At 39.7% G+C, this 72,089-nt stretch overlaps 7 protein-coding genes across 9 annotated transcripts in view; 2 read left to right on the plus strand and 5 right to left on the minus strand.

Moving 5' to 3' along the window:
• Positions 1-5,558, plus strand: part of heatr5b (HEAT repeat containing 5B) — a 34,947-nt gene extending 29,389 nt beyond the window's left edge. Inside the window, exons 34-36 of the mRNA XM_056470449.1 lie at positions 1,177-1,316; positions 1,996-2,209; positions 2,828-5,558. Of these exons, the coding sequence (XP_056326424.1) occupies positions 1,177-1,316; positions 1,996-2,209; positions 2,828-3,135 (662 nt within the window). The 3' untranslated portion in view covers positions 3,136-5,558. The remainder of the gene's footprint in view (positions 1-1,176; positions 1,317-1,995; positions 2,210-2,827) is intronic.
• A 2,920-nt stretch (positions 5,559-8,478) lies between these two features.
• efemp1 (EGF containing fibulin extracellular matrix protein 1) lies at positions 8,479-24,780 on the plus strand. Of its 3 annotated transcripts, none has more exons than XM_056470956.1 (11): positions 8,479-8,560; positions 10,134-10,341; positions 11,562-11,610; positions 13,353-13,595; positions 15,490-15,612; positions 16,427-16,546; positions 18,808-18,927; positions 19,412-19,531; positions 21,176-21,302; positions 21,890-22,082; positions 22,932-24,780. In XM_056470956.1, the coding sequence occupies exons 2-11, from the start codon at positions 10,264-10,266 to the stop codon at positions 23,091-23,093; spliced, it is 1,335 nt and encodes a 444-aa protein (XP_056326931.1). In that variant the 5' UTR covers positions 8,479-8,560; positions 10,134-10,263; the 3' UTR covers positions 23,094-24,780. The 3 variants fall into 3 exon arrangements, with proteins under 3 accessions (XP_056326931.1, XP_056326932.1, XP_056326933.1); XM_056470957.1 differs by having other exon boundaries at positions 8,486-8,560; positions 10,262-10,341; XM_056470958.1 differs by having other exon boundaries at positions 8,535-8,560; positions 10,139-10,341.
• A 377-nt stretch (positions 24,781-25,157) lies between these two features.
• Positions 25,158-32,291, minus strand: lgi1a (leucine-rich, glioma inactivated 1a). Its single transcript, XM_056471167.1, has 8 exons — positions 31,945-32,291; positions 31,775-31,846; positions 30,092-30,163; positions 29,944-30,015; positions 29,604-29,675; positions 28,666-28,835; positions 27,627-27,791; positions 25,158-27,445 (listed from the first exon to the last, which is right to left on the minus strand). The coding sequence occupies exons 1-8, from the start codon at positions 32,115-32,117 to the stop codon at positions 26,628-26,630; spliced, it is 1,614 nt and encodes a 537-aa protein (XP_056327142.1). The 5' UTR covers positions 32,118-32,291; the 3' UTR covers positions 25,158-26,627.
• Positions 32,292-36,243: 3,952 nt separating this feature from the next.
• On the minus strand, positions 36,244-37,914 carry LOC130239337 (trace amine-associated receptor 13c-like). Its single transcript, XM_056470443.1, has 2 exons — positions 37,910-37,914; positions 36,244-37,228 (listed from the first exon to the last, which is right to left on the minus strand). The coding sequence occupies exons 1-2, from the start codon at positions 37,912-37,914 to the stop codon at positions 36,244-36,246; spliced, it is 990 nt and encodes a 329-aa protein (XP_056326418.1).
• A 4,981-nt stretch (positions 37,915-42,895) lies between these two features.
• On the minus strand, positions 42,896-43,897 carry LOC130239338 (trace amine-associated receptor 13c-like). Its single transcript, XM_056470444.1, has one exon. It carries the CDS (start codon positions 43,895-43,897, stop codon positions 42,896-42,898), a length of 1,002 nt encoding a protein of 333 aa, XP_056326419.1.
• A 3,660-nt stretch (positions 43,898-47,557) lies between these two features.
• LOC130239339 (trace amine-associated receptor 13c-like) lies at positions 47,558-48,559 on the minus strand. Its single transcript, XM_056470445.1, has one exon. It carries the CDS (start codon positions 48,557-48,559, stop codon positions 47,558-47,560), a length of 1,002 nt encoding a protein of 333 aa, XP_056326420.1.
• A 2,841-nt stretch (positions 48,560-51,400) lies between these two features.
• Positions 51,401-52,486, minus strand: LOC130239340 (trace amine-associated receptor 13c-like). Its single transcript, XM_056470446.1, has one exon. The coding sequence runs from the start codon at positions 52,484-52,486 to the stop codon at positions 51,401-51,403; it is 1,086 nt and encodes a 361-aa protein (XP_056326421.1).
• Positions 52,487-72,089: the final 19,603 nt, after the last annotated feature.

Consider the following 72,089-nt stretch of genomic DNA (forward strand, 5'->3'; position numbering starts at 1 on the left):
TGACCAGGTAAGACCAGAATGGAAATTGCTGGAAACCAGCCTGGAAATGGCCAAAACCCCTCTAAAACCAGACTGGTTGACCAGCTATAGCCTAGGCTGGTTTAAGCTGTTTTTTTCAGTAGGGGAATCATGCTGTTTTAGTATGCTTCAAATTTTAGTATGTAAAATGTTCAGCATACCAAAGGTTTTACTATGGTTTGTGTTTATGTAAGTGAGACGTGGTGCTCATCGACAAGAGGATGCACCAATAATGGCCCATACACCTGACTAATCAAGCAATACAACGGTTTATTGCTGGTACACACAGCTGACATCAATTATCACAGTAATATTCAATAATCATGGATCATACTCATGAAGATCAGTAATCAAAATACAACAAAACTGCATGAAAGCCTTATAATGTGAAATAAAGATGAGTAACAATGATGAGATGAATAAAAGACAGATAATCAAACCCCAAGCATATACAACCTCAGAGATGTGCCATCATTGTCCTCTTCAAAGACTGGGGAGCCTGTTGCAGTCACACTGTAAAACCAACACGTGTGTCCGAGAATGTCAGGCGATGTGCACTTATCCCACGGCTGAGCTTCCAGTGTTTCAGCAAGAAACCCTCACCTTTATAGTCTAAATCTGAGTGCTGGCCAAAGGTCGGCCTATTAGGTGAGAGAAGAGTGAGTTGATCAGGCCCACCTTCTCTCTCAGCTAGCTGCACATTATTTCTGAGTGCACACATTTAAGGTTTGAAGTGTCAGCAGGATTATCAGAGTCAATATTCAACCTCCTGAAATCCGGAGAAAGTTAACCTTAAGGTCATCAGACTCTTCTCTGGTCATTTGGTCATGCTTGAGGGTCAATATTTTACCTCTCATTATTTGGAGAAAGGTGTGAAGTTAACCTTAAGGTCATGAGAGCCTTCTCTGGTCATTTGGTTGTCCGTTTGAGAAAAAACAACCCATCTCTTACACCTGCTGAGTGATCATATTTATCTGAGAAACAGTGCTACAGTCAGTTATTCTGCTTTGAGGATGTGTGTTCAGTGTCAGAATGTCTGTCTTTGTTTTGATCTGTAACTCCGCCCACTGCCAGTTTAGCCAATTATATTTCATCACTCAGGTTGCCAGATGGTGGAGAACGGTGTATTTAATCTCTCTCTCTGTCTCTGTGGTGCAGACTCAGTGGATGAGGTCAGTTTTCTGGCCGCCGTCACCCTGTTCCTGCTGTCGGCCAGTGATGAGCTGATGAGTGTGTGTGTCCTGCAGAACGGCTGCATCGAGCGCTTCACACACGCTCTCAACTCTGCTGATCCCTGGGTGAGCTGTGCTTCATTCACACACACACTGATCAGCACGTCCCTTCTGTCATTTCACAATTCATCAAAAACTAAATGAAATTAAGAACAGGTGGCTCAGTGGTTATCACTGTGGCCAAACAGCAAGAAGGTCGCTGGTTCGAGTCCCGGCTGGGTCAGTGTGTGTTTCTGTGTGGAGTTTGCATGTTCTCCCCATGTTGGTGTGGGTTTCCTCCGGGTGCTCCGGTTTCCCCCACAGTCCAAACACATGCACTATAGGGGAATTGATCAACTAAATTGGCTGTAGTGTATGAATGAGGGTGTTTTCCAGCACTGGGTTGCAGCTGGAAGGGCATCCGCTTTGTTAAACACATGCTGGAATAGTTGGCAGTTCATTCCGCTGTAAAATAAATAAGGTAAATAAGGGAATGAGCCGAAGGAGAATGAATGAAACTAAGAACAGGTAGTGTTTAATACCTAAATAATAAAATAATTAGTAATTAACAAAAATAAATGATCATTTTCAGCTCATTTCAAGATGCACAGACATGAAAACATTGGGCTTAAACTGAAATTCTGGATGCACTTGGCAACTAACTGTGTGTGTGTGTGTGTGTGTGTGTGTGTGTGTGTGTGTGTGTGCGTGTGCGTGTGCGTGTGTGTGTGTGTGTTTGTGTGTGTGTGTGTATGTGTGTGTGCAGACTCAGGCGCGCTGCTGTCAGCTGCTGCTCTCCATCCTCCAGCAGCCGTCCCGCAGGCTCTCCGTGCCGTTCATCCACACGCTGGCGCCGCTGCTGGTGGAGCAGCTGAAGAGTGTGGAGCACCGGCGTGTGTGTAACGCTGCAGAGCTGCAGGCCGTGCAGGAGCGGGTTCGGGTGATGGAGAGGCTCGTGGACATGGCGGAAGAACACAACCGTGAGCAACATTACACTGATAGATCACACAGAAATGAATATATACTCACCCTCAGGATATTGAAGATGGAGATGACCCTATGGTTTTACCCAGCCCTGAGTGAGAAGCAGCCGTCTGTCCATCATTAGAGTGTTTGAGCTGCTGAAGATAATGTCAGCATAGACTAAGAGGATTATAGATGTGGAGTTTTAGACAAGGAGTGACATAGACTGACAGAGGCACTGACAACACACACACTGCTGTTTTACATCTGTCACTATGGGGACGTACAGCCGTCTGTAGCTCCGCCCTCTTCTGAAAAGTGCACTTTCTCATTTGCATTTAAAGCGACAGTCACCAAAACACCACAATTAGGATCAAAGCCTGAAAGAGTCAGTTTCAGAGAGCTGGAGGACATTATCTGTGTGCTATTCTCAGCTTAAACTCACACACACACACACACACACACACACACTCTAGACACAGCAGAGACGCATTTACAGCTTGTATAAAGTGGCAGAATAGGTCCCCTTTAAAAAGGCAGCACTATCATAACCCCTGTGTGTGTGTGTGTGTGTGCGTGTGTGTGTGTGTGTGTGTGTGTGTGTGTGTGTGTGTGTGTGTGTGTGTGTGTCGCAGGTGTTCAGCTGTTGGCTCTGCTGGTGCCCACGCTAGTCTCTTACCTGCTAGATGACTCCAGCTTCAGCTCTTCCTCCAGCAGCTCTAAAGGTCTGCATGATTTCGCCCTCCAGAGCCTGATGCACACCGGCCCACTTTACCCCACAGCCTTCAAGACGGTGATCGGAGCCGCTCCGGAGCTCAAGACCCGTCTGGAGGCGGCCATCAGATCCAAACAAGCCCACAGCAGAGCCAAAAGCACCGCCAGACAAACCCTGCCCGCTGTACCCGCCGCGCCAACCATCAAACTCAAGACCAGCTTCTTCTAGATGGAGAGATAGCTGAGATTAGTCTCATCACACTCAAAATAAGGCCTTTTTTGTCTCATCTCTAGTCCAGATATCTACAAACTCTTAAATCAAGAAGCATTTTACAACATATAGTCTTGTTTTCAGCAATAATGAGCCCAAATGAAGAGAGTTTTTCTGTAAAACAAGCAGAATAACCCGACAATAGGGGAAGCAGAATAATAATCGAGCTTTTCCTTTTGACATCAGATTATTTTGCTCACCTCATTGGCAGATTATGCATCTTATTTTAAAGAAATATATATATTTTACTGTATTATTTCTGAAAATAAAACACTTGTGAGGAAAATGCTTCTTGATTTAAGTATTTCTTATAAATTGCAGCTAGAAATGAGATTAAAGCTTTAAGAAAAGCTTTATTTTGTAGTGTAGTTCACTCAGAAAGGACATTTCTCTCTGTAATTCCTCTCCCTCATGTAGTTTCAACCCTTTTGAGCGTTTGTTCATCTTCAGAACACAAATGCAGATATTTTAGATGAAATCCTGGAGCTCTCTCATCCTCCATAGACAGCAAGAGTCCTGAGATGCTTCTTCAGTGGTTACACCATAATGTTATGAAGCCACATCACTGAAAATAATGACTTTACTCAACAGCTTCTTCTCTTCAGCACCAGGTAGCGTGTTTGTGATGATGAAGTATATTAATGACTTCTATACACTGCCAAAATTATTTTTTTCTGAGTAATTTTGTCTTGTTTCTAGTGCAAATATCTAAAAACTGTTAAATCAAGAGGCATTTTCTAGACTAGCAAATATAGTCTTGTTTCAGAAATAATCAGTCAAGATTGAGTTTTTAATTAAAACAAAATAATCTGACAAAGGGGTACAAAATAAAACAATCAAATGTCAAAAGTTTATATTTATTACTCTATATTTAGCTTGTTTTAGGGAAAAACTCTCTTCATTTTGACTCATTATTTCTGAAAACGAGACTATATAGTTGTGCTTGTCTAGAAAACGCTTCTCAATGTAAGAATTTGTAGATATTTGGACTAGAAACAAGACAGAAACTAAGTAAGAGAAGCACAATATTCGGTTTTAAATAACTGGGATTCAAAAATCAAGTTATTTTTGTGTGTGGAAATCTGCAGACGTGTTTCTAACTTTAATATAACAATATAATATATGTTATTTACTATTAAAATGAGCTTATCTGACAAGTGCACGACACGTGAGCTAACGACAAGAAAGCTTGATGTGATCCCAGCTGAACACTGAAGCCCCACTGAATGATTATCAATGTTTCTGGACTTTCAGCATCTCGGGACTCTTGCTGTCTATGGAGGATGAGAGAGCTCCAGGATCTGCATTTGTGTCTCTAAAATAAAGGAAATGCCTCAACAGATTAAAACAGCATGAAGGTGAGGAATTAATGACAGATTCTTCATTTGTGTGTGAACTGACCCTTTAAAGGCATTACTGGGTTTGCACTTTAAACAAGTCTCAATGAATGAAGGTGTTTTGAAAGCTGGTGAAAGGATAAATTCACATTGACCTGAATATCTCCTTCACCACAGTCATTCCTGTCTGTTTTTTTTTAACTGTGTTGGTGTATTTTTGTACCATCTTTCTGTCTGATTGTAATTTAAGGCTTGTTATCATATTTATCATTCTTTGGAGAAACTGCTGATGGTTGTTTTAAAACTGCTGATCCAGAATCAGTATGAACTTGAGTCTGTTAAAGGGACAGTTCACCCCAAAATGATCATTATCACTGCACAAATGCTTTTCTTATTTAAAGTTTTAGTCTTGTTTCTGGTCCAAATAATGAAGTAATGAGTCAAAAAGAAATAGAATTTTCCTCAAAACAAGCTAAATAATCTGCCAATGGAGTAAGAAACAATCACTGTGAAATAAGATTACCATTCTTCCCTCATTGTCAGATTATTCTGCTTGTTTTGAGGAGAAACTCTCTTCATTTTGCCTCATCATTCCTGAAAACAACACTAGATTCTTTACTTGTCTAGAAAATGCTTCTTGATTTAAGAGTTTTTAGATATTTGGACCAGACACAAGACACAAACTCAAAGCAAGAAAAGCAGTATATATACTAGTTTTTTCTGTTCAACACAAAAGACAATAGTTAGAAGAATGCTGACAGCCACTGAGTTCTGTATAAAACAAACACTATGGAAGTCAATAGTTACAGGTTTCCAACATTTCTCTAAATATCTTCTTCAGTGTTTAACAGAAAGTGAATAAATGATGAGAGAATTGACATTTGTTTGGGTGAGCTGTCCCTTCAGATGGAGTGTGTGAGTGTATTGTGTGTGTGTTTTAGTTGCTCAAGCAGCTTTATGGTGTTGTTTTGACATCTCGTTTGAGCTTTTAATAACTGGATTGTAAATTTGTTTGTCATTCGTGTGAATAAATGGATTATATGACTTTCGTTATGCCTGTCGTTCATCAAACACACAATCAGTATTTCAATGATTATTGAAGAGCTACACAGTTATTCTCATTATATTAATAATAATGATTCCTTACATTTCTATAGCGCTTTTCTGGACACATTTTTTTTGGGGGGGGGGAGATCTCCTCATCCACCACCAGTGTGCAGCATCCACCTGGATGAGGTGACAGCAGAATGCTGAAAGCTGGTAACTTTCATTGTTGGAAAACATATACTATGGAAGTCAATGGTTACAGGTTTCTAGCATTCTTCGAAATATCTTCTTTAGTCTTCAACAGAAGAAAGAAACACTTAAAGGTCTGAAACAAGTAAAGGGTGAGTAAATATTAGCAATTAATAATTCCTTACATTTCTCTAGTGCTTTTCTGGACACTCAAAACGCTTTACCAGGGGCAGAGTGGACATTTTAAAAGTGGGGACAGCTGAAATCCAAAAGTTTACATTCTTCATTACCTGTTTCTATATAGTCTGTCTCTAAAAGTGAGGGGGACATATCCCCCTGTCCCCCCCGGCTGCTACACGCCTGCGCTTTACACATTGGGGGGAATCTCCTCATCCTGCACCAGTGTGCAGCATCCACCTGGATGACACAACAGCAGCCATATTGCACCAGACCACACACACCAGCTGATTGGTGGAGAGGAAGCCGGTGATAGACAGAGGCCAGTGGGCAAATTTGGCCAGGATGCCGGGGTTAAACCCCAACTCATTTTCCAAGCACATCCTGGGATTTTTAACAATCTCGGTTTACATCTCATCTGAAAGACGGCGCTCACTGAGCAGTATAGAGTCCCCGTTAATATACTGGGGCCTCACACAGACCGCAGGTTGAGCGCCCCCTGCTGGCCTCACTAACACCACTTTCCCATGTGGTCTCCCATCCAGGTACTAAACAGGCGCAGCGCTGCTTGGCTTTAGTGTGCGACCTTGCTAGATTTGCAGAGAGCTAGCTGCAGGTCTGTTGAATGCTTGATTCTGATTGACTGATGATCACTCTTATGCACAGGGGTCAAACTCAGTTCCTGGAGGGCCGCAGCTCTGCATAGTTTATTTTCAACCCTAATTAAACACACCTGATCAAACGGAGTCCTTCAGGCTTGTTTGAAGCATGCTAAGTATGTTGGAGTTGGGTTCGATCAGTGATTGGAGCCGATGTAATTCATGTACACTCTAATATCGGGAGCTGATTGAGACGCAGCCCAGTTCTCACGTCCACATTTCCATCATGTCCTGTTGATCTGCTGGAGTGTGTGAACGCTCATTAGCCGAGCTGCTGCGTTTCCTCTCTTTCCTGCTATTGTGTGTTGGATTGTGCTCTAATCCTCATTATTTGATTACATGCTGGATTCGCTGCCTGTTCTGAGGATTGTTCTCATGAGTGTTGACCCAGTCTGAACTCCATGTGTATGACTGATTTATCGTGACGGCTAAACTAACAAGTGCTAAAGAGGGAACCAAAGACAAATAACAGTAAAAAATAGCACTTCAACACACATACAAGATTACTGACCCTCCTGTTCATTTATTTTCCTCTTCAAATATTTCCCCAGATTGAGGAATTTCTCACAGTATTTCCTCTAATATTTGTTCTTCTGGAGAAAGTCTTATTTGTTTTATTCCAGCTAGAATAAAAGCAGTTTTTAATAGTTTTAAAGCCATGTTAAGGTCAATATTATTAGCCCCCTTCAGCAATATTAGTGTTGGATTGTCTCTAGAACAAACCACTGTTATACAATGACTTGCCTAATTACCCTAACTTTACCCTAATTACCCTAGTTAAGCCTTTTAATGTCACTGTAAGCTGAATACTAGTGTCTTGAAGAATATCTAGTCTAATATTATGTACTGTCATCATGGCAAAGAGAGAATAAATCAGTTATTAGAGATGAGTTATTAACACTGTTATGATCAGAAATGTGCTGAAGAAATCTGCTCTCTGTTAAACAGAAATTGGGGAAAATATACAGGGGGCAATCCAGGTGATGACAAACAAAGCACAATACATTAAAAACACAAGCATAACTAGAAATATACAAGAACTGGAAAGAAAAAATAAAATAAAACCAAAATAATTCACAACACAGGGAAGAAGTTATGATCACGACACACAGCTGATGGAGTATACACTAACCTGCTCATTATTCAGACACTAGATGGCGCCACACAGTTATTAAAAGTACATTATAGCTAAATAATTAGATTTTTATCAAAAACCAGCAACATTCATTCATTCATTCATTTTCCTTCTGCTTAGTTGCTTTATTCCACAGCGGAATGAACCACCATCTATACCAGCATATGTTTAACGCAGCGGATGCCCTTCCAGCGGAAACCCAGTACTGGGAAACACCCATACACACACACACACACACACACACACACACACACACACACACACACACTACGGCCAGTTTAGTTGATCAATTCCCCTATAGCGCATGTGTTTGGACTGTGGGGGAAACCGGAGCACACGGAGGAAACCCCACACCAACACGGGGAGAACATGCAAACTCCACACAGAAACACACACTGACCCAGCCGGGACTCCAACCGGCGACCTTCTCACTGTGAGGCCCTACCAGCAACATTTCAACATTTCAACTATTGAACAATTCGACATGTTTTCCAGATTTTTCCTAACATATCTAGATATGCTCCTCCATGTTAAAAATCAATAAATACACGTCTTTTTAGATACACGTCTGGTGTTTGATGATTTGGGTCACGTGATTCTAATTTCGCGCCTCAGAATTTCCGCATAGATTAAAATGAACAGTAAATAAATCGTAGACTGTGAAATTATTTAAACAACGAATTGCAGTTTTATTCATAGTTTTTGTAATCCGAGAGCCTTCCTCCAGCAGCGAGAAACAACCTGCTCACATTCCCGAACACACACACACACACACACACGCAGCTTCATCAGATCAGCAGCTCCTCCACACACACTGCAGCAGATCTTCAGCACAGCAGGTATCGTCATTTCAGAAAAATAACCTTTAGTAAAAGTCCAACTGATGAGCTTTGAGTGTGTTTTGAGTAGATTAGAAACAGAAACTATCATTTCAGACTGAAAGCTTGTTTATGTGCATGATCTAAACGCGCTGCTTTTTAAAGCTACTATCATTACAGTTAAAAAAAAGCTGTGTTTAGTTTAGTTTCGTTTAGTTTAGTTTAGTTAATAACCGTCTCATTGTCTTGAATTTGTGGTACATTTTGACCCTGACTATAACTGACTTTCATATTCAGGAGACAAGCAACATTTACTCCAATATCTCATTTTGTCATGCACAAAAGAAAACAAGACATAATTCATAATCAGTGTTGGGGGAATCTAAAATCACTTAAAGTAGCTTAATGTAAGGAAAGGTAACTAACTTAAAGTGTAATGTTATTTTAGCATTTATTTTAAAGAGTAAGATGTATTAGAAGATTGATACTATAGTACTTTTCTTTTACCAAACACTGTTTATAGTGTAGTCTATCCGAACCACAATTGTAAAGTGTATTATGCTGTATATATCCACAACTCTTAGTTTATGAATGCTCCAATATTAACTATAGTGAACTGATCAACTGAAATAAAGACTGTAGTATACTTAAGCTTTTACTACAGTAAACTGTGGTGTATTGTAGCGTAATCAACTTTATAGTTGTAGTAAACTACAGTATTGGCTCATTCGTTTATATTAGTTCAGTTGTTGTGTTACCATAGCAACAGAAGAATCACCACAGCAGATTAATTACTGTGGTTATTGTGTTGTCATAGCAACTGTAGAATCATCACAACAGATCAGTTACTGTAGTTGTGTTACCATAGCAACTGTAGAATCACCACAAGAGATCAATTATTGTAATTGTGTTGCCATAGCAACAGTAGAATCACCTCAACAGATTAGTTACTGTAGTTGTTGTGTTAACATAGCAACTGTAGAATCACCACAACAGATCAATTACTGTAGTTGTTGTGTTACTATAGCAACTGTAGAATCACCACAACAGATCAATTACTGTAGTTGTTGTGTTACTATAGCAACTGTAGAATGACCACAACAGATCAATTACTGTAGTTGTTGTGTTGCCATAGCAACTATAGAATCACCTCAACAGGTCAATTACTGTAGTTGTTGTTACCATAGCAACAGTAGAATCTCCACAACAGATCAATTACTGTAGTTGTGTTACTATAGCAACTGTAGAATCACCACAACAGATCAGTTACTGTAGTTGTGTTACCATAGCAACTGTAGAATCACTAGTACTTAAGAATGGTTTAAAAACTAGTATTAAACTGTACATTACTGTAGTAGGCTAAATCTATGTAATGTATATGTAAATCTAAACTGTACTTCTCTTCCCTCTGATGTTCAGAAAGCAAAGTGTTTATATATTCTCACTTCAATCTCAAATGTGATTTTTTTAAATGTGAGTTTCATTTATTTTGTTTTTGAGTACTAGGCTCTGTTTTTTGTGTATGTGTGCTACTTCTAAAAGTGTTATTTAAAGTAAAGTGTATTATTATTATGGTTATTTGTTTCTGCTCTAGTGCAGAAGTATGTGCTGGGCTCTGGCTGGAGATGTGCCAATGAAAGCAGGATGAAGTGTTTCCACATGTTCTCAGTGGTGTAACTACAGGTGTGAGGTGTGTTGTTTACTGCTCTTTAACCCCTGCAGAGATGTGGACCTTCAGCCTGATAATGACAGCGCTGGCCTGTGTGCTTTCTCAAGATGCAGAGGAGTCTGTGTCCTACACGGTAAGAACATCTACACTTTTAGCATGTTTATAGTATGAATTAGCATGTTGTTAGCATGTTTAGTATAAATTTCCATATTTAACATAAATTAGAATGTTGCTAGAATGAATTACATGTTGTTAACATGTTTCTAGCATGAATTAGCACATTGTTAACATGTTTCTAGCATGAATTAGCACATTGTTAACATGTTTCTAGCATGAATTAGCACGTTGTTAACATGTTTCTAGCATGAATTAGCACGTTGTTAACATGTTTCTAGCATGAATTAGTGGTTGTTCACATGTTTCTAGCATGAATTAGCAAGTTGTTACCATGATTCAAGCAAGTTAGTAGCATGTTGTCAGCATTAATTAGCAAGCTTGTTAATGTTTCTAGTATGAATTAGCATGTTGTCAACATTATCTTAGCGTGATTTAACACGCTGTTAGCATGTTTCTAGCATCAATTAGCATGTTGTTAGTATGTTTCTAGCATGAATTAGCATAATGTTAGCATGTTTCTAGCAGGAATTAGATGGTTGTTAGCATGTATCTAACATAAATTAAAATGATGTTAGCATTGTTTCTTGCATAAATTAGTATGTTGTTAGCATGTTACTAATATGAATTATTGTGTTGTTAACATGTAACTAGTATGAATTAACATGCTGTTGTCATGATCCTGTTATGAATTAACATGTTGTTAGCATGTTTCCGATATGGATTAGCATTTTGATAACATGTTTCTGGTATGAATGTTTCTTGCTACCATGATTTTAGCTTGAATTATCATGTTGTTTGCATGATTCTAGTATGAATTAGCAAGTTAGTAGCATGTTTCTAGCATTAATTAGCAAGCTTGTTAGCATTTTCTAGTATGATTTAGCATGTTGTCAGCATTATATTGATTATATGATTTAACACGTTAGCATGTTTCTAGCATGAATTAGCATTTTGTTAGTATGTTTCTAGCATGAATAAATGGTTGTTAGCATGATTGTAGCATGAACTAGCACATTGTTAGCATCTCCTCCTTTGTTTGTATTCTGATGTGTAACGCTAATCATTCAGTGGAGTAATATGGAGTTGTAATGTGCTCTAAACCTGCCGGATCTACTTTAGCTGTGCCTTTATCATGTGCAGTCACCATCAGCCAATCAGAATCCAGCATTCAGCAGACATGTGGTATAAGGTGACAGCTAAAGCTTTGTCATACTGTGTGTGTTGTTTATGTTTCAGAGATGCACAGAAGGCTATGAGTACGATCCCTTTAAAGAGGGATGCACAGGTAATACAATAACTGATCATCTGACACTCTCTCCATGGCCTTCAATGGCCAACAGGAGTATCCATGAGTCTGAGAAACTGATCATAATGCTTAAAGTTCAGCCAGAAATCTCATCATTTCCTTTTGCCAAACCTGTGTGAGTTTCTTTCTTCTGTTGAACACAAAGGAAGATATTCTGAAGAATGCTGGAAAATCAGACATGGGCTGGTTACATCTGCATACTTATTTGAGCATATTTAAACAAATGCTAAAAGGAAATGCATACGTTTTGAAAGTGTGTATAGTTTTATGTACACAGCTAGTGGTGTAGCGCATCCCAGATCTCACGGTTTGGATCACGTTATGGGGTTTTAGTCACAGATCAGACCATTTTTCGGATCAGCTAGAAAGGAGAGGAGATAAATGTCAGTTCCTTTCCATTTAATACAGAAACAGCACTGCAAGACACTTTGGGTTTTAACAAACAGAACTTAGAGCCTGTAATTTAATTAAAAATAATATTAAATGAAGAAATAATCAGCTGAATAAAAATAAACTAAAATATTCAGTACTGTGAGAAACTCACTGTCAGCTATTACTGCTGCTGATGACGCTAAATGTAGAAATCTAACATTATAATTTGTACAACCCATATTTATTTTAGTCTCATCTTCAGTAAATGATTCAGTTAATCACTCATAGATCTTCATGTTTCATTGCTTGATGATCATTGTTGAAGAATTATTCAGTGGCATGTTTTTGATGGCTGGTTGTCTCCACCTACTGGTTAAATAATGTAATTGCTGCCTACAACTTTCAGTTTTGAGCATGGTTAAATGCATATGATGGTGATTTTAATCTTCACCATAAACATGAATTCATTTTCTTTTCGGCTTAGTCCCTTTATTAATCAGGGGTCGCCACAGCGGAATGAACCGCCAACTTATCCAGCACATGTTTTATGCAACCGCAACCCAACACTGGGAAACACCCATACACTCTTGCATTCACACACATACACTACGGCCATTTTAGTTCATTAATTTTCCTATAGCGCATGTGTTTGGACTGGGGGAAACCGGAGCACCCGGAGGAAACCCAGGGTGAGAACATGCAAAACACATTCAAACACATGTGCTATAGGGGAATTGATTAACTAAATTGGCCGTAGTATATGAGTGTGAATGCAAGAGTATATGGGTGTTTCCCAGTGTTGGGTTGCGGCTGGAAGGGCATCCGCTGCGTAAAACGTGCTGGATAATTTGTCGGTTCATTCCGCTGTGGTGACCCATGATTAATAAAGGGACTAAGCTGAACATGAATGAATGAATGATGTTTTGTGAAGCTGCTGTGGAACGATTATCATTATGAAGAGCGCTGTTGACCTTATTCTTCAATGCAGAAGTGTGCTCGCGATTGTGATTGGTTTAGAACTGCAGATTCGTTTGTCTATGGGAGAAATGACTAACAATAATAAATGGAAGAAAACAGTCAAACTACTCACCCTACAATCAAGTGTGTTCATGACTATACATAAAAAGAAGAAGAATGTAATAAGACAATATCAGTTTACATCATCAAGCAGCTGAACGAGCTGTTTTTAACGTCTAAATATTAATGGAAGTGAATGAGAGCGGAGGTCTAGAGACAAAAAGATTCCAATGGCTGCGCCCACTCGGACGTAAAGAATATGGTCAGTACAAGTATACTTGAATTGAATTGTACTGTCTCTTTAATGCTAGTCTTCTGCATGTTTTCCACAGATGTTGATGAGTGTGTCCTCGTGTCTGATGCCTGTAAAGCGGGCATGAAGTGTATAAACCACTACGGCGGATACCTCTGCCTGCCCCAGAACGCTCAGATCTTCATTAATAATGGAAACGAACCATCGCAGGCCTCAGACTCTGTTCCTCAAACACACACAGAGACTAACCACAGATCTGCAGCTGCCGGAGGCTCTCAGTGCTCTGCTGGATTCACACGCGACCAACACAACTACTGCCAGGGTACAGCAGTACACGCATGTTAGGAAAGCCTTACTTCACTGCATTAGAAAACACAAGAACAGAGATGAGGATAACAGGGTTGAGGATAACAGAGTTGAGGATAACAGAGTTGAGGATAACAGAGCTGAGGATAACAGAGCTGACAGTAATATACCTGACAGTAACAGAGTTGAGGATAACAGAGATGAGGATAACAGAGATGATGATTAGAGATTTGATGATGACAGAGTTGACAGTAATATACCTGACAGTAACAGAGTTGACACATAATTAATCTATTTTTGGTGAATCCTAAACGTTTTGCACATATTAATGAGAGCTTTAATGTTTTTTTTAATTGTGGTAAGAAGACAGAATATACAGTCTGTATAAAGGCCACTCAACTGAGACTGCCCTGCTCTCGGTCGTGGAGGACCTCAGACTGGCTAAAGCAGACTCTAAATCATCTGTCCTCATCTTGCTGGATTTATCAGCTGCTTTTGACACTGTAAACCACCAGATCCTGCTATCTACGCTTGAGTCACTGGGCGTCACAGGCACTGTTATTCAATGGTTCAGTTCCTACCTCTCGGACAGGTCATTCAGGGTGTCGTGGAGGGGAGAGGTGTCCAACCTACAGCATCTATACACTGGGGTACCTCAGGGCTCTGTGCTTGGACCACTTCTCTTCTCTATCTACACGGCATCTTTAGGAACAGTCATCCAGAAACATGGTTTTTCCTACCACTGCTATGCTGATGACACCCAGCTATACCTCTCTTTCCACCCTGATGATCCCTCGGTTCCAGCTCGCATTTCAGCCTGCCTGTCAGACATTTCACTCTGGATGCAAGATCATCATCTCCAGCTTAACCTCATGAAAACGGAAATGCTTGAAGTCTCTGCCAACCCGACCCTTCACCATAACTTTTCAATCCAGATGGATGGAGCAACCATCACTGCATCCAAAATGGTAAAAAGCCTTGGAGTTACGATTGATGACCAACTGAACTTCTCTGACCACATTTCTAGAACTGCCCGATCTTGCAGATTCGCACTCTACAACATCAGAAAGGTCCGACCCTTCCTATCTGAACATACAGCTCAACTCATTGTTCAAGCTCTTGTCCTCTCCAAACTGGACTATTGCAACTCGCTGCTAGCCGGGCTACCAGCTAGTTCTATCAAACCTCTTCAGCTGCTTCAGAACGCAGCAGCACGAGTGGTCTTTGATGAACCCAAAAGAGCACATGTCACTCCGCTACTCACCCGTTTGCACTGGCTTCCAGTTGCTGCCCGCATCAAATTCAAAGCTCTGATGTTTGCTTACAAAGTGACCTCTAGCTGTGCTCCTTCGTATCTGCTCTCACTTCTGCAGATATATGTGCCCTCCAGAAACTTGCGTTCTGTGAATGAACGTCACCTCGTTGTTCCATCCCAAAGAGGGAAGAAATCACTTTCCCGAACTCTCACATTCAATCTGCCCAGTTGGTGGAATGAACTCCCTAACTACATCAGAACAGCAGAGTCACTTGCTGTCTTCAAGAAACGACTAAAAACGCAACTGTTTAGTCTCCACTTTTCCTCCTAATCTGCAATTGCCTCTCTGGCTATACCACTAACTGAGCCCTCTTTCTCTCTCTCTCTCTCTCTCTCTCTCTCTCTCTCTCTATTAAAAAAAAAAAAAAAAAAAAAAAAAAAAAAATTCTACTAATGTTTTTGCTTCTTAGACTTTTACACGCCTGAAACTTGTCTATAGCGCTTGTTCACTGCTGCTCTTATAGTTGTGTAAATTGCTTCCTTGTCCTCATTTGTAAGTCGCTTTGGATAAAAGCGTCTGCTAAATGACTAAATGTAAATGTAAATGTAAATATTTACATCTATAAATATGAATACCCAACATGTGTGTGTCCAGATGTGGATGAATGCTCTCAGGGCCTGCACACCTGTGCTTCAGACCAGATCTGCTACAACAGCAGAGGCTCCTACAGCTGTCAGTGTCAGCCTGGGTACCAGAGACACGGAGACCAGTGTGTGGGTGAGTACCGTACCACAGCTCCAGTGTTGGGGGAAATGTATTGCAAGTTACACAGGTTACATAATAATATTACTTTTCTAAGTAACGAGTACAGTAATGCATTAATTTAATGAATTAGCTTCTAAATAGCTGAATTAACTGAGCTTGGTCATGTTGAATCCTGAACTGATGAGAGAATGCAGGAACAGACAGAGAGCAGGATGGCTTTACATTTCTGCAATACTGGAAGTGTTTTAATCATTCTGAACACATGAAGAAAAGGAAAAGGGGATTATAGTCTCAGTGCACACTGATTTAATAAGACTAACAGCAGCAAACACACTGCTTTAAACTGTCATTCATCTGTATATACGGCATGTAGAGCCGTCTCCGAGGATAACATTACCCTACAGTATTACTACTGGTGTGTTTTTAATGATTAGAAATGAAGATTTCGCAGTGTTGTTATTTGCAGAGCTCCTCTATTAAAAAAGTCCCTGCAAGTTCTGAAAGAGATCAGGCCTCAGCCAGGGGGAAAGCAAAAGTAACGTAATGCATTACTTACCATAACAAGCAACTAACAAGTAACGGAAAAATAACACAACTACTTATTTACTTGGGGAGTAACTCAATATTGTAATGGATTACTTTCAAGAGGAACTTTCCCCAACACTGGTCATTACATCCTTCATCATCAGAGGTGAACAAGAATAAAAGAAGAACATTTTGTTATCCAACTAAACCTGTTTCATTTGCTGTCGCTGTGTGTGTGTGTGTGTGTGTGTGTGTGTGTGTGTGTGTGTGTGTGTGTGTGTACATGTGAACGTCTTTGCAGACAGGAATGAGTGTCTGCTGTCCCACTACTGCATGCACAGGTGTGTGAACACCGCCGGCTCCTACTACTGTGAGTGTAATGATGGATATCAGCTCGCCAGCAACAACCACAGCTGTGTGGGTGAGTCCAAGACCTGTGTGTGTGTGTGTGTGTGTGTGTGTGTGTGTGTGGATGTTCTTGTTATATTAAAGGCGTTCTTTTATGCACAAATCAGTTTTATGAGGTGTTTATCAGAGTGTCATAATCAATCATTTGTACGCTGCGATGCAGACGAGGATGATTCAGTATCGGTAACAGTTATGATGTATTGACCGTTTTCTGACATACCATAGAGTCATAATCTGAAGGCCACTTTGTATTGCAGGAGGGTTTCATCTTGTCATTTCTGACGAATAAAACAATGTCTAAAAGTTGCTATGTGACTAAATGTAAAGTAGACAAGCTAAAAAATCCAAAACCATATATACTATATATACTATAACCTGTCGACCTCAAGAAACGAGTGTTTAAGGACGCAAAAGTAGAGCACCACACAGCCTGATCTGACCTGACTGAAGAGAGGACGTACTGTAGGCAAACAATGTCATTTTGACAATGAAGGATGAGGGAGCTCTCAGATATCATCTAAAATATCGGTTTAATAAGGGATAGTTCACCCAAAAATGATAATTTACTTTAATTTTATTTTTGAGTCAAGTGTTTCCAAACCTTTAAGAATTTCCTCTGTTGAACACAATAAAAGACACTATTGAAGTCAATGGAGAGGGGTTTCCAGCCTTCTGCAAAACCTTTTGTGTTCAACAGAAGAGACATGATTGTGACAAGTGAATAAATAACAACAGAACGTTCACTTCCGTGGGAGCTGTGTCTTTAATTTGTGTTCTGAAGATTAATGAAGATCCTGAAATATTCATTTCTGGGTGATCAGACTCTGGAAAAAGGCAAACATCAGGCAGCTGTTAGTCCTGAATCGATATTGAGCAACACAGAAAAGCTCCCCTCACTTTAAAACAATAGACTTAACAATAGACATGTGTTATTGTCACTGCAGCATTATTAAGGTGCAGTAGATATCATTACTGTAATGGAGAAAGAAACCCTGAGTCTATCAGATTAGCTTGACTTATAGTTGTGCCAAGAATTGGCCTTCAGATCGCTCACAGAGGAATTTAAAATATCTCATGGTGCATTTTTCAGAAGGAGAACAATCAGTTTAGAGGAGCCTGTCTGCGCTTTAGTGAAGCGGATCTTTCAAGAGGGACTCAACACTGCATTAATGCTCTTCTTATTTAGAGTTTCTGTCTTGTTTCTAGTCTAAATAACTTAAGTCAGTCTTTTAGGGTAGGGCTATCAGTCATTTAGGGGGCGGAGCTATCAATCTTTTAGGGTGCTGCTATCAGTCATTTAGGGTGGGGCTATCAATCTTTTAGGGTAGGGCTATAAATCTTTTAGGGCGGGGCTATCAGTTAATTGGGGTAGGGCTATCAATATTAGGGTGGAGCAATTAGTCCTTTAGGATGGTGCTATCAATCTTTTAGGGTGGGGCTATCAGTCATTTAAGGTGGAGCTATCAATCATTTAGGGTAGGGCTATCAGTCCTTTAGGGCGGTGTTATTAAGCTTTTAGGGCGGAGCTATCAGTCTTTTACGGTGGGGCTATCAGTCCTTTAGGCCGGTGCTTTCAGTGTTTTAGGGCGGAGCTATCAGTACTTTAGGGTGGGACTATCTGTCCTTTAGTGTACTTTAGGGTAGGACTTTCAATCTTTTAGGGCTATCAGTCCTTTAAGGTGGGGCTATAAGTTCTTCAGGGCGGGGCTATCCATCATTTAGGGCGTGGCTATCATTCCTTTAGGGTGTGGCTAACAATCTTTTAGGGCAGAGCTATCAGTTCTTTGATGCGGGGCTATTAGTTCTTTTGGGCGGGTTATCAGTTCTTTGGGGCGGGGTTATTAGTTCTTTTGGGCGGGTTATCAGTTCTTTGGGGCGGGGTTATTAGTTCTTTTGGGCGGGCTATCAGTTTTTTGGGGCGGCGCTATTAGTTCTTTAGGGCAGGCTTTCAGTCCGTGTCTTGTTTCTGCTAACTTTTATCCCTTTGTCAATGTTGTTTTCTTAGCAACGCTCATCTTCCAATGACCCAATCAGTTCCCAAAGGACAAAATCATACACTGCCCTATATTTTATTTCTCATTCAGGAGCGCTTCAAGTGGATATGCCTCTCGATATGGGAAAGAAGCCAAATCTTAACTTCCATTTCATGGCGACTTTTAGCAATTAATATTACCTTGCAGGAAAATCATGCAGAATATGAGCATGAGCAGATGACCTGTACACAGAGGAAAGTGTAAAAGTGTGTGTGTGTGTGTGTGTGTGTGTGTGTTTCAGATGTGAACGAGTGTGAAGTGTCTCAGCCGTGTCAGCATCAGTGCTTTAACCTGCTGGGCTCCTTCATCTGCCAGTGTGATACGGGTTATGAACTCGGCCCGGATGCAGTCTCCTGTGTGGGTCAGTGCTGACTCTGTGCTATCTTTATCAACAGCTTCATAGCGACACTAAATTGACATCAAGCAAGACCTAAAAAGAACCCATCAGAAATACTAATCGATTTGATGTTAAAACTTTGAGGTCTATTTAACATCCACACATTGATGTCCTTTTGACCACCAAAATAATGACACAAAAAGTCATTTAATATAGGAATTACAAATTTACAATGGATTTTGTGTCTATAAAATGCATGTAAACTACCTTGATGTCAAAATAACATCAAATTGACTTTTAAAACTGGCATCTAAAGGTTTACGTACAGTCCTCTTTTTGACTCCAGTGTTGGATGTCAATTTGATGTTGTTTTACATCAAGCACTTCAATAGACATCAAAGTAATTTGCATTTTTGAGTTGTTTTTTGGTGTGGTTTTGACACGTTTCAGTTTGCACAGAGAGCATAGCTCAGTGTTGTGTGTATTCGACCTGTGGTTGTGTGTTCAGATATCGACGAGTGCTCGTTCTCCAGCTACATGTGCCAGTACGCGTGTGTGAACAGCGAGGGTGGATACTCCTGCACCTGCCCAGACGGATATCAGATACACAGAACAAGAATGTGTCAAGGTATCGGCCTCCTCCTTCATAAAATACAGCGCTCTCTCTCCATCCACACCCAGAGATTTCAGCCAGGAATTCACAAACACATCACATGCTCATCATGGAAACAATGCAGAGCTCAAGCCCTGCCGCTGGAGCTTTTCCTGTGTGCTGTAGCTTTAATAAGTGATAATTATCAGTTTTTTTCAACCGCTAACAAGCATTACTGTTTACTTAGATTTTTACTCTTGTTTTTCGTCCAACTATCTAAAAATTCATAAATCAAGAAGCATTTCTTAAAAAAAGCAACCATATTGTTTTGTTTTAAGATTGAGTCAAAATTGAGTAATTAAAGTAAGGGAAACACCCATACACACACACTCATACACTACAGCCAGTTTAGTTCATCAGTTCCCCTATAGCGCATGTGTTTGGACTGTGGGGGAAACCGGAGCACCCGGAGGAAACCCACACCAACATGGGGAGAACATGCAAACTCCACACAGAAACACCAACTGACCCAGCCGGGACTCAAACCAGCGACCTGCTTGCTGTGAGGACACCGTGCTGACCACTGAGCCGCCGTTATTTTACTGTTGTTTTAAATAGATCTAATGAATGCATTTACATTTATCAATTAAGATGCTTTTATCCTCACTTGTAAGTCGCTTTGGATTAAAGCATCTGCTAAATCCACCATGTTTGTAGTTTGCTTACAGTTCTTACCCACATTAGCATCTAATCAAATTCGCATCCAACTCGCAATGTATTGTGGGTAGAGAGATCTGCACTTTGAGTTACCACCCAGATAACTTTTTTTAACTGGTTTAGGACACTAATTCAATTTACGAATACCTTTTAGGATGATAGTTTGCGAATTGGTCCGCAGAAATAGACTATAGAATACATAAGATGTGTCACTCGTATAGTTTTGAATGGGGAAAATGTAAAGTTCAATATGGCCGCCCTATTAACGAAAGCCCAGATTTTAAGAAAGCAGCCAATCATTGATCTCTATAGGCTGATGATTCTCTGGGGGAGGGGCTCAGTGCAGACATGTGTTGAAGACAGTTTCTTCAGCTTCATTATGAAGCCTCTGGGGTCAGCAAACATGCTGGAATCACAGCGAAAACTTGCTTCACATACATGAGAAATGAATCCACACAAGGCTTCAAATCTCTACTTTTAAACAGACCAACTACACTTGAGAACAAATGTTCTCTGGTTTTGTAATCTGTATGAAACAAACATAAGGTCCAGTATTTTCCATCTGATCTCATTATTTTAAAGAACTCTTGTCTCCGTAATTTAAATGCACATGAGGGTAACCACTCGAGCACCAACAAAACAAACAGGTCGCTGTTGTTTTTTTACGATCAGCTGAAAATTACCCCAGGAGACCAGCAAGATTGGATGCGACGTTATTCAAAGGATGATATTGTGTAACATGCAGGTTATTGATTGTTACCGTTCTTCTCCCCTAATTTTCTGTGATGTGAATTTGCAACACTACCAGTAAACTATTGTGTGAGTCCACAAGGAAGTTCAGAACACATTAATTAGTTATTGCCAATGATGTTTATGAGCTTTGAAGCAGAAAGGCTGTGGGTTTGTTGTGAACACAGAGCATGTGAGTTTTCTGTTGCTGTTAATCCCTGTCTTCTGTCACAGACATCAACGAGTGTGAAACAGCCAATCACGAGTGCCGGGAAGACGAGATGTGCTGGAACTATTACGGAGGTCATCGATGTTACCCACGAAACCCGTGTCTGGAGCCGTATGTGCGGACCTCAGAAAAGTAAGAGCTCAGACATCGAGCTGGCTGTGATTTAAGAGTAAAGTTATAAACTATAAAAACAGTGATAAAGATAAAGAAAACAGCTCTGAGTGTAAAACAGTAGCAGAGTTAAGGATAAAACAATAAAGGATAAAATACTGTCATTCAGAATCCACTGTAATATACAAGACTTGTGCAATTGAAAGCTACAGATGACACTGTGGAGAAGCACACTGCTTGATGTAAAGCCCTCGTTAATCAGCTTATTTACAGATAATGACTGTCTGGAAAACAATAGGTTATATCATGGGAAATAATGATAAAAATGTTGGTGAATTAAAAGAAAATAAGTGTTGTAAGTTTTATTCCACTACACTGACTGCTCTCGTAAATGTTTGATTAGCTAGATTACACGAGCTGGATTCACTGGTCAGATGCTCTATAAACACTGAGGACACCTGCTGGTTACAAGAGGGAAATGCAGAAAGAAAAGCAGAAACTGAACATAGAGAGATTATTATTATTGTTTGCTGATGTGGACACAAATATATATTATATTTAAATTGCTTGATGTGAACTGGTGTTAATGCTGCCGTTTTCATCCGCAGCCGTTGCTCATGTCCGTCGGCAGCGGCGTGTCGAGGCCTGCCGCAGTCCATCGTCTACAAATACATGAACATGCATTCAGAGCGCAGCGTTCCAGCAGACATCTTCCAGATTCAGGCCACAAACATCTTCTCCAGCGCACACTACACCTTCAGAATCAAAGACGGCAATGACAGAGGACAGTTCTTCCTGAGGGTGAGCCATATCTACTCTTCATTTCTCTCTGTACCAGAGATTACCGTTCAGTCTTCATCTTATTATCTGTACTATTTAAAGGTCCCTTGAATTTAAAATGGAGTTGTTTAGATGTTAGTATCAGTATATTAGTCTTAAGGATATCTATTGTCTCTTCTGTGACAAAGTCTGAAGATATAAACCTGATATTCACAGATTGTCTCTTCCGCCTAAAGGGGGCAATACTTTTTGTCGTCTCATACTTCAGTCTCCCATCAAATCTTCTGACCAATCAAATCCTCTCTAGTATCTGATATGCCCCGCCCCTTTCTTCTCATTGGCTATTCATCTCATGCACTTGAGCTCAACCACTCTCACTGGCAGAGCTGTGAAAAAACTAAAGGCTATTGGCTGATTTTAAAAGGGGAGGGGCTCCTCTATGGCCCGCCCTCTCTTCATGTTTCATACTTCATCTAGGCTACTTCTACACTAATCTGGATCAATTTGAAATAGTTTTCGTCTATAAACGCTCCATGTCCACACTACTGTTTTTAATTCTCTACTTCCTCCATACTAAAATGATTGAAACGCTTTCGTTCATGTTCTGATGAAGGACCAAATTTGCAGGCCCTCATCAGAAGGGCATCTTGCCTATTGACAAGCTGCACCTCAGGTGAAGAGTGTAAACCTGGGTCTAAATCCTCAGCACAAGGAGTGACCGAGTGGGCATGCCAAACAACTACTGTGAACTGGATTCATTTTTCATTGAGGATCTTCTCATAGGATTTTTCAAATGTTAAATGAATGCTGTCAGGATCCCTGATGAGCTGTAACACTGTGTGTGTGTGTGTGTGTGTGTGTGTGCATTAGCGCTTCAGCAGTGCCGGGGCGATGCTAGTCTTGACTCAGTCTCTGGAGGGTCCGCAGGAGCTGATCGTGGATCTGGAGATGATCACTCAACACTCACTCATGAACTACCGCTCCAGCTCTTTACTGCGGCTCACCATCATCGTGGGACCTTTTCCTTTCTAAGCCCAGTTTCTACTTCTGTGTTGAGTGATCGCTGTATCCTCTGCACGTACTCAACGCCACTGCAAGCATTTATACTTCTGCGTTCTGTCTGTGTTGAAGTACCACTTCTGAAACACTAGTAGGCAGTGTGGTTTTATGTTTCTTCACCAGTGTTTTGGGTTTATGTCAGAAATGTGTGGGATCCTACTATAGCAGTAGCTCAATCTCACCCATTCAGGGAAGAAAGAGGCGGGAACTGGCGAACAATCAACAACTTTATTCATAAAACAAACACAATGCAAACGTATGCATCCGGAACTCCTCCACAGGACTCAACACTTGTTAAACATTTGCACCAGCCTCTTGCCCCTCCCCCTTCCTATGGCCAATCACAGAAAATGCAGGAAGCTTGACAAATGGACGATAATAGGGCAGAAACAATACATATCAGGCCCCGCCCTAAAGAACTAATAACTCCAACTTAAATAACTGCTAGCCCTGCCCTAAAGGATCGATAGCTCCGCTCTAATGGCACCGATAGCCTCACCCTAAAGGATTGATAGCACCTCCCTAAAGGACTGACAGCACTGCCCAAAGGACTGATAGGTCTGCCCTAAAGGATTGATAGCTCCGCCCTAAAGGCACCGATAGCCTCACCCTAAAGGATTGATAGCACCTCCCTAAAGGACTGATAGCTCCGCCCTAAAGGACTGATAGCACCTCCCTAAAGGACTGATAGCTCCGCCCTAAAGGACTGATAGCTCCACCCTAAAGGTCTGATAGCACCGGCCTAAAGGACTGATAGCTCCGCCCTAAAGGACTGATACAGTAGGTTCGCCCTAAAGGACTGATAGCACCGCCCCATAGGACTGATAGGTCCGCCCAAAGGACTGATAGCACCACTCTAACAGACTGATAGCTCCGCCCTAAAGGCACCGATAGCCTCACCCTAATGGACTGATAGCCCTGCCGTAAAGGACTGATCACTCCGCCTTAAAGGACTGATAGCTCCGCCTAAAAGGACTGATAGCTCCGCCCTAAAGGACTGATAGCTCCGCTTTAAAGGACTGACAGCTCCGCCCTAAAGGACTGATAGCTCCGCCTTAAAGGACAGATAGCCCCACACTAATGGACTGAGACTCACTTTGAAGGACTGATAACCCACCCAAAGAGAGCTAGGGTTATCGAGACACATCTGAGGAAAAGCCTGAGGGAGAGCACACTTCTTACTCTTGATTGTTGTGCAGAAGTAGTTAAGTTATGCAGCGCCACCTTGTGTACCGGAGTATTTCAGTTTGTCATTAAGCACCATCTAATGTCAGAGAGTGACCACATATAATGGAGTTATTTTAGGGATCATCTGTCTGACATTAACAATTAACTGCAGACGGACAGCTTTCATTTGTTCAGCTTTAATATCTCAGTGAAAAGAGGATCTCTGACCAGTTGAAATGCTCACAAAGCCCAGTACTGGTATTGAATGTAGAGTTTATTTTGCACTGATGACCTGAAAATAACCTGATTCTGGCTTTGCATCTGCTCATAACTGCAATAAACCAGCTCTAGCCTGAAACACAGATGTCCTCTAATGTGAAAAATCATCTTCTGTTATCAAATGTTTTGTATTTTTCTTTAAAGAAAAAGAATATATGAGACTGTTGACCATTAATATTTGTACTCGGTTATCAATAAAGGGAAATAGATGTAACATGTGCTTTTTTCTGTAACGTTAGATCGTTTAATATTCATTTAATGCACTGCCAAATGCTTTTCTTATTTAGAGCTGTTGTCTTGTTATTAGTCCAAGTGATTATTTAGCTTGTTTTAAAGAAAAACCTCCTTATTTTTGACATGATTTCTGAAAACAAAGCTACATACTTTACTTTCAGAATGGGATTTGAGAATTTTTAGATATTTGGACTAGAAACAAGACAATTGAAGCATTTTTAACTAAAGATTGTGTTGACTAAATGAAATGTAAATGACATTTTGATTTGCTCTTCCACAACTTCCAGTTTTCACATGCGTCACTTGACCCAGAACTGCATGTTGTTGACAAACTTGCGTTATTTGACGATAGAAAGGTTTAACATTCTGACAAATCTTTATTTAAAGTTAGTATCAGTTTCCAAAAGTGTAGGCATGAATCTGCATGCACAAATCCAGAATAATGTCATTAGTGGACAGAATCGCTTCATCTCTTAACAAATCATATCATCCTGCTGAAAAAGTACTGACATCAGGTCAGTAATACAGTCCAAACACACACACACACACACAAATGCGAAAAACCAATGACAACACGACACACTACTTTAAAAACCAAACGCTCAAGGTGTGTATCAAATCTACAACCTGCATATCAAATATATGTCACCACATAAAAATACTTTATTTACAGGCCAGTAAACAAGTCCAGATAAACACATTAATAAATAGAACAGAAGGATTTTAAAGAAATACAGCAGTCACAAAGTAAAAATACAACAGACGGTAGAAGATCCTTTAAAAACATACAATCTCATTTATCGGCTCCAGCATGCAAATCATCTGGAAGAGTCTTCATGCTGAGAATCTGAACATCCTGGTCATATTTCACCCCAGAACCCAAGGAAAGGAGATTCTACATGCTGAACTCGTGATGACGTGACGCCTAGTTAAATCACACTACAGGATTTTAGGCCTGATTTACTCAATTATTTAATTTGAAGAGCTCGCAGGTCAATCTACGTTCCTGCTCTCACCTATGATCATGAGCTTTGGGTCATGACCGAAAGGAAAAGATCTGAGATACAAGCGGCCGAAATGAGTTTGCAGGGTGGCAGGGCGCACCCTTATAGACAGGGTGAGGAGCTCTGTCACCCGGGAGGAGCTCGGAGTAGAGCCGCTGCTCCTCTACATCCAGAGAAGTCAGCTGAGGTCGGACATCTGTTCCGGATGCCTCCTGGACGCCTACCTAGGGAGGTGTTTGAGGCTTGTCCCACCGGGAGGAGGCCTCGAGGAAGACCCAGGACACGCTGGAGGGACTATGTCTCTCGACTGGCCTGGAAACACCTCGGGATCCCCCCGGAGGAGCAGGAGGAAGTGTCTGGGGAGAGGGAAGTCTGGGGTTCTCTCCTGAGACTGCGGCCCCCGGAAAAGCAGAAGAAAATGAAATGATCTCGCTGACAGATTGGGCTGTGATTGGGGGAAATCAACGTGTGATTGTTGTCTTTATGTGTAAATTACTAAATGACACATTATAGAGGCTCAATGGTGCATCTCCGAGACCTTGCAGATGGAAATCCAAAATCTAGCTTGCTAAATATTCTGGATCAATCCTACAATGTGTCATTTGTGCTGTCGATCATCTGCAATCAATAAATGTGATTATAATGTGATTATAATGGTAGTCAGTGGAGCAAAAACATCACCAACATCACCAAAGGGGAGTCAATCTGAACAGAACACAAGGGTAAATATTGTCATTGTCACGAAAAAAATGGAAATAAAAAGTAGGGTTTTCGGATGAAATATGACCTAGACATGTCACTGAACTGCAGTTTTAGAGTGTCTTCAGCTGCTCAGGTCCAGCACCAGATGCTCATATATCCGCGTTTGACCCTTAAAACTGGACCCCAGCAGGAACTCCCTGTTATCGATGAACACCAGAGAGAAAGCCCTGGGCGCCTGGATGTTCAGCTCCTGGAAGGGAACGAACTGCCTCTTCTTGGCGTCCCAGCGGTAGACGCGCGTGAAGGCGTAATCGCTACCCAGGACGGCGTACTGCCAGCTGGCCACGGAGAACGGCTGGAACACCATGGAGCCCCGGGAAGCCACGGTCTGGATCTCTGTAAACATGCTGCCGTCCCACCGCATCACTTTGGAGTCGCCGATGAAGCGCGTCAGGCAGATGTACAGCTCGTTTTTCACCGTAAAATGTTTGACTGCAAACACATCCTCCATCTCCGGGATATCAGTGCGCCTCTCGAACTGAGCGCTGCCCCGGTTCCACTGGTAAACAACAGGTCTCTGCGAACTGCTGGATAAAATCAGATGCGGTTTTCCAGAAATGTCCAGATACTCCACGTCGGTGTCGCGGTGCCACGGATGGAGCGACTGGTAGGAGTAAAACCCATTTCCGTTCCACTTGTAGATGGTGGTGGAGCCGGCCTTCGAGCTGTCTGCGATGATGAAGAAGGACTCTCCATCTACGGCGAAGATTTCCACATCGTTAGGTTTACGGATCTTCAGGATGTCGATGTCTTGGATTCTAATGAATTTGTTAGCGGAGACGTCACGCTTGAAGATGTGCGAGCCGCCGAACAGCTGAGCTACTATGATGAAGAGCTGGCTGTCGATGACTAGAGGTTTGCAGATCACCGTGGACGTGCCTACAGAGGAGATATATTGGTGAGATTTGAACCAAAATTACACATTTGTTGGGTTGAATATTCCAGTGTGAGGACAATGAAGGGAAAACGATTGTACAAATACATTCATCTAAAGCATCCTGGGAATATTACTGTAAAAGAGAGATCTGTAAACTCATTATGCTGAACACGGTTTGCTTACTTGTGATGTTGTCGAAGTTTCTGAACTCCATCTGCACGTGATCCCACTCCATGAAGCTGCATCTGCCACTGAAGGGCTGAGCGAAAACTACGAACTGATCACCAGCGAAGGAAAAAGCCTCCACTGAAATGGACTGAAACTCCAGAGACTTCAGCAGGGTGAAATCTGAAGCACAAGAACAACACGCAGTCCTTATGAGGTAAGAGTTATGTGTGATTTTCACAATGTAACGTTCATTATATTCATTCTGTATGACAGACTGTGAACAGTTTAGTTTCCTCTCAGTCATTATTATACTGTCATTTTAACCTCTGCACTGCAAAAAAAAATTACTTGTTTCTAGTCCAAATATCTAACAATTCTTAAATCAAGAAGCATTTTCTAGACAAGAAAAACCATTATTTTCAGAAATAATGAAGCAAAATAAAGTGAATTTTTCCTTAAAACAGGCAAAATAAACAGCCAATGAGGGAAGCAGAATAATCATACGTCAAAATAATAAACAACATCATTTCTCTTACTTTCTGTTGATTTTAATGCATTAAAAAACTTTTACTGAAGAGATTTTATGGTGAAAAAGTGTTTCCTTTCATACTTTATAAATATTTCACAATTTAATTTAGATGAAACGTTTGTTTATTCTGCACATAACTATACAATAAAACAATACACAAGTATTTAAGGTTAGTATACCTGTTGATGTAATAATATGGTCACACTTTACAACAATGAACAATACATTTATTACAGTATATGTTCATGTACTGCATTAACTAGTGTGAAGAAGCCTGAATTTGGATGCTAATAATGCATTAGAGAATGTTGAAGTATGATTAATATGCAAGTGTTGTTCATTATTAGATCATGTTAGTAAATACATAATGAAACCTTATTGTAAAATGTGCCCAGTAATATTATATACATATATTATTATTATAATATTATACCTGTTAAAGTAAATATGGTGAGATTATGATTACAGCAGTTAAGAAAATCTGCTAGCATCATAGCTCAGGTGTGTGTATTGAACATTACCAACCTGTGGTGATGCAGTCGAAGGTCTGCGCTTCCAGATCGTTGATTTTTTTCCCCTGGTACGCTTCAGGGCCGTTGCAGAAGATCTGATCCACTGTAGCGTTTGTGTGAAACATCCAGTCCACCAACCACTTCAGCTTACAGTCACAGCTGAACAGATTTCCTCTCAGATCCCTGAACACACACACACACAACAGACCAATCAGAACACAAAGCAGACTGTTGCGTGACTCACAGACCACGCCCTCATCATTTGGATGTACTTTAGGTCGTTCATCCAGACCTGACGATCAGGTGAACGCAGACTTATATGTTGCTCTGGGATCATTAATATTCATAAACCTCCACCCATTAGGTTAAGAAGATTTAACTAAGCATCTACTTTGTTGGTTAAAGTTGTTTTTTGACAAATGACATATTATTATATTGCTTCAGTGTACATCATGCATCGTGTGTGTGTGTCTGTGAGAGCTGCACAGTGGAGCTCGTTAATATTCATGACCAATCCAAATATGGTCAATAAGGACCTTCCTATTCTAGGGATATTAGAGGGATAAATGAACATAAAATTATTTCTGAAGATTTTTTTTAATTACCTTAATTACATGTTCAAAGAGAAATGATTTTACATGCTCATTTATTACTGTTAATATCAGAGAATAATTAAACTCATTAACCGGATTCAGTAATTGACACCTTTAAAATGCAGTTTAAGCTGAACACTAGTATCCTGAGAAATATCTAGTAAAATATGATGCACAGTCATCATGGCAGACACTAAAGAAGTTAGTTAAAAGTATTATGTTAAAAAAATCTTTCCATTAAAGAAGACTGGGGAAATATTTCAAGAAGAATTACACGTTTTACTTCATCTGTGTGCTTGAACAGCTTGTAAAACCATGAAGAGAAAGTGAAAGATGAAATCTGGTAAAACATACGTACACTTTAGTCAAAGCTTCCATCCCCTTGAAGAGGTCTTTGGGCAGCGTCTCCAGATTATTGTACGCCAGACTTCTGCAAAAAAAGAACAGAACAGTGGTTTACATCAGTAATCAGAAACAAGCGTAGGCCTGACACTATCTGTCATGTTTGCTGTGTGATATAATGTCTCAGAAACGATTGTGAAAAGGGATATGACTGTGATTTTAATAGCATTCTATAATAATATTACCACAACATATCTGTTAAAGGAAGTGTCCTAATATAAGCTTAACTGAGGTCATGTGCATGTATTGAGTAACTAGTTCATGTATTGATTATTGCCACAGGCAGAGAAACTCACAGGTGAATTAAAGACTTGAGTCCTCTAAAGGCGAACGGTGATATGGACTTGATCTGGTTGTTTTCTATGAATCTGGAAGACAAAACAAGCGGTGAATAAGATCAGCAGTTTGTCTGTGATGATGAGCTGATTTACTGCTGTTACTCACAGATACTCCAGATGAGGAAGACCGAGGAACGCATCCTCATTAATGGAATCGAAGCTGTTTGCTGTGAAGAGACTAACAGAGAGAATTATAGAGTTAGAGAGAACAGAGTTATATTTACACAGGGGTTGGGCACTGAAACTGAAATGTCTGGTTTTATAGCACAGTAGTTCATCAGTCTGGTGTAGCTCCTCCTCCTCCTCCTCAGTCCAGCATCAGCTGCTGTTGGGAATGACAGACAGGAGTCCTGCACAGCGGCCAGAGGGATTCTGAGCTGTTCTTCAGAATAGTGTTCAGGTCACTACTGATGCTGCTGGAGGAAAACCTTTCCGGACTCGCTCCCCCAAAACACCCCTAAGTGCTCAATAATGTTTAGCTCTGGGTACTGTGCAGGCCATGGGAGATGTTTAACACCACTGTCATGTTCATCAAACTACTCTGTCTGTGCGGTGTATTGGTGCATTATCATCCTGATACATGCCACCGCCTTCAGGATGCAATGTTTGACCCATTGGGTCACATGCTCTTCCAGAATAGTTGGGTAGTCCTCGGCACTGACCCAGCGCCCATCTAGCACCAGTATTGGGCCTAGGGAACGCCATGATATTGAGCCCAAATCATCATGATCCCCCCCCCATGCTTGACTCTGGGCATCAGCAGTCTGGGTGGGACGCTTCTTTGGGGCTTCTCCACACCGTAACTCTCCCGGATGTGGGAAAGATAGAGAAGGTGGACTCAGAGAACAGTACATGTTCCACATTGTCCACAGCTCCAGATCTTCACTGCTGGCATCACTGAAACTGGCGTTTGGCATTGGCAGGAGTGAGCAGAGGTTTGTCTACAGCAGCTGATCATGTATATTGATCATGAGGAGCTCCAGACCAACAGTTCTGCTGGAAACAGGAGAGTCGAGCTGCACATTTAATTCTATTTCAAGAGTTCCCACTTAGATATGCTTGGCGTTTAAAGCAGGTTTGGCATGCTGTCCTGGGAGAGAACCCTGAGCTCGGAGATATTTGAGTCCAGGGCTCCCGCCCGGTTAATAAGCATATCAGGAGATCCGAGATCAGGTAGGTCTCGAGAGCTCCCCCTTTAGAAAAGGGAGGAAAAGGAGGAGATGGGGTGGAAGGGGGGATTCTTCCAAATGATGATAGAGCAGTAGGAAGAAAATGATGCATTTATAGTAAACTAGGATCACTCTGATTGGATTATAACTGATTACAGATGAGCGGCCAGTCGTGCTCAATCATATCACATGCTGCTCTCCAAATGAGTTTATGAAACTTCACATAATTAACCACATTTAATTTCTATACATAAAGCCGGATCTTTATGGACTCTCGTCATGTCTGTGATGATGTTTATACGGTACAGACTGTATATTCTCTCTTCTACCTCTAAACCCAACCCTCACATGCAACTATCAGCATTTGTACACTTCATTCTGTCTGCTCTGAGCTGTTTTCCTCAAGGAGACCAAACTAAATGGGCAAAAACGTCTTGTATAGCTATACTTGTGGGGACATACTACATAAAAGAATTCAACATAAAAAATAAAAGGTACGGACACACAGGACACATGCACACGCTTTCATGGATGCACACATTCACGCGCGCGCGCACACAGACGGCTCATGCATCATCATCATCATGCTGTCTGCTTGTGTGAAGCACAGATGCTCTTACAGCAGGTGGAGTGCAGGTGTGTGAATGAAACTCTCTTTGGGGATTTCAGTAAAGCCGGATTTGACGAATGATCTGAAACGACAGTAAACAGCAGCACCGATGACACATTATCTCCATTATTATCTCCATCATTCTCGTCATTATGATCATTGTTGGTGACTGTAGCTCACAGTGAGATGACGTCCTGCGGGAAGCTCCTCGGTATGGCTCCGGTATTGGCGCAGAGCGCGTTGTCTTTGCTGCAGGTGCAGGGCGCGGGGCAGCGGGAGCTCCTCCTCCGGCCGCCGAGCACCAGCGCCGCCAGCAGCACACACAGCACCGCCGCCCGCCGCAAACACATCATCCCGGACACACAGTCGCTCACCGGAGGCTCATCACCGGCACACGGCCCCGAAGCGACTGCTCAAGACGAGCAGATATCACACGGTGATTATTATGAAGCGGATCCGTTATGATCTGCACCAGCGTTAGCAGCATCCATCCATACTAACACAATCAGAGTCACGGACGCAGGGTGGGCGGGGCTACGCGGATCCACGCCTTATAAAATCTGGCCCCACATGACTGATCTATCTCATTCTTTAATATTAAGCTCTTTTACATGTTTGATGTATTTTAAAATTAGTATCAGCCATTAAAGTCCCGCTCAGGTTGAGGTCGAGTTGTCACGTGACTCCTGTGTCTTTACTCAGCGCTGCTCTTGCTGATCCAGTAACACTCGCGTCATGCAGAACGCGACATTTATTTATTTATTTTAACACGAACTCTTGCAACTCATTTAAATGTCGTTAAGTATTTTAGACCACACGTTTGCAGTTGAACAAATGACTATTTTGCTTGGTGAGCCTCAATGGAAACAGCCTTAAACAACAGTCACTCAGGTTAGAAAAGAGTGTTGGGCTTGAACTGGGCACAGCTGGCGTTTATTTATGTGGCATTAATCCAGGAATGCCAGCTATTCAGGTTAGCTTGGTGGCCACACACGTTGCCTTGCATCACGAGAATATTTTGATTGAATTGAACAGCTTCAAAACTTATTTTGACCTATTTAAGCATGGCTCCATGTTTGCTATTTAATTTAGTTGATGAATGATATAGTGAATTCAGAAATGTGTTGATATTGTCTGAACTGCATGACTACTCGTGGGCCTTTCATTACACAAACATAAAACAACTAGCAGAGTCATTCACACAACAGCTGAACACATTTATGGCAACACACACAACACTAAAGTAATGCGATAAACATCACCATTTCTATGCAAATGTTCTCCCCGTGTTGGTGTGGGTTTCCTCCGGGTGCTCCGGTTTCCCCCACAGTCCAAACACATGCGCTATAGGGGAACTGATCAACTAAATTGTCCGTAGTGTATGTGTGTGTGTGTGTGTGTTTCCCAGTGCTGGGTTGCAGCTGGAAGGGCATTTGCTGCGTAAAACAGTGTTTCCCAACCCTGTTCCTGGAGGCACACCAACAGTACATATTTTGGATGTCTCCCTCATCTGACCCATTAACTTCAGGTTTTGGAGTCTCTTCTAATGTTCTGATGAGTTGTTTCAGGTGTGTTTGATTAGGGAGAGAATGAAAATGTGTGCTGTTGGTGTGCCTTCAGGAACAGGGTTGGGAAACTCTGGCGTAAAACATATGCTGGAATAGTTGGTGGTTCATTCCGCTGTGGTAACCCCTGATAATTAAGGGACTAAGCCGAAGGAAAATGAATGAGTAAAACTCGAATTGCCAAACCCATGAGAAAAACAAAACAACATAAAAGTTGTCATGCAGGGAATTCTGGGAAAGTGAGTTTACGGTTATTAACTGTATATATTAAGGAAACAATGTTATGCAGGTTACAAATATTTACTGTAGCATTTTTACAGTTTTTACCATTAATATTGACTGTTTTGTTGTTTTACAGTGCAGGCCTTATGCAGCGTACTGCAGCTTGGCTTGAGGAAGCAGTATTTGCATCAGGCGGTAAGTCTTTATTTAGATATTTCTTTAGGATGTCCCTTTTTTTGCTTGTCACACACAGTGCTCAGCATAAACGAGGACACCCCCTTTATGAAAATGAATATTTTTATTAATTTCTCTGTGAAAAATAGACTGTATATGTTGGTGCATTTAAACAAATCAGTTTTATTAATCAGTTCTGTCACCAAGCATCTATTGGGATAGAAAGATAATACATTTAAACCATTTCAAAACGTTTAATTTTAATTTTATCATATATACAGTGCAACCTGACACATGTCTTGTCATGAATCCCAGTTGTAAGAGCAGCAAATAATAACTGGACTACTTGTTGATCATTTGGAAAAGTGTCAGAAGGTGGATTTCTCTGCTGAATCATCTGTTGATCTGCATCATAATCATCACCAATACTGCAGAAGACCTACTGGAACCTGCATGGAGCCAAGATTCTCACAGATATCAGACAAGTTTGGTGATGGAGAAATCATGGTTTGGGGTTATATTCAGTATGGGGGCGTGCAAGAGATCTGCAGAGTGGATGATCAACATCAACAGCCTGAGGTATCAAGACATTTGTGCTGCCCATTACATTACAAACCACAGGAGAGGGACAATTCTCCAGCAGGATAGCGCTCCTTCTCATACTTCAGCCTCCACATCAAAGCTCCTGAAAGCAATGAAGGTCAAGGTGCTCCAGGATTGGCCAGCCCAGTCACCAGACATGAACATTATTGAGCACGTCTGGGGTAAGATGAAGGAGGAGGCGTTGAAGATGAACACAAAGACTCTTGATGAACTCTGGGAGTCCTGCAAGAAGGCTTTCTTCACCATTCCAGATGACTTTATTAATCAGTGATTTGAGTCATGTCAGAGATGTATGGATGCAGTCCTCCAAGCTCATGATGGAGTCAGACACAATATTCATTCTGTTTCCACTGCAGCATGAGCACATATTCTATACTGGACATTATTGAAGGTTCAGTGAGCAGACTTTAGTCTAAGCAGAGTCAGACCTTACTGTCCTAATCAAATCATTAATAATCAAGACATGATCAGATTATATTGTGCTCAAATAAGCCTCATCTAGAGGCCTTTACCTTTCATATAAGACACTTCTGATACCAAATCAGCAACTAGAAGTCCAGTTATTATTGCTGTTCCTAAAACTTGGATAGGTCACAAGAATTTTGTCAAGTACTGTGTATATATAGGACAACATTCATCATGAGAAATATCACATCCACCCACAACAACATCACCTTCACAAAAGCTTAAATAATTATAATTTTAGTTTAAAAAAATGGATTGCTTAAATAAAAGTTTTCCTCATTTTAATTTTTAACTCTCACTCTTTAAGGATTGAGTCCATGAAATGTTTTATTCATACACAAACACCTTGATTGTCCTATTAGTATAAAATATGACTATATACAATTTAAAAACAGAAAAGGGGAGAACACTGCATATATGTATTTTTTTATTCAAACACATCACACAAACACATCACACAAACAAAATGAAAGAGTTCAGATAAAAAACGGATGCGTTATTCATCACAAAGAATGTGATTAAACACAAATTTAATACATTACAAGCATAGGAATTAGATGACACTTGAATTATTTGGTTGATTTCTTTATCTTTGAGCGTTTAAGTGTAGCTTTTTCATCAACATATAATTTTACAAAGGCCAACATTCATGAACAATACTTCTCTTTTTCCTTCTCATTTCCATTTTATTGCTGTTCACGTGTTTTGTGTTTGCCATTAATTGCATGTTCTATGTTGTGTTTGCCATTTATTGTATGCTTTTGCACAACAGTATGTTATTTGAGTGTAATTCTGTGTGTTTAAGGGTAATATTTTCACATTTCTCTCTGTGGTTGTGTCTTAAATGACTATCTACATACAAAACAGGCTGTACTTGAGAAACTGGACACATTAACAGTAATTATTAATATGATAAGCCTGATTAATAATTTCCCAACTGGTGATTTTAGTCATTTTAAGGCCTTTAAGAGGGTAATAAGGGACATATGTTGTCACTCACACATATATTTTCATAATAGGCCATCAATAACCATAGATAATATACAGAGACTGCTGTCATGTAATTTTTTATAAGTTCTTAAAGGTATAGTTCACCCAAAAGTCAATATTTTGTCATAATTTACTTGTTCCAAATCTTTTTGGAGTTTTTTTTCCTGTTAAACACAAAAGAAGAAATTTTGAAGAATGCTGAAAACCATTGATTTCCATAGTATTGGGTTTTCTACTATGGAAGTCAGTGGTTACAGGTTCAGCATTCTTCAAAATATCTACTTTTGTGTTCAACAGACGAAAGAAATTCTTAAAGGTTTGGGACAAGTAAATTTATATATATATATATATATATATATATATATATATATATATATATATATATATATATATATATATATATAAATATAACAAAAAAGCAAGAGCCCTAACCTGTTTATTTGAACCCGGATAGTCTTTGTTACATGTGTGCTTCTGGGAACAAGTTTAAGAATTTGGATGAAGGTTCAAATATTTTCAGAGTCAATATATATTTTGCTGACACTCTAAACCACTGATAAAACATGGCATAAATGAGGGGATTCATGCAGGAATTCATGCATAGCAACCAGTACATTACATTAATTATTAGCGCATCATTTTCATCATGCCCAAAAGAAAGCGTCACTATGTAATAGGGTGTCCAGAACAGAAGATAAACAAGCACCACGATCCCCAAGGTTCTTGCTGCTTTTTTTTCAGACTTGGCCTTTTTTTCTGTGACTGCATTTAAATGCTTTGCTTGCCTTTTCGCAACATAGCAGATTTTCACATATAAGGGGATAATTATACAACACGGTGCCATTAAACAAACCAAAGCATCGATTATTAGATTTTCCAATGTAACAACAAGTACACACTCTCCAATACAAGTGTGGGTGGTTTCTGGATGAAGTAAAAACTCGTATAATAAATAAAAGGAATATAAAAAGGAGAATGACCAGTTCACAACTATAGAAACAACAACTCTGTTATTATTGACCTTCAGTGGATATCGTAAAGGGTCATTCACTGCAATGAACCGATCCACAGAGACGATGATCATGTTACCCAGAGATGCTACCACGACCACATAGAGAATGAGAGGAAATATGGAGCAGAACATTTCTCCAAAGTACCAGCAGGGCTCGATCAGTTTCATTCCCTGCACCGGCATGAGAATCAGTCCTGCGATCAGATCAGCCACTGCCAGAGAGAGAATCAACACATTGGTCGGAGTGTGGAGCTGCTTGAAGTGCGAGATGGAGATGATCACCAACAAGTTCAGAAACACGGTGAACACCGATGTTACACCCACAAAAATGTACACCACGATGTACTCGACTTCAGGTCGGATACTTTTGGTACAAGACAAATTGTTGTTAGGAAAGCAGTAATGGATTGATCGATTGTCCATGTTTGTCAGTCTTCAGACAGAAAGGTTGTAGAGAAGACCGTGTGAGGATGCTTGCCTGTTTAGCTCCTGGTTTTTATCATTTTCATCACTCTCTTTTATACTTACAGAAAGCACAGCGACCACCCTGTTTAACCTGAAGTTTGATTAATCAGCTCTCAAACACACCCACTTGTTAAATATTCATAAACTCCACTGATCTGATCTCAAATGTTCAGTGGCTGTGTTCGTTTTTCTTTATTTTTACATTCTGCCATTGCATAACTGTTAGAACAAAAGGAGATGGCCTTCCACTTTACACACAATGTTATGCACATTTACACAATGTTGATATTAAAGATGATAATTGTACACTGTTGTTGCCCGTCTCTGCCCACCTTACTGAAATGCATAGATTTTGTGCATCATTCTGAGAAGCATGGCATGCTCTTATTGGCCAGCTATTGATTGCGTTGTGAACTCTGGATATGACTTGTACATTGCAAAAATACCTTTCTTACTCAAAGTTTTAGTCATGTTTTTAGTCCAAATATCTAAAAACTCTTAAATCAAGAAGCATTTTCTAGACAAGTAAAAAGGGTCGTCTTATTTTCAGAAATAATGAGTCAAAGTTAAGTGATTTTTTTTTTAAACACACCATTGTCAAAATAATCTGAGCTAAGAATGCTACCTATCGCAGATGCAGAAAAGTTACCTCATGCTTTTATGACCTCTAGGTTGGATTACTGTAATGCTTTGTTCGCTGGTTGTAATGCATCCGCTATTAATAAACTTTAGCTTATTCAGTCAAACTATTATCAAAATGCAGCTGCCAGAGTTCTTACCAGGTCTAGAAAATATGATCATATCACCCCAATGTTATCCTTCTTACACTGGCTGCCTGTTCAGTTCCGGATTGATTAGAAAATATTGCTTCTCACCGGTAAAGTTCTAAATAGTCTAACTCCTGTTTATCTAACCAATCTTCTGTCTCACTACAATCCAACCCGCTCTTTAATATCTCAAAATTCAGAGCGTCTGGTAGTACCCAGATTAGCAAAGTCTACTAAAGGAGGTCGAGCCTTCTCATATATGGCTCCTAAACTCTGAAATAGCCTTCCTGATAATACTGCCCATCCTATACACAACTCCTTTTCTGATTTTAACTAATGCAATGATGTGCACCTCTTTTCAAACTGCCTTGAAACGATTATTGTGAGCAATGCTATACAAGTAAACTTGAATTGATCTTTGAACACGTTACGCATCCAACTTTGAAGCAGATGAGCTACATAAGCAGAAGATTACTATGGGTTTCACTGCTGCCTACTGAAAACTGGAAAAAGAAGCTACTATTCGCATGGTTTATTTGTTGCTGACCATGCCTTCATGACCACGGTGGATACAGATACCTCTGATAGCTACTTCCAGCAGGATGATGTGGCACGTCTCAATTAATCACCACACCTAGACTGCAGCTCTGCACTAGAAGTTTGGTCAGAAGAGAAATGGTCATGGCTAACTGAGTCTGGTTTCTCTTGAGGTTTTTTCCTTCACTTTAGTCAATTGGTGAAGTTTGTTCCTTGCCACTGTCGTCACTGGCTTGCTTATTTTGGGACTTGTGGAGCTGCGCATCGATGGATTTGCTCTTTAGGGTTTGGACTTTCAGCAGTGGAGATTAAACCACACTGAACTGAGCTAAACTGAACTTCAACTATGAAAACTGGACTGACACAGCTTCAGTTTACTAGAACTTCTATGTTAAGCTGCTATAAGACAATCTACATTGTAAAAGCACTACAGAAGTAAAGATGAATTACAATTCTTTCCTGAACATATTTAATATACCAGAAGGTCTGTGGTCACTAGCTTGGTGACAGTATAGAATTGAGTGAGAGAAAGCAATGTAATGAATGTTTTTGAAATGATTTTAATCCTTGATCTGTGTGGTCCCTCAGAAGACCTCAGGGCTTGCTGATCCATTGTTCTCTGTTTAAAAGTGAATCTGTGCTGGTTTATCATGTTAAAGACCGCAATTCTTAATGTTATATAATGTTTTCTTGTTTATAGAGACATATTTATAAGTGTAAATATCAACAACATCATTACACCACCTAAAAAGTTGCTGTTTATATTTAAGTGCTCAAATACTCAAGAGTCTAGCAGCTTTATTGCAGTGGATGATACTGAATGATTCTGAAATATGTTTGGTAACAAATGTCTGTTTTCTCCCTAACTGATGGAGTGTGCAGCTTTTTATTTTTCACTCTAAACAACTGTTAGAAAACACGAGCCTTCACATTTAACAATTCCCATTTTATAACACTTATTTCACTGCACACAACAAAAACATTACACTTATTTTTGTTTCTAGTTTTAAAAAGTTTTACAGGTAACAATGATTAATCAACACAGGTCTAGTTGCATCAGCTCAAGTGCACGCATCTAACACCTTTAATTGCTAGGCTTCAGCCCTCATGTTTACTGAGATCATTCCTGATGTCAAACGGTCGCAAGTGTTAATAGACTGTCTGGAGGGTTAAAAATGTTGTCATATAAAGAGCTTTTACAGGTTTTAATTGGTCTCAAAAGAGTCATTACAACACAGAAAACCATACATTCAACAGGGGCATCTAAACCTGGTCCTGGAGGGCCACTGTCCTTCAATTTGCCTCAACACACCTGTCTGGAAGTTTCTAGTATGCCTCCTAAGATCTTGACTAGCTGGTTCAGGTGTGCTTAATGAGGGCAGGAGTGAAAAATATTCAGATTGACCCCTTCAGAAGCAGGATTGGACACCCCTGACGTAGAACCATTCATTTAAAATGAAAGACAAAACACATCCAAAGAGATTATTCGATTGAATTAGATAATCTCAGATTTTAGAATTACTCATTCATTCATTCATTTTCTTTTCAGCTTAGTCCCTTCATTAATCAGGGGTCGCCACAGCAGAATGAACCACCAACTTATCCAGCATATGTTTTACACAGCGGATGCCCTTCCAGCTGCAACCCATCTATGGGAAACATCCATACACACTCATTCACACTCATACACTGCGGACAATTTAGCCTTCCCAACTCACCTGTACCGCATGTCTTTGGACTGTGGGGGAAACCGGAGCACCCGGAGGAAACCCACGCGAACACAGGGAGAACATGCAAACTCCACACAGAAACACTAACTGACCCAGCCGAGGCTCGAACCAGCGACCTTCTTGCTGTGAGGCGACAGCACTACCTACTGCGCCACTGTGTTGCCAGAATTACAATTTTGAGTCAAATTAGGGTTATGCGGAGTTTACACTGCTCGATTTTAGCCTTAATTTTGCAGGCAAATCGATGCTTGTTCACTTAAGTGACAGTCATGCAGTGTGAATAATCAAACGTGATCAGAGAGAATAACCGATGTGTCACTGATGCCTGTAAAGTATTCAGCATGCTAAATATCTGCACCTGTTTGTAATTTAAAATAATCCTGCATGAAATGAGTTCTGATTGTCCTGTCATTGATCCATTCTGCAGTGTGAACACAGCAACAACTGAGGCCATGTCCACATGTTAACAGGTACACATGTATACATAGTTTATACATAGTTATTCATAGTCCTCCATGTTTGGCTGTTTAACTCAATCTCAGCGATTGGTGTTCCCATCCCTCACCTGTCCCAGTGTTCTTGCTCTCCCTCACGGCTTTGCCGTCCACCTAATCTGGGAAACTGCCATATTGCCCCCTGCCAAGCAAGTTTTTTGTGACCTAATAAATTCCCTGGGGTGTTAGGACGCAGCACTATACTGGGGCACTAGAGCCCACACAGACTGCAGGGTGAGCGCCACCTTCTGGCATCACTTACACTACTTCCAATAGTGTCTTAGTTTTCCCATGTGGTCTCCTATCCAGATACTAGCCAGACTCAGCCTTGCTGACTCAACTCATCTTCAGTGAGTGACCAGTCCTGGGCTACAGGGTGACATGGCCATGGATATTACCATTATTTAAAAGTTTTTCTTGGTGTTATTTGCAACAGCTTACATTGGTTATTCAATATACACTCTAGAAAATATGTCAGACCTACTTCACTTATGCCTACTACTCCTACTGGGGCATAGGCTGCCAACAAGAGATCTCCAAAAGTCTCTGTCCTGACCTCTCTTCTCATGTTGGTTCCAAGGCATATTCCTGCTCTTAATATCTTCTTCTGGTTCTCGGCACCAGGACTTTATTCATCTGCTACTTTCTGCTTGCCTTGCGAGTTCAATGTAGAGCCTGCCTGGTGATCTTATTTGCCTGCTTACGTAAGGTGTGCCCTATCCAATGCTGTTTCTTAATTTCATCCTCTGCCTGCTGCTGGTTCATTTTCTGCCATAGTTCGCTGTTACTGATCTCTATCTGTAGGTCAACGGATATGTAGGATTTTACACAGGCAGTTAGTGATAAAACAGCATTTTATTGGTGGTGGCAGCTGATGTTCACCAAGTTCCAGCTCCATAGAGATCTGCCTTAACATTGGTATAGAAAATATGTGTGGTAGAGTGATATTAATGTCCCGCTGGGAGAAAAGTTGTGTGAATCATTTCAAAGCACATATTGCTGGAAGCTGAGCAGGAAGGATTTACAAATGAACTCCTTTCTGGATATATTTTGTGGCTTGCAGTTGTCATCAAGGGTGTCAATAGATAGAGAATATTTATAAGAATATTGTATTTTGTCCACAAAAGCCTAATTCTACTGAAATAACCTATTCATCAATTTCAACAGGGACATTTTTTGCACATTTGTTTTGTTTTGACACAATATTAATGTTCAATTAGGCTTAATTAGCTCAGCCTATCAGTATTTATCAATTATAGACTTTATATCCACCCACTGGGAGGCCTATGGTGCTGATTTGTATAGAATACAGTCAAAGTAAACCTGAACAGCTGAGAGTCTGTGTATGTTTGATTTAAGCTTGGGTTCTCCAGAAACTGGACTTCAGGAGCAGGACTAGACTAAACCTGTCCGAGACCGATATTCTTTAACATTTTGTTGACTGTGGATTCACAAAGACTCAAAGTCTTCACGATGTGCTTGTGTGTGTGTGACGGCAGTATAAACTACATAATCAATTACTACATATACATATACTGTTGGTATTTATCATCTTTCACACATTTATAAAATGAAACAATATTCTATCAATCTATAAAATGAATGGTCATGCTCATTCTAAATCGAATGCACTGAATTTGACTTGAGGCAGTTTTTATGAAAAGTTACAGCATGTCCAAAAAGACTTTAAATTAACACCACAAAGACATTTCTGTAAATGTGCATGCTTAAATTCTAGTCAAAATACAGAGTATAATTTCAGATGTCAAATTAATTTAAGCAGGCACTATGGGTAAAAGAGGAAATGTATAATTAGGCATCCCTCTTACCCCATATCAGTCATTCAACATTGTCGTATTGCTTTAATATAAATGTAGAATTATCATGATACCGCATCAAAATAATTGATTTATTATTGACAAGTATCATCCAATACAGCATTGCTACAGCTTTGCAGTCCCAAAATAAGAGCAGAGGCAGATATTGTCATTTACAAATATAAATGTTCACAATATAGAAGTCGGATAAAATGTCTAAACATACAAAAAGAAAAACTTTTATATGATTAGAACACAATTTATTGACATTTGCACAAGAGTCTAAGTGCTTATTTCTCTTCTGGGAACAGGTTTAAGTATTCTGATGAAGGCTCAAATATTTTCAGTGTCAAAATGTATTTTGCTGACAATCTAAACCATCGATAAAACATTGCATAAATAAGTGGATTCATACAGGAATTCATGCATAACATCCAGTACATTATATTAATTATTAGCGCATCATTTTCATCATGCCCAAGAGAAAGAGTAATTAAATAGTATGGCATCCAGCAAAGAAGATAAACAAGCACTACAATCCCTAAGGTTTTTGCTGCCTTTTTTTCTGATCTGGCCTTCTTGTCTGTGACTGAATTAATATTCTTAGCTTGATAGTGTGCTACAACACAGATTTTCACATACAAAGATATAATTACAGAACAAGGAGCAGCAAAACAAACAAAGGCGTCTAATATGAGATATTCAACCTTTACAACAAGTACACATTCTCCAATACAGGTGTGGGTGGTGTCTGGATGAAGTAAAACTTCATACAAAAGGTAAAAAGAATAAAAAAAGGAAAATAACCAATTTATAACAATGGAAACAACAATTCTGCTATTATTGACCTTCAGTGGATATCGTAAAGGGTCATTCACAGCAATGTACCGATCCACAGATATAATAATCAAATTACCAAGAGATGCTGTGACGACCACATAGAGAATAAGAGGAAATATTGGGCAGAACATTTCTCCAAAGTACCAGCAGGGCTCGATCAGTTTCATTCCCTGCACCGGCATGAGAATCAGTCCTGCGATCAGATCAGCCACTGCCAGAGAGAGAATCAACACATTGGTCGGAGTGTGGAGCTGCTTGAAGTGCGAGATGGAGATGATTACCAACAAGTTCAGAAACACGGTGAACACCGATGTTACACCCACAAAAATGTACACCACGATGTACTCGGCTTCAGGCTTTACACTCTTAGTACAGGACAAATTGTTGTTTGGAAAGCAGTAATGGACGCTTTGGTTTTCTGTGTTTGTCCCTCCCCAGTTAGGCGTTCCCATGATGGATCTTGGAGAGGAGAGTCTGTCTGAACTTGGTTTTATACTCACAGGAGCTCAGTATCCACCTCATTATATTATGTAATTTGAATATTTAGCTTTTGACCCACCCACTAGTTCAAGTTTCAAAGACCTATCAGATCTAATCTGATCTATAATGCAACAAATATTTTACAATAGAGTGTACAAGTACCACTTAAAGATGAAAGCTGCATATTTGTTTATACCATGGTCTGGCTAAATACTCAACTCAGTACCACCTAAATGTGTAGCTCTGCTTTAACCTATTGTCCAGTTCACTTCATCCCAGTCCTGTCCCGTATGTGCTGTGAGTTGTTTGCTTTGTCTCTGTGTGGAATCTTACCTGTACTCCGTTTGGCTATTCTGTCTTGACTGAATAAACAGCTAATATGGACTTGGCTGACCTCCTTGGTTCCTCTATGGACCACAGCTCCGCTGAACCCATCCTGTCTGAGAGCTGCCTGCTTGGATTGGTAGTCTGGAAAATTGAATGGTTAGTTTAGAGATCACTTAGCTGTGTAACAGTACCTCATGAATCCCTAGAAAAAAGCTATTTGTTCCCAGATCCACATGTCCAACAGTCCTCTGTTAGAATCATACCTCTAAATGCTTTGCCCAGCCAGGTTTTAAGGGCTCCCAGGACACCTTTTGTCAGCGTTTCTAGTGGCCTGGTATGACGTGTTCTACCTCTCGTCATGTCATGTCTTGCCCAATATGTGCCCAGTCTAAAGCTTACCATTCCCCTCCTGTGGGTTTTCTTTGACTGCTGCCAATCTTTTCATGCTCCTGATCACATCCACATCACAGCCTTTGGCAGGGAATACAGTTATTCTTATAGTAGTCCATTGCTTTTCTACGTCTGCCCATTTCTCTCCTGTCTCCAAGCTCCCCTCTGCTTTGATCTTTGATAATGTTTTTAAGATTCACAGGCTGCCTGTGAACTTCGTTTCCAACAGTTGCCCACCCACTTCTTCTTTCAGCCACGCTACGGCCCTTGTAGAGCCTTGACCTCTTCAACCATTCCCCTCCACCCTTCCCGATCCAATGCTCGATTTCTCAACGCACTCCTAGGAGACGTAGATCTTCTTCTATGCCATGTAACCACCTTTTCCCTGACCTTCCAGGATGTCTCCTTCCTTCAGGCTTTAGCTTGTACACTTTCTTAACAGTTCTCTGCTCAGGCAATCTCTCTAAGCGGCTCAGCAAGTGGTTCCTCTTTATTTCTGTGACCAGGCATGTCTCACCATGCAGGTCTGCCACTTCTGCATTTCTCACCTTTGTCACAAACTGGTCCATAGGTCCTCCTCAAGATCTTTCTCTCCCAGGCATTGAGACGCATTTCATCCTGAGCTGTTAATACCCACGTTTCACTGGCATACAGTACCACTGGTCGCAATACTGTACAGCAAAGCGTCTTTTTGGTTGCTCAGCAAATGGGATTTACTGAGCTGATGCATGCTGAAATATGCTATGTTTCCTGCCTTCAACCTCTTCTTTATTTCCTCCCTGGTCTTGTTGCTGTCTGCCAGCAATGATCCTAGATATTTTAAGTTGGGGACATACTCAAAGCAGTGTGTTCCTACCTGCAGTGGTTCCATTGAGGTGCTTTGAGATCGAGACATAACCATTTACTTTGTCTTTCCAGTATTCACATGCAGGCCTACCTGAAGCGATTCCCTTTCTAGCTGTAGGAAGCTTTCCTTCAGCTCTCTTTCCTTCCTGCTGAGTAGGTCTAGGTCGTCCGCATAAGCCAAGTACTGCATTGTCCTGTTGTACAATGTACCTCCAGGGTTTCCAGAGTACTAGATTAAACAGTGTACAGGCAAGTGCATCAGCCTGCCTTAGACCCCTTTTGATTTCAAAGCCCTGGGACTGCTCACCAGCTATTGGCACTTTCACTGCGGTCTCCCAAAATTTCTATAAGCCTTACTAATTTGGATGGTATTCTAAAATGGAGAGTCACACCAATTTTCCTTATTCACAAGAAAAGAGCAAAGCTGGACTGTGCAAACTATCTGGGAATATCCCTTCTGAATGTAGCTTATGCAGTGCTTAGTAAATTAATTGGCAATAGATTGGAAGGATACACTGATGATATACTAGGCGATTACCAATGCGGATTCAGGTGCAGATGATCGACTGTTGATCACATCTTCATGATCAGGAGCACCTTGGAAAAATTCTATGAATTCAATATTGAGACCCACCAGCTATTTGTTGACTGCAAAGAAGCCTATGATAGTGTGGACCGTTCATACCAGTTCAGAACTCTGATGGATTTTAGAATACCATCCTAATGCAGGCCCCCCAGTTCACATCTCAGTTTTTTGAGGAAATTCTGTCGACTGATTTGTTCCACTGCCAGACTGTCATTAGTGTTTCATACACAAACTCATGGGTAGGCTGAATGCATCCATTAAATTTTTGGGCATCTGTCCACACCTTAACAGATTAATCCTTCTTCCTGTAGTGAACAGCTGTGGTGGACCGAATGTGCTTATTATTTTACACCTACATCATCAACAGGGTTTCCCCCATTTCATTGTTGTAGGAGTTACCAACCTCCTTTCTTTTGTACCAACGAGAGAGAGATTTAAATTCCTCAGGTATATATCAAGCAGAATCAATGTACTTTGAGGGTGGTATACTTGATGTTGCTTAAACTTTGTCACTTACTTTCGTCAACTGTTGTCAGAGAGTCTGCTTATCCACTCAACACCAAACTGATAAGAGTAAGTGTGTGTCCCCAGCATCCTGGCCAAAGTTGCCCACTGGCCTCTGTTCATCATGGTTTCCTAACCATCCCCATGTCACTTAACTGGTCTTGACACATCTGCTTGAAGGTTATCAACATCATGTGCTTCATGTGTAGGACACCCCTGTTCTAGTGGGCACAGTCTAATTGTTGTCATTTGTCACCAGGGTCTCAGTGCCTGGTTTGTAATGAGATTTGAACGTTTATAGGGAAAGTACTGCTTCATTGAATGAATTTGTGTGACTAGAGTGTATGTTTTAAACAATCAAATTGAATATATTCACTCAGAAAATTATAGGATGAACATGGGGTGATGCAGGTGAGAGTTGCAAGCTGTGATTGTGCCATTAATCACATTTACTATGCATGTTTGACCTAACAGAACAATTTGGTTTTGTCTAATCTACAGCAGATTAGATATGCTTTACATCTCTTTTAATTTTTATTAATTTAATAAATAAACCTACTGGCACAATTACATTTAAACTCATTGTGACTAAAAACAGTCAGTGCTTCTTTTGAATGCAATGATCTGGCACATCACAGAGAGCTGTAAATGCTTATAATTGGGATTGTTTGACATTGATGACAAATCATAATGTCTCTTATAATAAGCTCAAGTTATGCAATAGTTTTATTTACAGAGTGGCATTATTATTGAAACTTTTTTTTTTGTTTTTACATGCATCTTCCAAAGCAGAATCACTACAGTTTTGTTGTTTTCATATATCATAAATATACATGCTCACAACATTCATGGTTACATATAATGTCTAACATATATATATAAAAAAAACACTTGTTATATGACATGACAGTTTCCATCTGGTATCTGGTCTGTTTAGAGACAAATATCCTTTATACATTTGCACAAGAGTCGTAAGTGCTTATTTCTGTCCTGGGAACAGGTTTAAGTATTCTGATGAAGGCTCAAATATTTTCAGTGTCAAAATGTATTTTGCTGACAATCTAAACCATCGATAAAACATTGCATAAATAAGTGGATTCATACAGGAATTCATGCATACAATCCAGTACATTATATTAATTATAAGAACATCATTTTCATCATGCCCAAGAGAAAGAGTAATTAAAAAGTATGGCATCCAGCAAAGAAGATAAACAAGCACTACAATCCCTAAGGTTTTTGCTGCCTTTTTTTCTGATCTGGCCTTCTTGTCTGTGACTGAATTAATATTCTTAGCTTGATAGTGTGCTACAACACAGATTTTCACATACAAAGATATAATTACAGAACAAGGAGCAGCAAAACACACAATGACATCTAATATGAGATATTCAACCTTTGCACCAAGTACACATTCTCCAATACAGGAGTGATTTCTTTCTGGGTAAAATAGAATTTCATACACAAAAATTAAAGGATATATGATAGAAAATAACCAATTTACAACAATAGAAACAACAATTATGCTGTTTTTGACCTTCAGTGGATATTGTAAAGGGTCATTCACAGCAATGTACCGATCCACAGATATAATAATCAAATTACCAAGAGATGCTGTGACGACCCCATACAGAATCAGATGAAATATTGAGCAAAACATTTCTCCAAAGTACCAGCAGGGCTCGATCAGTTTCATTCCCTGCACCGGCATGAGAATCAGTCCTGCGATCAGATCAGCCACTGCCAGAGAGAGAATCAACACATTGGTCGGAGTGTGGAGCTGCTTGAAGTGCGAGATGGAGATGATCACCAACAAGTTCAGAAACACGGTGAACACCGATGTTACACCCACAAAAATGTACACCACGATGTACTCGGCTTCAGGCTTTACACTCTTAGTACAGGACAAATTGTTGTTTGGAAAGCAGTAATGGACGCTTTGGTTTTCTGTGTTTGTCCCTCCCCAGTTTGACGTTCCCATGATGCATCTTGGAGAGGAGAGTCTGTCTGAACTTGGTTTTATACTCACAGGAGCTCAGTATCCACCTCATTATATTATGTAATTTGAATATTTAGCTTTCGACCCACCCACTAGTTTAATTTCAAAGACCTATCAGATGTAATATAATGCAAACTGCCTTTGTTTACTGTTTATTCCTTTATAGATAATTTCTCTTGATCTGCATCTCTTGTTTGGCCATTCTGTCATGACCAAATAAACTGGCCAATATGGACCTGGCTGAGGACATCAACCTCCGCTCCAGAGCTGGAGGTCTGATGCTTGGTCAGCATGAGGAAGAGCTGTCAGTGGCAGCATAAGGATACCAGCCAGATACAGAGCCGTTTACTCAGGACACAGCCAGTTACTGATGGTTTTCATAGTCCTGAGACCATCAACAACCCCCAGTGTTACACAGGCCATCCTAAAGTGTGTCTGGTCTTTTTAACACAGTGTGAGGTAATTTTCTCTCTCCAGCCCTCCACCTACAGCAGCTACCAATGCCGCGTCACCTATATGATTTCCTTGCTTATCGTTTAGGCAAGAGATTGTGGAGCAGCTGTATGGGAATCAGAGTCTGAGTGTAGTTCTCATTACTCAATAGTCTTCATCATTATGAGTTGGAGATGTTGGACACTGTGACAAGGCATAAGATTGGTGGCCTTTTACTCTAGTGAATTCTGCACTCTGTCCACACCAGAGAGTGGAATGATCCTGCTCTTATTGGTTGCTTTGTTGATGGTGAGATAATGGAGGAGCTTTTCTTTCAGTAACTTCCTACTTCCGTTGACCCACTAGTGGATCTGGCAATCCCGCTGGATAAGAGCATGGAGATGCATTGTCAATCATGAGGCTTTGTTCCTCAACCCAGAGCAATCACTCAACCCCAATCTCTGCCATTCTCACTTCTGAGCCTGAACCCATGCAGTTGGTGGGAGGGTTGCTTCTCTTGACAGGCCATGCATGTACCAAGTAAAACGGCATAGTCGCCAGTAGACCTGGGATTACTGGCAAGCGCTTTTTATACACTCGCCCAAGAAGCACACTACCTGTTCTTATGTGCTATAGTGGCATTAACATCACAGGCTCACTTTTATTCTTGTAAACATTTTTAGCTAGTTGTCACATCATCCAGGTCAAAGATGGGTAACTTTGGTCTCGGAGGACTGGTGTCCTGCAGAGTTTTGCTCCAACACTAATCAAACACACCTGAGCATACTAATCAGTGTCTTCAAGATCAGTAGAAAGCTATAGGCAGATGTGTTGATTAGGGTTGGAGGTAAACTCTGCAGGACACAGGCCCTCCAGGAGCAAAGTTGCCCTTCCATGATTCAGATGAAGCTGCAGATGATTGATGAGATTAATACTTGCTTATTACTCTACACCTACATATTCAACAGGGTTTCCCCCATTTCATTGTTGTAAGAGTTACCAACCTCGCTTCTTTTCTACCAAAGAGACAGAGATTTCAGTTCCTTTGGTTCAGGCATATATCAAGCAGAATCAATGTACTTTGAGGGTGGTATACTAGATGTTGCTCAAACTTTGTCACTTACTTTCGTCATCTGTTGTCAGAAAGTCTGCTTATCCACTTGTCACCAAACTCTTCAGTCTTATAAACTAGCTTGAAAAGAGGAAGTGTGTCCCTGGCATTCTGGCCAAAGTTGCACACTGGCTTCTGTTCATCATAGTTTCGTAACTAACCCCATATCACCTAATTGGCTTAAATTTGCCTTGACACATCGGCTTGAAAGTTTTTTGTACACCTGTCCTAGTGGGACATTTTGTCAAGTGTCTCTCTCAGTGCCTGGTTTGTAATATGATTTGAAAGTTCATAGGGAAAGTTCTGCTTCCTAGTAAGATTAGTGTGTGACTGGAGTGTATGCTCTAAACAGTCAAATTGAATACATTCACTCAGAAAATATTCGGATGAATATGGTTTGATGCAGGAAAGAGCTGCGAGATGTGATGTGCCATCCATCATGTTTACAATGTATGTTTGACCTTACAGTACAGTTAGCTTTGGTGTCTAATATACAGCAGACTTATGCCTTCTCTTTTTATTTATTTAAAGAGTTATCCCTTACTGAAACTGAAATAAGTAAAACTACAGACACCCTGCACTCCAGTTTTAGTCTCACACCACAGAAAGCTGTCACACATTGTTGGGATAGTTTGATATTGTTGACAAATCTGGTGTTGGGGATCATACCAACACATATTTATTTATGAATTGGACTGCATTTTCAAAAAAGAGACTATTTGATATAAAGCATGCTTATGCCATTAAGTTTCACTAATATAACCTTTGACATTAAATGTAGATGCTTAACCTGAAATTCTACAAAATAAATGTATTGTGAATTAAATGTGAAATGGATTAACTGGTTCATTTCTAACGCTGGCATATGTGCAACAGGCATTACTGCACAGCAGATAAGAGTATAAAAGCTTAATAATGCTTAATGATAATAATTTGCAATGGGCAAGCATCACGTCTACTGCACATATCATCAATCATTTGAGCTCAAGCTATGCAATTTCCCTTAAAATAGTTTAAATTTAAAGAGCAGCATTAATAATGCAACATATTCTTTTAATGTGCATCTTCCAAAGCAGCATCACTACAGTTTTGATGTTTACATATTCAGAAACAGCAAGTGTATAGGCAGACAGTGTCACAAATATACATGCTCACAATATTCATACTGAGATATGATAATGTCTAACATATATTTAAAAAGAAAACACTTGTTACATGACTGGTATCTGGTCTGTTTAGAGACAAATATCCTTTTTACATTTGCACAATAGTCTAAGTGCTCATTTCTGTTCTGGGAACAAGTTTAAGTATTCTGATGAAGGCTCAAATATTTTTAGTGTCAAAATGTATTTTGCTGACAATCTAAACCATCGATAAAACATTGCATAAATAAGTGGATTCATACAGGAATTCATGCATACAATCCAGTACATTATATTGATTATAAGAGCATCATTTTCATCATGCCCAAGAGAAAGAGTAATTAAATAGTATGGCATCCAGCAAAGAAGATAAACAAGCACTACAATCCCTAAGGTTTTTGCTGCCTTTTTTTCTGATCTGGCCTTCTTGTCTGTGACTGAATTAATATTCTTAGCTTGATAGTGTGCTACAACACAGATTTTCACATACAAAGATATAATTACAGAACAAGGAGCAGCAAAACAGACAATGACATCTAATATGAGATATTCAACCTTTGCACCAAGTACACATTCTCCAATACAGGAGTGATTTCTTTCTGGGTAAAATAGAATTTCATACACAAAAATTAAAGGATATATGAAGGAAAATAACCAATTTACAACAATAGAAACAACAATTATGCTGTTTTTGACCTTCAGTGGATATCTTAAAGGGTCGTTCACAGCAATGTACCGATCCACAGATATAATAATCAAATTACCAAGAGATGCTGTGACGACCCCATACAGAATCAGATGAAATATTGAGCAAAACATTTCTCCAAAGTACCAGCAGGGCTCGATCAGTTTCATTCCCTGCACCGGCATGAGAATCAGTCCTGCGATCAGATCAGCCACTGCCAGAGAGAGAATCAACACATTGGTCGGAGTGTGGAGCTGCTTGAAGTGCGAGATGGAGATGATCACCAACAAGTTCAGAAACACGGTGAACACCGATGTTACACCCACAAAAATGTACACCACGATGTACTCGGCTTCAGGCTTTACACTCTTAGTACAGGACAAATTGTTGTTTGGAAAGCAGTAATGGACGCTTTGGTTTTCTGTGTTTGTCCCTCCCCAGTTTGACGTTCCCATGATGCATCTTGGAGAGGAGAGTCTGTCTGAAGATGCTTGTCTGTAGTTGGTTTTATACTTGCAGAAGCTCAGTATCCACCTCATTATATCATGTGATTTGAATATTCAGTTTTTGACCCACCTGCTAGTTCTATATTTGCAGACGAATCAGATCTAAACTTATATTTACTGCAATAAAGATTTCTCAGTAGAGTGTAACAATACTCATTGGCTCTGGTCCATGTAATTATTAGAGACCTTTAAGGGTTGTAGAGCAGCATGGTGGCTCATTAAGGTTAGGGTTAGGGTTAGTGGTGTGTTTGTGAATGAAAGAGTGCTTCCCAGCACTAGGACTTGCATAAGCTAGTGGAATCTTAGGCCTGGGTTCAAGGATCTGATCTCATTTCCCTTCTATTTTCTATTTACACCACATCACTAGGAACCATCATCCAATCTCATGGTTTCTCTTATCGTTGTTATACAGGTGACACAGCACTGGTCTATCTTTAATTTCAACCAGATGACCCATCAGTAGCTGCAAAGATCACATACTTTCTGGATAAAAAGGCCATCACCTATGGGTTAATCTGGCAAATTCTTCTTGTCTTCACTGCAACTCCACACAATCAGCACAATTTCTCCTTCCAATCATCCAATATTACCCTATTTAATTCAGGTATAGGAATCTTAGGATTATCCTGGATGATCAGCTGTCCTTCAAACAGCACATTGCTAACACAGCTCCAGATTATACTGCACAACTTTTAATCCAATCTCTAGTCATTTCAAGGCTGAGCTTTTGCAATGCTCTTCTCGCTGGACTCCTGTCATGGACCCTTAAACCTCTACAGATGATCCAGAACGTTACAGCTCGTCTGGTCATCAATGAGTCCAATAGAGTCCATGTAACCACCTCTGTTTCCCAAGTTTAAATCATTGATGCTTGCTTACAGAACTTCCCTGGCACTGCACCCTCTTACCTCCACCTGCTCCTGAAGTTCTATATCCCCTCCAGGAGCCTCCGGTCAGGAAGTGAGCGCCTCCTTGTGGTTCCATCGCAGAGAGTCTGTAAGTCACTTTCCAGAACCTTTTATTCAATGTTCCATGCTGCTGGAATTATCTTCCCATTCCCATTTGGACTGCAGATTCACTAGTATCATTCAAATGACAACTAAAAACCCATATCTTCCTCAAAATAAATAAAATAAAATCCCCCCCTCCTTACTCTCGCTCTTATTTCTCTGAGCACTACAAGTTATTTTATATAATTAGCAGTTCTTATGTGTATTGCCTCTTCACATTGAATTGCTGAATGCCTCCTCATATGTAGTGGGTGTGGGATTTTGGGTAACCTCGAGCTTTTTTTTTATTTACACATTGTGTGGTGTTCAATATCTAGGTGCTTCAGTCTAGTTCTGTTTTGGTGCACCGTTGAAACCCCACACAATCTGTGGTATACGCTGATCCAGAGCTTCCCAAATATGCTCAGTGGGTGATGCCTCTGCTGAGTATGCTGGCCATGCAAGTACTATGATGTTTTAGCTTCATAAACACAAATTCTACTCTGCTCATGCCTGAATTGTCTTGCCTGTCAGATTGAACCAGAGAAAAACCTTCCAGGGCAGGTCCGACATGTCCTCTCATAACCACGTCTCAGTGAACACAAGCAGGCATGGCTCCCAATACTCATGTCGAACTCTGGTGTTGACTTTGAGATCCTCGATTTTGCTTCTCAAGGATCAGTGTTGAACAGAAGCATTGAGGGTAGCAGTGGTGTTCTGCCCTTCTCCATGATCTCTGCCAAACCCCACCATGTTTCCCCCATTTTCTTTTTGCCATAGTTTGACAGCTCTCCGCTGGTGTCCTCGTCTGCACATCCAGGTGAGTGTGGATGATTAGCAAAGGAGAAGTGCTCCCTAACACAGATTTAAACAACGGTTTGATATTAGACAATATTTGAGGGGAAATAGGCCTTTTGTGTACATTGAGAAAGGTTTAGATCAGGGGTACCCAAACTTGGTCATGGGGGGTCGGTGTCCTGCAGATTTTAGCTCCAACTTACCTCAACACACCTGCACTGATGTTTCTAGAAAACCTATTAAGAGCATGATTAGCTAGCTCAGGTGTGTCTGATCGGGGGACACTGCAGGACACCGGCCCTCCAGGACCGAGTTTGGGCACCCTTGGTTTAGATCTTTGAGTTCAGCTCATGAAAAATTGGAGCAAAAACAAAAGCGTTGAATTTATACTTTTGTTAAGTGTATGTAGTAGGAAAGCATGTAATCTTGGGCATTTTCTAGCTCATTCATGAGAAGCAGGAACAGTAAAGCCACACGGTGCAGATTAATGGCTAAACAGTACTTACAAAAGACATTTGTATTGATTTTCTTTAGAAACGTGGATTATCCACTTATCTCCTTTAGATCTGTGGATTTTGATTGAAATTAAATGATCATAACCTTGAGTGTCTTTTAAAAAGCATTAGGTAGTTTGGCCAGGGATTTTTACCTGGGTCATAAGAGAAATATACAGGCATTATTGATCCAGAAGGATGTAAAATCCCCATTTACACTTGTAATTGGTGAAAACCCCTTACATCCCACCTGAGAAACAATTACTGTCTGATTAGAGCTTTTGACGTTTTGATTGATCATTTTCACTACAAACACCAAACTGAAACTGGACTTACATTAAAACCACAGCATCTAGCTTCAGTGGACACTGTGCATTAGCTGTAGACTATATACCTGTGTGTCATTACAACATATTATTACAGTAACTTTAGCTTGGTTTTCTCAAAGTTTAGTAAAGTTGTTGGTGTTTTGGGCTAATGGCAAATGACCCAGTCCTAAGGGGAAGAGATCTGAGCAAACATGGATTGCGTCAGCGCTGTTTATCTAACACATTTAATGAGACTTCACAACTGCTGACAAAACATGCTAATAGACTCTCAGGAGAGCTCGAGATGTTGTCAGAAACAATCTCCTTATTTATTTATTTATTTATTTTAAGCATGTCTTTAGATTTGTGCAAATTAAACAATTGTTTATTTGTTGATTTTCCAATTGCCTTTGGTCCGTTTCAAGATAAGTTGCTTATCTTCTGTATAATTACTTCAATGCAGTCCTTTGTGTACAGTGTTGACCTCAGTCTAGCACTTAATTTCATTTCATTCGAATGACCATCCTTCAAAACACACACACATACACACACACACACACACACACACACACACACACACACACACACACACACACACACACACACACACACACACACACTAAATCACTCAAAAGCTTTATTTTTCAGTGTGTTATCAGTGATGCATGACAAAACAATGTTCAAACTGTGTCTAAACACACCTTAATCGACCACTCGTCCTTCAACTCAAAGCTTAAGTGTCACCAATCAACTGTAATACATACAAACTCTTGCTTTCTTATAAGTTTTCTTATAAGTTTGTAACAATTTGAAGTCACCTTAAATTAATTAATCAGTTATCATCCATCCTCATGGTTATTTAACCCATCGTTAAGTATGTTCATTTACTTGTGTGAATATATATCTGTCTTTTAATATATATTTATATTATAGTGTATTATATTGTATTTATGGGCAGCACGGTGGCGCAGTGGGTAGCACAATTGCCTCACAGCAAGAAGGTCTCTGGTTCGAGCCTCAGCTGGGTCAGTTGGTGTTTCAGTGTGGAGTTTGCATGTTCTCCCCGTGTTGGCTTGGGTTTCCTCTGGGTGCTCCAGTTTCCACCACAGTCCAAACAGGTGAATTGAATAAGCTAAATTGGCAGTAGTTTACTGTATGTGAGTGTGTGCAAGAGTGTATGGGTGTTTCCCAGTGTTGGGTTGCAGCTGGAAGGGCATCCGCTGCGTAAAACATGTACTGGATAAGTTGGCGGTTCATTCCCCTGATTAATAAAGGGACTAAGCTGTAAAGAAAATGAATGAATGAATATATTGTATTTATACAGTATATATTAGCATATTTTAACAGATTCTTCATCACATTCAAGACAGTGAGAATGTGATGAATGTAAAATAACATGCTGATGTGAAAATGCATTCAAAATGAGAAGTTTCTGCACTCCTGCATGTTGTTAGAGTGTTTGTGGTCAGTGTGTTATGAATGTAATAAGAATTGCTGACAGTGGATTGCTGAAATAGGTGTATTTTGAGTCTGTTGTGTTGAGTTTTGGAGGTGAACTGAATCTGCATTGTAGGACAAGTTCTCCTTAATATGTTGCACGTGTTTGACATTTGATGAATGATTTGTGCTTTCATTTTAAGACGCTGCATGTCTGTGTGTCTCTTCTGCTTGACTGTGTCTCATCAGTCTCAGGTTTCTGCAGGTATTCAACAGTATCCTTTAATAGTAACCTATATTTTAATTGTACAAGACTCATGATTGTTTAGTGAGTACATAATAAAGGTCCTTCAGTATGCATCAGAAATGATCTGCTTTTGCACACCAGGCAGAATTCCACATCGTGTCAAATTGAACATGACAAAATTCCCTTTTTCACCAAGCATCTTCATGAATGTTGTTCTCAACACCTCATGTCCTGGCCCACAGGCTGCAAAGGTTTGAGATTCCTGCGCTTCACATTCCTATATAATGAGGGTTAGGGTTCAGGTTAAGCTCAGAGCTGACTGCTGCTCATTCAACATACAGGAGGCTTTCTGAAATACACCTTCATAACAGGCATAATCACATTATTTTTAAATCTGAAATTATCTTGAGGTGTCTGTGATAGACTGAACACTTGTGTCTGATTGTGTATTATAATAGCATCCCTGATTCTACAATTCCTGCATTTCCTTGCAGTTTCACTCTATAGCTTCAGCTTTACTTCTATATGAATTAGAAAGAGAAGGGCATTACTGATGTCTAGATCATAATCAAGTTAGATTATTTGCTATTACATAATTTGTCGTGCGTTTACAGAGGACATTTTTCTCAGTGTGCAGGGAGTTGATATAAGGGTTGTTGTGTTTGTGAAATGGAGACTTTTATTTTGCAGATGTTCCAGCTGTTCATCTGACATCACTGCAGATTGTCACCAGAGGGCAGCACCACCTCATCTGAGCCAGCGCGTACACAACACAATGTAAAAACACAAGGTAAAATATAGATTTTTATAGTGTGCAGAATAAACCAGACGTACATTTGATGCTTTTACAAACAAATAGTTTTCAAAAGCATACACAGCAATCTCAACTGAGAACTTAGCCAAACAAAAAATGCAAATATATATATTTGTTGTTATATTCCTTTTTCCTTTATAGTTTAATGATTTTACATACATTTTACACTCTTGTTGCTGTGTTGAGTTGTGCTTGTGTTTCTAATGAGGTAATGCTGAACAGATTTTCCACCATTGTCATTTTGTTTGTAAAAAACATCTATTTTGTGTGTAACAACAGAAAAAGAAACATTATTGAATTCTACATAATAAAAGCTCAAATTATACTGCAGTAATGTATAGTAAATACTGTAGTATTTTCGAACCATACTGTAATATATTACTTGAGGTACTTGTGGTTCTACAGTTGCTATGGTAACAACAACTGTAGCAATTGATGTGTTGTGGTGATTATACAGTTGCTATGGTAACAGAACAACTGTAGCAATTGATCTGCTGTGATGATTTTACAGTTGCTATGGTAACAACAACTACCATAGCGATTGGTCTGTTGTAGTGGTTCACCAGTTGCTATGGTAACTACAACTATAGTAATTAATCTGTGGTGATTCTACAGTTGCCATGGTAACACAGCAAGTACAGTAATGTAAACAAATGGCCCAATACTGTAGTTTTCCGCAACTATAATTGAATTATACTACAATACACCACAGTTTACTGTATTAAAATCTAAAGTATACTACAGTATTTATCAGTTCACTGTAGAGTTTCAAATACTAAAATACCTACAGTTTATTACACTTTAGCATGGTTCTACATCACTATAAATGATATTTTCATGTGTGTACAGGATTTATGAACACAGTTGAACAATGCCACAATGCTGATTTACTTGTTTTAATGCAGGGCAGAACTAACTTGTAACTTGTTAACATTCTGTGGACATGATGCAGCTAGTTTACCTGTCCACGAGTCAAAGGGCTAACGCTGGAGATAAATCAGCCTGTCTAGACTAAGATTAACTACAGCCAGCGGCTATTCCAGAAAACATCTTAACTGTCTAACCTGGATGAATTTACTCTGAATAAATCTGCAAAATCAACCTTTGAGCTCCAAAAACTGAGGTAAGCTTCAGTGTGTGATTAAAATATCCAAATTATTAGCATAACCTGGATCTTCATTATTATAACAGAGGAGACTGCTATAGCACAGGTTACGCACTATATTATATAATGTAAAGGCATACGGTTATTATCATGGAGTTATAAAACATCTTTATTAAAGTAAGCAGTGTTTAAAGCTGTTGTTGAAGTTTATTTTGTACTTAATGTGCTCTTTCCTAAGAAACTGCTGGGTTACAGAAGATAACTGCATGAGCTGAGGTTAGGTGTAGGGGTGGGTTTAAGGATAATAGCTAGTTATTAGCCAGTTTACAGTTTAATGACTATAAGTGCACAGTGTTTACATGTAAAACTAGCCTGTTAAATAAAGTGCTACTGCAAATGTCTATTCTATTTTAAAGCTCATACCTGAAACACACATTGATGTGCAATGAAATGTAATTGTTTTGTTTATTTGGACTATTTTTAATGAACTATTTACTATTAATTATTTTTACTTACCTTTTTTAATAGATTGTTTCTCATCTTGGTGCAAATGCTGTGAACGCAAGTAATTAATAAATGTATTGATGTTTCATAATCTCGTTGCTTGATAAACATTAAAATCTAAAGTGTAAAGATAGATTTTGTACTACAATTATAGAGTTTCACGTTATGTTTACACAATAACTGTCTATAAAATCTTTTAATGTTAAACTTTACTTTTTTTAAAGTGAGCGACTTTGTCCACAAGAAATGATGAATAACACTGTCATTACACTCTTTTGCTTTTATATATAAAACTCTTCACAGAGAGAATAAACAGTTTATATTAATATACAGCTGCAGACTAAATTATTCTAAACCTGTTGTGAAATTAATTATTTTTCTAACATTTTTCAATTTCTGTTTAACGGAGAGAAGATTATCAACACTTTTTAAACATAATAGTTTTATTAAATAATAACTGATGTCTTTTCTCTTTGTCATGATGACAGCGCATAATATTAGACTAGATATTCTCCAAGACACTAGTATTCAGCTTAAAATGACATTTAAAGGCTTCACTGGGTTAATTAGGCAAGTCAACAGTAGGGGGGCTAATAATATTGACCTTAAAATAATGTAAAAAAAAACTTTAATTCCTGCCAAACTAAAAGAAGTAAGACGACCTTCAGAAGAAAAAATATGATAGAAATCACTGTAAAAATGTCTTTGCTTTTTTAAATAGCATTTGGGGAATATTAGAGAAATTATAAATTAATAGGACTGTGAATCATTTTGGATGCACAGCATGTGGCACATATTCTGTGCATGCTTTAATTACAGCATTGATTTAGTCCCCCCCCCCCTTCCATGCTTGACACTTTCATCATGTAAATACGTTTGCTTTTATTTAATGCACAACATCCTATGGACACACCAGTGTTAAACAGATGTGTCTTTACATTAGACAGTGCGCAAACACTAACATGCTTAGACACAAATCTGAAGATTCTTTAGCAAATCAGAGCCACACATTTAGCTGTGAGCACAGCAGATTGTGTCTAATAATACATGTTAAAGTGATTACTGTGATGCATGTGTTTGTAAAGAACTGTAATTGTGAATAATCCACAATATGCATGGAATGCTCTACTCATGCCACCCGAGAAACATCTGGTGGAGACTCATTCTTCAGTTTCACGAGTATTTTAACTTATCATCAGAATACAGTCTGCTGGATAGACCAATTCTGCCTAATATACAGTCAAAGTCTGATTTATTAGCCCCTCTGTATACTTTTTCCACAATTTCTCTTTAACAAAGAGATTTCTTCAACACATTTCTGATCATAACAGTGTTAATAACTCATCTCTAATAACTGATTTCTTTATCTCAGCACATAATATTAGACTAGATATTCTTCAAGACACTAGTATTCAGCTTAAAGTGACATTTAAAGGCTTCACTAGGGTAATTAGGGTAAAGTTAGGGTAATTAGGCAAGTCATTGTATAACAGTGGTTTATTCTGGAGACAATCCAACACTAATATTGCTGAAGGGGGCTAATAATATTGACCTTAAAATGGCTTTAAAACTATTAAAACTGCTTTTATTCTAGCTGAAATAAAATAAATAAGACTTTCTCCAGAAGAACTAATATTAGAGGAAATACTGTGAACAATTCCTTAACATATAAAATTAAGGCCCAAATGATTAATTGGGCCAGATGAGAACACCAACCGTGGGTTAGAATAAAAGCCGACTGTGGGCCAGTGTGTGTTCTGGTTTATTTGGTTTGTTCTTGGCTCACACATGGCATCGCTACAGCTTACATGCGGTCAAGAGCTGGTAAACAAGAGCAGACCACCGACTGCCATCAACACGTGTGGTACACGGGCCTGAGAAAGGCGTTGGGTTAAAAAGAATGATAAAAGGAACAGAAGCCAGTCCTGTTGTATTTGTATTGTTCTTGGCTGGCGTACAGCACTGCATTAGACTTGAGGCCCAAATCAAGACACGAGCAGAAGCCGGTGGTCTTTATTCTGCACTGTTAAAAATGCTGGATTCCACAATCGATTTGTGTTGGGACGCACTTTTGAGTTTTTACAAATGTCAGTGGATTGAACAGGCGGCACGGTGGCTCAGTGGTTAGCACTATAGCCTCACAGCAAGAAGGTTGCTAGTTCCAGTCCCGGCTGAGCCAGTTGGCGTTACTGTGTGGAGTTTGCATGTTCTCCCCGTGTTGGTGTGGGTTTCCTCCGGGTGCTCCGGTTTCCCCCACAGTCCAAACACATGCGCTATAGGGGAACTGATCAACTAAACTGATAAAATCAGCACAGTTAAGATTTTGATTTCTTTAAAAAACAGCGATCTTCACTGCCTGGCTGAGATACTGGGAAACACCCATACACACATTCACACACACACACACACACTCATACACTACGGCCAGTTTAGTTAATCAATTCCCCTATAACGCATGTGTTTAGACTGAGGTCACTGAGCTTCCATACTGCCCTATCCTGAATTATACTAGGAAAGAGGAGAAAAGGCTTCTTGATGTAATAATTTGTAGATCTTTTGACTAGAAACAAGACACAAACTCAGCATTTCTGCAGTGAAATTGTTGAATTCTTCCAGAAGTCCCTGGAGCTGAGGAAGGGAAATGCGAGAAGTGTTAGTTAGCCAGATAAATGGTGGTGCGGGTCAGGGCTTTCGCCCGCAGCATTGGCTGTCTGAAACACTGCAGTTCTGCACTTTACATCCAGAGAATTGCAGGATTTGAGCTTCAGGCAAGTGTTAAAACAAGGCCCACAGTGTGAGCGTGTGGATCCAGAGGCGTCGGGTTACAGCCGGGAACGCTGAAATCACAGACCGCTTCAGTGTTAGTCTGAGGGTTTGTGTGAAAGCATTTAAAGAGGGCACTACTTCATATATTTACCTTCATTTTCTCCTTCAGAATGAACTCTGAGGTGATTACTGACAACCAAAACATCCAGAAATAACACACACCTGGCTTTGTGCAGCACTTCACATGCTCAGCCTCTGTTACAAGTACTTAACACTGCTGTACTTACTCTGAGTTTCTGTCTCGTTTCTAGTCCCAGTAGCTGAAAATTGTTAAATCAAGAAGCATTTTCTAGACAAGCAAACAATGCTGTCTTGTTTTGAGAATTAAGTGAGTTCTTCCTTAAAACAAGTGAAATAATCAGACAATGGAGGAAGCGAATGCATTTTGAGTTTATTCTGCTTACTTCATTGGCAGATTATTTTGCTTGTTTTTAAGGAAAAACTCGCTTATTTCTGAAAACAAAACTAGATTTGGTGCTTCTTGCTTTAAGAATTTGTAGATATTTGGACTAGAAACAAGACAAATACTCAGGAAAGCTTTATTTGCAGCGCATGTCTTTAAATAAGTAAGGTTTAAAATCGATTTATTAATGAAATAAATGGAACAGAATTGAGTTCTTTCTATAGTCGTGGTTTAATGTAAAACGTCTTTATTTGGTGGTGGCATTGGGAATTATTGTTATGGTTTAATGTCATTTTTATGTTTTGGTGTTGTTTCTATTGTTTTAGTTTAATGTAATGTTAATGTAAATTTGTTATTTTATCTGTTGGATCCCAGTAAGAATAGTCAATACATTGACTAATTGAGATTCTAAATTAACAATAAAGAATCAGCTACATGAGTTAGATGATGGTAAAATACCATTTTATACATTAATGCATCATGAATCAGCTGATACATGACCTGTGCTGGATTCAAGCTGTCCTGCACACACGTATCACCATGCCAGACGCATGTGTGAAAATAAAATGTGCTTGATTTCTTTTGACCTGTCTCTGCACAGCATTTCAGTCAGGATGAGCTCTGGACTTTGCTGGACTGTTGAACACCTTAATGTTTTTGTTGTCTTCAGTTGTTCTGTTGTAGATTTGCTGCTGTGCTTGGGATCATAAGGGTTTCCATCCACCGATTTTTATGCACATTTTGGAATATCACATTATAAAAATGCTTGATCAAAATGCGAAGATGTGCATATATGTGTGTGCATACACTGAGTAGGACAAACTTTTTATCTGATAAGAAAAAATGTGCATAAACTATGATGAAATTCCCAATATCATGACAGGGTCTGACCAAGAAGTTTCAGATGTCTGTCTGAGGGATTTATCAACCACTCGTTTCCATTGACTTCTTCAAGTGCACAATATTAGTGGACTAATCTAGGCAGTACTGAATGATGGTTCAGATTCAGCACTTGTGTTCTTGAGCTGGTTGCCATGTGCTCTTTGCCACACCCTCATTTGTCTTCATGGTTACCCTCATTAGTTGCCCTGGTGATTGATTGATTGATTGATTGTCTCCACCCCTTGTTTACCCTGTGCTTCACTCTGTTGCATGTTTCATTTCCCCCCAGTTTTCCCGGACTCTGTTACCCTGCTCTCCTTTGGTTCCTGTGTTTGTCTTGGGCTTGTTTTGGTAGTGAAAGTTTAACCTGCATCTGGATCCTCCTCTCTGCTCGTCTTTGGCATGCACTACATAACAGAAGTATTATTTAACACACCAAAAAAGCACATGTCTGAACTCATTCTGTCCTGTGTTGTTAGTGGATTACTCATATCGGATTATCATCAGCTCTGCTTGTTTGGGGTCTAATTTTGACTGCTGATGGTGATTACAGTAAAACGAGCCGCCTGTTCTCCTGTTTCCACTCCAGTCTGTGCATTTATAGAGTTCTGCCTCCATGTGTATGTGCCGTGTTTAGTAAATCAGCTTGCATGAAAGCCCTCAAGCAACCTTTAGTAAAAACCTGGGATGCATGAAAAGGTTAATTATTTAAATTATCCAAAGGTGCATGCCAAAGTGCATATTTAAGCAGTACTCTATGTGATTTTGTAGAATAAATAGTGTAAGCAGTAGTGCATTCACACTGAAAACTCTAAGAATAGTGCTGCGGTCACACTGGAGTTCGAGCATGCAAAATTGTGTCGTACGGCGCCGCTAAAAGGGGCGGGATTAAACAAGATGATTAGACATTGATAACACGAGCGATTGGTTCATATTTTACATTTCTGTTCAGAGAGCTCATGTTTTGATCCTCGATTAGTCTCACACAGTCACGTGAGGCAATTTCACAGGTCAGAGTTCACCAAGCTTAAACTTTGTACCACAATGAACTGTGAAACTTGTCGCACGAGCTTGTGTTTCCAGTCTGCCACATTCACATGACTGTGAAGAGATATCTATAGGGAGAAACGTGCAGTGTGACCAAGGCTTAAGAGCTCTTTAAATACCCCAATGATGCTCTTGTTCAACTGTTACAAATAAGTGTGTCATGCTGAATTCTTTACACACTCAACACTCACAGATTTGCTCATGTAGCCAAATGGGCGGAGCTACTCATGAAGGGGAGGGGCTGTTGGACACTAATGTTGCATTACTTTATTTACTGTGTATTGTGCAAGCTAAATTCTTCTACGTAAGTGATTATACTGATGGTAAATGCAGTGTAGTGTATAAATACAGTGTATAGTGTGTCATTTGGGATGCAACTTAAGTTTTCCCTTAAGTCTTACTACAAAGTTCCTTGCAACTCACATTAATAAATTGAAGTTACCAAAACATTAAGACGACTTAAACTAAGAATTAGTGCTGGGCAAAGATTAATTATGATTAAAGGCATCCAAAATAAAGGTTTGTTTTGACATAATATATTGTATGTGTGTGTGTGTTATATGTTTAGGTGATACACACACACATGCATAGAAACAAATCTACACACAAATATTGTTACATAGATATTTAAATGTATTTATAGTTTGTATCACACACACACACACACACACACACACATATATTATATTCCTATAGAAATAAATATTTTCTCAAATATATGCATGCATGTGTGTATTTATATAATGCATATTCATCTAAAAGCCTTTCAGCTTGGTGGATGTTTGTCATCATGTTAAACTAACTGAGAGTGCTCCTGCATCTGCATACTGCTTTTTTTGCTTCAGTCTCTGCTTCTTTTTTCCTCATCTGTGTGTCGCTTTGGATAAACCTGTCTGCTAAATGAATAAATAGCCACCGACTCTGATACTCTAACACAAGTGTGGCCTGTTTATAACGCTCTGCTTTAAAATGAGCTGTGTGCATACAGGAGTCTCGCTAATTGAAGCCATGCTGAAGAGAGGTAACTTAATCTTTCTGTTTCCCTTTCCTCTGCGCTTCTGAGTCAGTGTGGAGGTCAAAAGTTGCACGCAGTCATTTATGAGCAGAAGGCTGTTTTCAGGTAGTAATATGGCCTCTTTATCTTTGGGCCGACTACAGTCGCTAGAAGAAGAAAAAGACCTTTAACTGGAGATGGAGAGTTTTTATCAGCAATGCAGTAAACGTCTTCAGAAAGGCTCTGCACCCTGGGTTTGTCATCATATGCACCAGACACTGTTTCCTATGAACGCTCAATAATAATATTAATAATGTCTCATATTATATTCATTCCTCCGGGTGCTCCGGTTTCCCCCACAGTCCAAACACATGCGCTATAGGGGAATTGATAAACTAAACTGGCCGTAGTGTATGAGTGTGTGTAAATGAGTGTGTATGGGTGTTTCCCAGTACTGGGTTGCAGCTGGAAGAGCATCCGCTGTGTAAAACATATGCTGGAATAGTTGCCAGTTCATTCCACTGTGGCAACCCCTGATAAATAAGGGACTAAGCAGAAGGAAAATGAATGAATCAGTTATTTTGTAAGATCATTTTATTACATCAAGAAATCATTCAGAAATGTATCAGGTTCTTGTGTTTATTCAGCAATTTCACTTTTATGGCACTGAATATGGTATTTTAAATCAATTTAAAGTGAAATAGCTGAACATAAACATAGAAGTCTGAAGAAAATGCTCATTTTACAAACATAATTCATAGCACATAAAGGCACTTCTGCATTTAAACTCTTTATATAAACTTCAAAAACTAAATGATCAACATAATTTTACAGCAAATCTTTAGTGGCTGATCCCTATGAATTTGTACAATGCCATTTGCACATTTATTTACAATTATGATTTGTACATCCTCCAATGACAATTACGTTTAGGGGTGGTTTTCAGTTTTAGGGCCATGACTCTGTTTAAAAATCATGCATTTTTGTATTAATTAAATAATATGAATTTGTACAAATTAGACAGTCTTCCAACAATACCTGAAATAGTTACATTTCCTCATAAAATTGGGCTGGAATTAATCTGACAGACTAGGGATCTTGTTAGCTATTATTTTTATCAAGGAGGTTTGTATGATTGCTATAGTATATTTAGATGCAGTTCATCATTGAGTGATGATTATTGATATTGATATATTTCTGCTCTCTGCTGATTTTAAGTGCTTTTTTATTCTCAGTTGGTTAAAAGCATCTGCTAAATGAATAAATGTTTGTGTTCAAGCTAAGTAATCAATAAAGTAACGCATTACACATTACTAAATTAAGTAATAATATTTGTGTTACTTTATAAAAAATGTAATGAGAGTTACTTTAATGAATTATCTTTTAAAGAATAAATAGCTGAATTAACTGAGCATGGTCATGTTGAATCCTGAACTGATGAGAGAATGCAGGAACAGACAGAGAGCAGGATGGCTTTACATTTCTGCAATATCAATAATCATTCTGAACACATGAAGAAAAGGAAAAGGGGATTATAGTCTCAGTGCACACTGATTTAATAAGACTAACAGCAGCAAACACACTGCTTTAAACTGTCATTCATCTGTATATACGGCATGTAGAGCCGTCAGGAAGTTCTCTGAGGATAATATTATACAGTATTACTACTGATGGGCAACGCAGTGGTGCAGTAGGTAGTGCTGTCGCCTCATAGCAAGAAGGTCGCTGGTTCGAGCCTCAGCTGGGTCAGTTGGTGTTTCTGTGTGGAGTTTGCATGTTCTCCCCGTGTTGGTGTGGGTTTCCTCCGGGTGCTCCGGTTTCCCCCACAGTCCAAACACATGTGGTACAGGTGAATTGGGTAGGCTAAATTGTCCATAGTGTATGTGTGTGTGAATAAGTGTGTATGTGTTTCCCAGTGATGGGTTGCAGCTGGAAGGGCATACGCTGCATAAAAAACAAATGCTGGATGAGTTGGCGGTTCATTCTGCTGTGGCGACCCCAGAATAATAAAGAGACTAAGCCGAAAAGAAAATGAATGAATGATGTGTTTTTAAAGATGAATGAAGGTTATTGAATGTGTTGTTGATTGCAGACTGCAGAGCTTCTCTATTAAATAAAGGAAGAAAAAACCCTGCACATTCTGAAAGAGATCAGGCCTCAGCCATGTCAGAAAACGAACTCAAAAGTAAAGTAACACTTTACTTACCAAAACAAGTAACTAAATCATACAGCGGTTCCTTTTTTTGGGAGGGACTCAATATTGTAATGCATTACTTTAAAAGTAACTTTCCCCAGCTCTGTGTGTGTTGTGCTTTAGTCCACAGATACACGCTTGAGCCGTGTTTATGCTGCCATTCTGCTTTTTCTCATGTGTGTTATTTGTCAGGGAAATCGTTAGCATCGTCTTCATTCTTAGCTTGGAATGCGAGTCGCCTTTTGGCTTATTTTCCTGCTTAAAGTCTGTTCTACAGTGGGATACGCTCGCCTTGTGAGAGAGCTCTGTTTGCAGAACCTTAGAAAAACAGGCTGCGGGGAATAATAACAGGACCATATCCTCCTGATACACACTCACGGCTTCATTTCTGACACACAATGAAGACCCTCAGCGTTTCTCAGCTCCAGAATTAGGGAAATGATGGACAATTTAACTCGAGAGCAGTTGTAGACAGTGTTTTACTGGAGCGACAGTGAAGTGTGTGTGTGTGTGTGTGTGTGTGCGCATACTTGGTATTCCTTATGTTGTTGGGACCAAATGTCCCCACAAGTATAGCAATACCAGTTCATTTTGACCTAATGGGGACCTTTTTGTAGTCTCCATAAGGAAAAGGGCTGATAAATCAATGTAATGGTGCAGAGTGTTTGCTGTGAGGGTTGAGTTTAGGACAGAATATACAGTCTGTACAGTACAAACATCACTACAGCTGTGTGTGTGTGTGCGTTTGCTTATGTGTTTATGTGAGTATGCGCGTGTGTGTGTGTTTTGTGTATGTGTGTGTGTGTGTGTGTGTGTGTGTGTGTGTGTTAATGTGAGTGTGTATGTGCATGTGTGTTTATGTATATGTGAGTATGCATGTGAGTGTATTTGTGTGCATGTGTTTTGTGTTTAGTGTGTGTATATGTGTGTTTATGTATGTGTGCGTGCGTGTTTGTGAGTGTGTGTGTGTGTTTGTTTATGTGAATATGCATGTGAGTGTGTTTGTGTGTGTGTGTGTGTGTGTTTATTTATGCATTTATGTTTATGTGAGTATGCCTGTGAGTGTGTGTAAGTGTGTGTGCGCAATTGTGTGTGTGTGTTTATGTACATTTTATTTATGTGAGTATGAGTGTGAATGTGTCAGAGTGTGTGTAAGAGAGAGAGAGAGAGAGTCAGGCATGTAGGAAGCATTAGCAGGTTCCTCCATCAACATGACGGGACACGACCAGCCACAGCAGGGCTGCATTAGACTGAAAGCTGCACCTGAGTGTCCGTGTACTCCAGCGGGACACCACTCAGCAGGAGACACACACTCACAGACTAATACAGGCACACGGCCTTCTGGGAAAGAACATCACTTTATTACACAACTCTGCTAACAACTACAGACAACATGTTTCTCACCGGAGCCTTGACATAGTTGATGACTCTTCATATTAACATACATATTCATCATGACTCTTATAACTACTGCACTGTAGAATCACCACAACAAATTAATTACTGTCATTGATGTGTTGCCATAGCAACTGTAGAATCACCACAACAGATTAATTACTGTCGTTGATGTGTTGCCATAGCAACTGTAGAATCACCACAGCAGATTAATTACTGTCGTTGATGTGTTGCCATAGCAACTGTAGAATCACCACAACAGATTAATTACTGTCATTGATGTGTTGCCATAGCAACTGTAGAATCACCACAACAGATTAATAACTGTTGTTGATGTGTTGCCGTAGCAACTGTAGAATTACCACAACAGATTAATTACTGTTGTTGTTGTGTTGCTATAGCAACTGAAGAATCACCACAACAGATCAATTACTATAGTTGTTGTTACTATAGCAACTGTAGAATCACCACACCAGATTAATCACCAGTAGTTGTGTCACCATAGCAACTTTAGAATCACCACAACAGATTAATTACTATATTAGGTGTGTTACCATAGCACCTGTAGAATCATCACAACAGATCAATCACTATAATAGTTGTTACCATAGCAACTGTGGAATCACCACACCAGATTAATCACTAGTAGTTGTGTCACCATAGCAACTGTGGAATCACCACACCAGATTAATCACTAGTAGTTGTGTCACCATAGCAACTGTGGAATCACCACACCAGATTAATCACTAGTAGTTGTGTCACCACAACAGATCAATCACTATAGTAGTTGTGTTACCATAGCAACTGTAGAATCACAACGGATTAACTGAAGTACTTTACTATAGTATGGTTCAAAATCTATTTACTTTAACTTCAATGATATTTTAATGTGGACCCCATTTGAAAAACGTGTGTGTGCATTACATGGGCTTATATGTTGTGACTGTTTGTTTTCTCTACAGTGTATAAATGTAGTGTTCTTTCTAAACTACATGATCATTTCTGTAAATACACCGATGAGCTGCTGTCATTATGTGAATGAGAGGCTCATCCGGTGAGTCAGGTTTTTACATGCTGGTTAATTAGCATCAGGGTTTCACCTGCTCGTTAAGCAGACAGCAGTAATCACTCGCTGCCTTTAGATGAAGCTGCTGTTTACCAGAACTCTGACTGTGCTATTTACAAAACCTCACTGTAAATCTTACAGTCATAAATTTAGCTCGCTAAACACAAACACTGAAAACCAAAAAGATGGAGAGTTCAACTCTACACCACACATGAGATCATCTGAACGTTTTGGTGTGTGTTGTCAGTGCTGGTCAGGTGTGCTTCAGTGTGTGCTTCATGCTTCTGTCAGTCTGTCGCTCCTCATCTAAAACTCCACATCTATAATCCTCTTAGTCTATGCTGACATTATCTTCAGCAGCTCAAACACTCTAATGATGGACAGACGGCTGCTTCTCACTCAGGGCTGCTGTTTATGCTAATGAGATGGAGAGATAGGCACTGGTGGGCGGGGCTTTCCCCCACTGATGACACGTACAAAGGGAGAATGTCAATCAAAGTGATTCACTCATCAAGTTTGATTATTACAAATACAATTAATTCATGTTGACCATTAGAGGCTGGAGATATTCACACACTGCTGACACACAACTGTGTTTTAACCCCTTATAAAAGTGATCTTTGCCCAACAGGTGCCCTTTAAAACTAACATTCTGATACTAACACCTATAAAAGCTTTATTTTAATTTCACAGGAGCTGTCAGATGGTGAACATGCACACCAGATGGCTGTATATAAATCTAAACGTTGCTGTATAAGTGATCATATATAATGCTGAAGCATCCAGCATGTCTTCAACACCAGTAGTATATTTGACTGGAGGTTTTTATGGAGCTGGTATTCTGGCTCCACATGCTGTGGTGTTGATGCGGTTCTTTTATGCCCTCACCATGTGCATTTCTCTGGGCCGTCCGCCAGTTTCTGGAGCTCCTTCATGACCTGCAGCATCACACTGCAAATAATACTTTTCTTACTCAGTTTTTATCTTGTTTCTAGTCCAAATATCTAAAAGAAATTCAATCAAGATGCAGTGTAATGTTATTTTAAAGGAAAACAAATGATTATTTTGCTTGTTTTAAATAAAAACTCTCTTCATTTTGACTCATTATTTCTGAATATGTTTTGCTTGTCTAGAAAATACTTCTTGATTTAAGAGTTTGTAGATATCTGGACTTGAAAGAAGACAGAAACTGTAAGTAAGAACACGTTTGTTTGCAGTGCGGCTCCATATTGTGCATCTGTTTCGAGTGTTTCAGACACTTCAGTGTGTGTGTGTGTGTGTGTTTTATTTCTACATATATATTCCTGCTCTTCATGTAGCTGAATGATTGATGTGCATTACATCAGAGAATAAGCATTAGCTGACAGAGACACATTCATGTAATCATAAATATCTCCTTCTAACAGCTCATCTGCAGATGTGAGGAAACTCTAATGCAGATGTGTCCTCAGTGTCAACACGGCTAAACAATCTGTTCTTACTTTGACTTTCTGTCTTGTTTCTGGTCCAAATATCTAAAAATCCTTAAATCAAGAAGCATTTTCTAGACAAGTGAAAATAATAGAAGTAATAAATCAAAATTAAACGAGTTTTTCCTTGAAACAAGCAGAATAATAAAACCCAAGTGAAGCCGTGTTCTCTGCTGGTGTGTTGCACTGGATAATACAATGTGGTTAGCAGAATAATCTTGTTTTTTCTTTAAAATACTGTTATTTTGCTCCCCCCATGGTATTGTCCAGTGCAACACACCAGTAGTGAAAGATGCCTCACTACATTATGTCCTGCATATTGATAGATTTATTGATTATCTTTGTGTAGTTTATTGATTATGCAGTTGTGTATGTGTTTGAGAGGAGGTGGATGTTGATCTGTCAGATTTATGGCCTGTGTAGTTTTTCTTGTGGATTGTTCATTTGTAAGTTTATATATAGTATAAATTATATTGATTATTCATGCTGTGTTTTTACCTGAATTTAGACTATTTTACTAACCAGTTCAGTGAATGCAGATGACAATTTGTATTATTATCATGTTTTGTCCCTGTCAAATAAACCTTAAAATAAATAAATAAATAATAAGTTCAGTGTATTAATTGATTCATTTTCAATTCGATTCAATTCAATTCACCTTTAT

Source organism: Danio aesculapii, chromosome 13 (assembly GCF_903798145.1).
Source record: "Danio aesculapii chromosome 13, fDanAes4.1, whole genome shotgun sequence".
In the NCBI taxonomy this organism is placed as follows: domain Eukaryota; kingdom Metazoa; phylum Chordata; class Actinopteri; order Cypriniformes; family Danionidae; genus Danio; species Danio aesculapii.

Coding starts and splice junctions, on each gene's coding strand:
- lgi1a (XM_056471167.1), bottom strand. CDS start 32,117: ATGATGTGTTTGCGGCGGGCGGCGGTGCTGTGTGTGCTGCTGGCGGCG. Junction 28,836..29,603: donor ATGGAAGCTTTGACTAAAGT/GTACGTATGTTT, acceptor GTGTGTGTTCAG/GGATCTGAGAGGAAATCTGT. Junction 27,792..28,665: donor CTTCGACTGCATCACCACAG/GTTGGTAATGTT, acceptor CTTGTGCTTCAG/ATTTCACCCTGCTGAAGTCT.
- LOC130239338 (XM_056470444.1), bottom strand. CDS start 43,897: ATGGGAACGCCTAACTGGGGAGGGACAAACACAGAAAACCAAAGCGTC.
- LOC130239340 (XM_056470446.1), bottom strand. CDS start 52,486: ATGAGGTGGATACTGAGCTTCTGCAAGTATAAAACCAACTACAGACAA.
- efemp1 (XM_056470956.1), top strand. CDS start 10,264: ATGTGGACCTTCAGCCTGATAATGACAGCGCTGGCCTGTGTGCTTTCT. Junction 10,342..11,561: donor AGGAGTCTGTGTCCTACACG/GTAAGAACATCT, acceptor TTTATGTTTCAG/AGATGCACAGAAGGCTATGA. Junction 16,547..18,807: donor CAACAACCACAGCTGTGTGG/GTGAGTCCAAGA, acceptor TGTGTGTTTCAG/ATGTGAACGAGTGTGAAGTG.
- LOC130239339 (XM_056470445.1), bottom strand. CDS start 48,559: ATGGGAACGTCAAACTGGGGAGGGACAAACACAGAAAACCAAAGCGTC.